We start from the raw sequence: 72,089 nt of genomic DNA, 5'->3' as shown, positions 1-72,089 counted from the left end.
TCCATTCATAACACTTATATACATGATCTTCATTGAAATATTTCATAAATCTTGAACTTCTTAGCCTATTACACTAACATAACAGAAATTCTCCTGCCTATTACACCAACACAACACAACAGAAATAATTCATAGGATCCCCTGCCTATTACATCAACACCACAAAAATCATCAATGAACTTCTCAACTACAACAAATCACAAACTACAACTTGCAGACAACATTCTTTACAATACAAGTTACATTAAAAAGTCTTACACCCATAACATATTTCATCACAACCCTCAAAATACAACAACCTACAACTTGCAAACAACATTCTTTACAATAAATTCTATGTTTTACATTAAAGAGTCTCACACCCACTATATATTTCATCACAACACCCAAAATACAACAAATTACTTAGTTACAACCACGGCCTCACACCTCCTCATTGTCCGATGGCGTTGGTTGTGTGACAGTACTACATTGTGTTTTAACAACAAAATATCAATGTTAGCACCAAGTTGAGCTTTTGATACCTCACCTTGCTGTGATTCATCATCAAATATTTTTCTGCAAGTCTAAATTTCAAACCAAAAAATACACATCCATTAGAAAGGAATATGCATGCAAGGAGAAGCAATATAGAATTAATATGAAAAAGATTTATTACATGTTTCTTCTTTCTCCTGGTCGTAACTTTGTCCACAGGCAGAACCTTCCTTTTCGCTGGAGGCCTCCATTTCCCTCAGACAATGTTTAGGCTTAATATTTTCTTGTCCTTGTCCGTGACCACATTCTCTTTTACCTTGGTTGAACCGGACTCAAGTGTTAATTCTTTAAATTGATTCTCAAACTCATACAAAACGTGCATGAATGCATTAACATGGTCATCACTTGGGGATACAAAAGTTGCTAATTTTAGATATCGTTTCACCACAAGCTCATACCTCCGTGAGTCGGCATTGTGCCGCAAGTTATTATAGCTACTTTTGACTAATGTGTATTTTCTCTGTAAGTCCTTCCTCCATCTATTCAAGATGCACTTCTCCGATAAACATGAATCTTCTTCATCTGACAAACTTTCAATGCATGCCTACAGGGAATCCCCCTCATCTCAAACAACGCACATGTGCATTTCACTTTACACTTCTTCTCGTTCTAGTAAAATGAGTACTTGACGCTTTTGACATGGTCATCATCAGTGGTAATTTCATCCAAAACATCGAAGGTGGATATGCAACCCTGCTTGCTGATAAATATGTAATTACATAAAATCATCCCCCACATCTCTCTTTGGACCTATTTAAATTTCGCATTTGTATACAACACTTGAAACTACTTCTCAATGCATAATGAGGACGAACATGGGATGGTTTGATTGGAGGAATTGAAATCAGTTGTCATCTCGACTTCCACCTTCTTCCTCATCGCATTGTCAAATTGATCGACGAATTCTTTCAATGTCGTTCCATAATGCACGAACTCATCGAAGAAAGCGTTCATACTTTTAGACCGCTATGTAGTGCTCATACCAATCCAAAATACATCATTTAAGTAAGCTGGTACCCAAAATGACCTTTCATTGTACAACCCTTGTAGCCATGCATTATCACCAAGGTCATACTTTTGAATAAGTTGCCCTCACTTCTCCTCAAATTATGCACATGTCTGTGAATCATATAAGGCACTTTGGATGGAAGTCTTCGACCCTACATTGAATTGGAAGTGAGATCCTAATTTCTCAGGAAGGTTCGACATTATATGCCATAGACAATATCTATATTGAGTGTCTAGAAATACCAACGCAATAGCACTATTCATTGCTTGGTCTTGGTCAGTTATGATCGTTTTTGGAACTCGACCATCCATGCAATGCAACCATGCTCGAAACAACCACACAAAAGTACTTGTGTCATCGATTGAAATCAAGCCAGCTCCTAATAGTATAGACTGCCCATGATAGTTTACACCAACAAAGGGAGCAAACGACATACCATATCTATTTGTTAGGTATGTCGTATTGAAGGTGATAACATCTCCGAAATACTCATACGCTGCTCAACTTCATGCTTCAGCTCAAAATACATTTATGATTCTCAACTCTTCATCCACATCAATCACAGAAAGAAAGCCATCATTCATCAACCTCATCCTCTCGACCTTAAGTTTTTGGTTTTGTCAATAAAATTTCGATAGTCTTTTTCTTGAAAATCAAGATTCTCGAACCCCATAGCATCAACAACAAGTGCACTAAAATTCTTGTTCATTCGAATACCTACTCTATCATTCAAATCGAGCATCCTTTGACTAGTATGACACCTTCACAAATCTAATTGATGCACAATACAATGACTAGCATGAAGGTGAATATCTTATGTGCTGAGTACACTGCAATTAGCACAAAACACAGGTTTTAATGATTTCAATAATAGCTGCAAACAAGATCAAGATGATAATTTAAGACGGGTGACAGATTGGGATAAAATGGGGTCAAAGGTTGGTAGCTTAATCCACAAATTCAACAACTTTGCAGTGCCTCTTTCACTGCAGATTCTTGCAACAAGGTTTATATGTGTCTAAATTAAGTCACATGTCCACTGAACATGATATGAGAGTGGTAGCCAGTATCTCAAGCATCAAACAAATAGAGCTACGACTTAGATTGCAGAGAAAACCCAAACATGTCCAACTTCCAGATTCTAGAGAAAAAAATCCAATCCATCTATCTAGAGCTACGACTCAACCATGTACAAACAAATAAATTACATTATTTTGTATTTAAGGAAAACCCAAACATGTCTAACTTTCATATTCCAGAGAAAAAAAAAATCCTTCTATATAGAGCTACGATTCAGCCATGTACAAACACATAAATTACATTACTTTGTATTTGAGAAAAACCCAAACAAAGAAGACAGAGTTGGGCCATATAAAATCTGCCATGTTCAATAAGAACTCAGCCATGTACAAAGAAACACAAACTCAGCCATCGAGCGGGTGTGAACCCAAAATGCAGCCACTAATTTGTGCATTTTACTTAAATTTTTTAGAGAGAGAGAGATTGCCATAGAGAGAGAGAACCTGCGTGTGAGTTTCTTTCGTCGATCGAGGTCGGTGGCGGTGCCAGACTGTGGCAGACGTACTGCAAGGCGGGCAGAGGGTGAAGGCATGGAGGAAGAGAGTGGGGGAGGGAAAAATTTTGTATAAGATGATTTGGTGGTAAAACGCGGAGAATGTGGGTAAAACATACGTTTTACTAAAAGAAAAAAATTAAAGAAAAATGCCACATCATCAGTGTGTGGTGTTGGAGACTTAAGGGGCAAATGAGTAGAATTACTTTTTTGTAAAATAATTATAAAAATAATATCACTTTACATAAATATTCTTATTTTAAAGAGTTTTGCTACTCATCATATCATATATCACACATGACCACACTTTTTTTTTATTTTTTTATTCCTACTAAACTAATTAAATTCTTATACTTATTATTCATATACCATATACTTGCTAAGGATAAAAAAAATCAGGTGTAAAGATGATTAGTATAATTTTTCTATTTTAAAACATGGTTGTATAAAAGGTTCTACATATATCATTACTCGCATGGGATATAATATATCGAATTATAAAGTTATTTTTATTATAAAAGTAGATCTAACGAATCACACCAAACCATATTGATTTGTGAGTTTATTTTTTTGAAATCTTTTGTGGATGTAGCACTTCTCATAAAATAAACCTATGATTTGCTTCCTTAAAGTCTTAGTTCGTATATTTTAATTTTGAACTCACCTTCAATTTTAATAAAAACAATCACATCTATAAATACATTGATAAAATAACATATTATTAATGGTTTATTATGAAATCATTAGTTTAATTAAAGTTAAAAGTATATGGAGTAAGAGCACTCTCATTGGCTTTAGCAAAGTTTTAGCCAAAATTTGGCTAAGATGCCACTTTTTGCCTTAGGCCTAACCACTCAAAATTTGGACTTCACATTGGATTAGTTATCTTACTCTCTATAATAATAAAATATTATTTTTTTAAAAATTTTTGTAATATACTTTTTAATGCATTATTTAATTATTTTTAATATACTTTTATTTTCATTTTCTTAGTTTACAACAATCTCTATATCAAAATACATAAAATCCATCTATTAACCTAAATTAACTTCATAATCTGTCAAATTGAATTTTATTAAAAGTACATACATTTCTAGCAACTACATAAGTTCATACAAATGTATCAAAAGTTCATACATTTCCATTTATTAACCTAATACATTTCTATCATAAAATCCATACATTTCCAACTACTACATAACTTCATAAAAATGTCGTGGTGGGCGAGGTGAGTGTTATGGAAGGGGATAATGCCGGGAAAGGGTTCAGTGGTGTTGGGAGGGGGACTCAGTCAGTCGTGGGGGAGTGATCGGTAGTGAAAATGGAGGGGCTCAGTCATGATCCTCGAGCGAATTAGGAGTGGGAGTGAGAGTGAGAGAGAGAGTGTTATGGGAGCGAGGGGGAGAATGGAGAGAAGAAATTTGAAAGGTTTCACTAGTGGGAGGGTTTCTCGCATATTTGCTTGGAGTGAGAAAATATTATTTTAATGTTTGCCTAAGTTACTGTAGTCCTACATATTTCTTGAGACTTGAATTACTATAGCTAACATTTAAGTTTTTTTAGCAATGCTTAATCCAATGTGGGAAGTTTTTTGGCACATATTAGCTAAATTTTAGCTATTATTGGACTTTGCTCAAACTAATGAGAGTGCTATAAAAAATTTGAAATTGGAGCATACGAACTAACTTACCCAAAAAGCAAACTACATGAATTATTAGTATTTAATTCTAAAAATTTAAAAATTGAGTTCACTCACATGATTTTATTCGATTAGGATTTTCTGATAGAGCTTTGCTACTCATCATCCTCACACAGCACACATCACACACAATTTTTAAATTTTTTTTCTCTTACCAAATCATAATTTTTATTTTTATTTTTTAATTTTTTTGGGTTTTATTCTTCATAAACTAATTTATTTCTTCTACTCATCATCTATGCACTACACATATCATAACAAAAAAAAAAAAAAAAAAAAAATTATGCATAGTATGTGGTGTGCGGATGATGAGTAAAATTTTTCGTTCTAATATATTTCCACAATTTGAAGTGAGATAGATATAGTATGACATTAGAGGTGGTAATTTGTACTCGTAAGTCGTGTCAAGTCATGAGTATTAGATTATATAGAGAAACTCGAACCCAACCCATTTAATTAATGAGTGACACGACATGATCCGCTTAACTCGTTTAATAATTAACTTTTATTGAGTTAATCTGGACACCATCCATTTAGTCTGTTTCAGTCCGTTTAACCCACTCAACCTATTTCATATAAATAAATTGAGTTGCCCCGTATATTGATTTTTTTAACTCATTTCATATATAAATAAATTATAATTACTACCAGATTCATGATAAAATATTTTATTATTAATATCCAAACCAATAATATATGAGAAATAAAATAAAACTACATATTAATAAAAAGAGTTTAATAGTTTGAGATATAACGTAGTCAAATACTAATATTAATATCATATATTTCCAACAACAACGAAAAATATATAACTAGGGGGGAAAAAAATCGATGAACCGGTAAACTGGAATGGACCAGACCGAACTGATGTGTTTGGTCTGGTATTGAGTCCGATCCGATCCAGTATTGGTTTCATTTTTCTTCAAACTAGTCGAAATCGGGTCCGGTTTTGATTTTCATTTTTCTAACACCAGACCAGACCGGTTCATATATATATTTTAATTTTTTATATTGTATAAATATTTTTATATTATATATAATTTTTATATATAATATATAATTATATATAAAATAATTTTATATTATATAATAAATTAGTAATTAATATAATATTAAATTTTAATAGTTATACTAATACTATATCACTATATATTATAATATATTAACTACCAATGTGGTAGCTTAGTTGGTACGAGCTGGTATTTCATAGTCTCGAGGTTAGGAGTTTGAAATGGGTGTAAGTCGAAACCGCTTGCAGGAGCAGTGCCTATCCAAGAGTCTATGGGATGGGTTTTGGACTGGCTGACGGTTTGGTGGTGTTATGGTGACGGGCTCACCCATTGGGCAGTAGTTATAGCTCAAACCGGACATTCCACAGCAGAGAGGGACTCCTATGGTCACGCACAGGGAGGGTAGCTACGCTAGTTGCCCCCACTTCCCCTCTTTGGAAGAAAAAATAAATATATTATAGTATACTATAATATATCACTATAGTCTATAATACAATTTAATATATATTATAATATACTACAATATATTATTACTATATTATTATATACTATAATATATATACTATATTATATATACTATATAATATGCTAGAAAAACTAGACCGAACCAGACCGAAAGTACCAGTTTAGGGATGTAACCGGTGTGGTTTCGGTTCTTCAAATCTCAAACCCGACATATACCGGTTCGGTTCTAAAATATGTCTAAAATCAGACCGTTTAAACCCCTACATATAAAACTAAATATTTAGAAAATAAAATTTATTCATGTTATATGGGTTGATTGCGGGTTTCGCAGATTGAGCCACTATTACCCGTTTATTAATCGTATTTTATCAGGTCAATCCATTTTGATCAAAACTCATCTATATCATACTCAAATTCATTAATTATTTTGTATTGTGATAGTGTCAGACTCGCAGACCGTATCATATATTGTCACTCCTATATAACATAGATATAGTGAGATTTACATTTTATATCTATCTAAAAATATTTGTAATAGATAATTGTAAGGAATTTCAATTCATATTCCTTATCAAAGTGAAGTGCAACTTTTACAAATAATAATATATATGTATTATTGTTTGAGGCGTAGATCACAATGTTTATACATGAAGTTTGATAGTACACTTAACTTTTTCTTTTTGTTTTAGGTAGGGGTACGCTTATCTTAGCAATCAAAGATCTTTGTAGGCAAAAATAAATATGGTCCACTTTTTATTACGGACTACCAATCGTAGGGAAGACAATTTCCTCGATTATGTAAAAATCAAAACCTCAATCTGGGTATAGCTCTTAGGTACTTTAATCTCTAAAGTCAATATGAAATTTGTAAAGCAGCCACGGATGGAGAATATTTAAATGTTGATAATCTTAGTAGTTGGCTAGTTTTAATAAACGGGTAGGAGAAAAATTGAGCGCGAAAGTAGGTAAAAGAAAATGAAACAATTGAGAGGAAGTCGAGAGAGAATGGAAAGAATTCCACCTAACTATTCTACAAAATAGAAAGAGGTGAAGATATTCGTTTGTTTTTATAGATGAGATGAGTTATCATTAAAGTTAAAAGTTGAATAAAATCTTATTACAATATATTTTTTTAATATTATTTTTATTTTAAAAATTAAAAAAGTTAAATTATTTATTTTATTTTGTATGAGAATTTGAAGAAATTGTAATAATTATTAAATGAGATGAGATAAATTGAGAGAATTTGTAAAAACAAATGAGTCCGATATTTTGTAGAGTTCTATAAAAGAATTAAGAGTACCAAGATCTTTTATGTTAGTTGATTATACACGAAAAACGTGTTGAATGTGTCAATAAGAAGATTTACAATTTTTTTTTTCTATTATTTAAAAAGAGATGAGAAGAGAATGGAGAGAACATTGTTATTTTTTTTTAATTGATGTACTGTTAACCATAGAAGGAAACACAACAAGAGAAAGAAAACAGAAAGGAAATTGTTAAAAAGTTGGCATCTACTTCCAAAACTAAGCATCCCAAAATTCTCATCTCATCTTATTCTCAAATATCACTCAAACACAAATATTTTTAAACTAATCATTATAATTTTTCTAAACTTTCAAACATAAACTAAAAAGCAATTCAATTTTTTCAAACATCAAAACAAAAATAATATTAAAAATCTATATTCTAACAATATTTTAACTTTATAATATTTTTTATTTAACTTTTTCTCTCTCATTTTTTAAAACCCCATAAAACATTTGTTTGGATTTGAGACTCACCTCAATTCATCTCAACTTATTATTTCAACTTTTCCAAATTTCAACACAAAATATAATAAACAATTCAACTTTTTCAAATTTTAAAACAATAATAATATTAAAAATAATATTTTATTCAACTCATCTAAAACCATCTCAACCCATCTCTGAATCCAAACAGTTCAAACTATTTTACTACTATTCATAAACTATCTTACTAATTCACAAAATTCTCATCTCATCTCATTCTCAAAACTTGTCATTTTGTTAAATTTTTGTTTATTCCTTGATTCCTTTCTTAGGAATTGAATATTATAAAACACAATCTATTTATAAGCTATTTTATTAACAATACACAACATATTAGTGAAATATTAGCGCACCGGCTTGTAAGTAGTAGGGTTATATTAAGGAAAGCGTTATATACTACATTCTTATTCTGTTGCGATATTGTGATATTAAGTTATTAACCATCAACGCTTTAATTCTAATGGTTGACAAGTAATACCACGCCAATAAAGTGTGATGAAAGTAAAAATATAAGTTTAGTAGCTATCATAACTCATTCTCATGAAAAGTATTTAATAGCAAAGGATGTACGAGACCTCTTTGCCCTCAATGGTAGCGTTGTGCATGTGACCCGAAATTTTGTTGGGCCCGATTAAAATGACTCGACCTGACCCGTATTTTATCAAGTTATTTCTAATCAGTTCTCCAACCCGACTAGTCAACAGTTTTATATTTTGGTTTCAACCCATCCAATAATCATACTTATCTTTTAGTTCTCCAACCCTAGCTGCCCAAAGTCCCGAGTCATATGCAGATTTCAGAAACCAGAAAGGGTCGCGGATTGCAAAGGATTTTTCTAAAGCCATTCTACAACCATCATTCCAGTGCATTGATCGCCCACCAGGAGTATTGAACGAAGTATTTGCTCCGGTTGGAATAAACAGAGCCACTGCAGAGTGAAGGAGCGACGGAACCTGGCATTGGGCACAGAGCAGAGAGACGCGATGCACTGTGGTACGGTGTAGAAGTCATCGGTTTGAGATGTGACTTGCAGCTGTGATTTCATGGGATGAGGTGGTGGCCAGCGTCGGCAATCACTGAGGAAGAGTGGGCAACAGAGAGAGGAAAAACAGAGTGAGGAGCGTGTGCAGAAAAAAAATGGAGAGAGGCAACTGGGAGGAGAGAAATATAGAGAGAGTTGGGATGCTGTCTGGAGGAAAACCGGAAGAGAAGAAAAAAATAACAATGGTTACCTACATTTCTTTGCATCAAAGAATGTTCTAGAGTTAATAAGGGTACATTTATCTCTCGAGATTTTTTGTTTGAATGCCTCTTCAAATGAAGTTCTCTTTCATTTTCTTTCTCTATTTCTTTCTCTTTCCATGACTTTGATGAAGTGAATATGTAATGGGCCTTTGCAGAAATTGCGTGGGGAACTCGATAAGCTTCTGAATAAAAAGATCGAGGAACCAGGGTTTGACATTTCTATGGAGGGAAAAGGAGTGGTTGCTGCTGCGGTTGAATTATTGCACAGTCACAACGTACGATACTAAAATTCGGATCTTTTTCCAAAACTAACATCGTTAAATCTGAGTCATGTTATTCTTCTGTTGAAACTACGAAGTGAAGGTTAGGGATGAGTTTTTAGAAACTCCAAACGCAGCATGTTGATGATGGTGATGTTTTCGTTTCCCTTCTTCTCTCTTTATTTCTTTTCCATTGTTTTTCTTCTGCAAGTGGCTCTTCCATCTTGCAAGTATTTTTTGAGTCTTTTCTTGAATTTGAGGATGATTGTAGATCTGAGACTCAGATCATGGAGAGATTTTGTATGAAAGAGAGATTTTATATTTCGATGTGCAGAATTAGGGATTTTTTTTTTCGGGTCGTACGGGTTCGACTCAACTTTACTTTTTCTGGGTCGGATCGGATCGGTTTGGCGCTTTAAATGGTTACGTTCAGGTTGTGTCGGTCACAAACTCGGTTGCAACAGGTCGGGTTGCAGGCCTACTCAACAGAGTCATTTTCTTGGCCTTTCAAAACTTGGACCCTTTTGGAGTGAATGTTCCCATCAAATTATAGTTTTCTTTTAAGAAATTTACTTATAAACTAATGTAGTTCTTAAGGGTCAAAATGCTAATATGTGGAACCCATCTTACTCATGATTCTATTGATAATTGACTATTAAGGTCTCGTTTGGATAGTGAGATGAGATGAGATAGTTTTAGATAAAAGTTAAAAGCTGAATAAAATATTGTTAGAATATTATTTGTTAATATTATTATTATTTTGGGATTTGAAAAAGTTGAATTGTTTATTGTATTTTGTGTGAGAATTTGAAAAAATTGTAATGATAAGATAAGATGAAACCGTTTCTACATCCAAATGGGACCTAAGAAGAGGTGATGCTCATAATTTAATTCATAAACAACTCAGCGATTTTGACAATATATATTCTTTTGAGTAAGTTTTGTAATAGCCAAGAATTTTTTTTTAACTTCAACAATCAAATAATTGAGAGAGAAAGGGAGAGAGAAAAAAGAGGAAAATATTTAGGAGGGGTTTATATTTGGCTGAACAGTACTAGATTGAAGCATAGGATGCACCAATATTGATGCAGAGTCCCCTTAATCCCCCTCTAGTTAGGAAAAAAAAACTCGGTTAATTACCTTAGTCAAGGTGTCGAAGTTGATTTTTATAGAAAAATGAGATAAACTCATCATTGAAAATTTGAAACAGATGCTTCCTCCAGCAATTGGGGACGCATTCTAAAAGCAATGACAGAAAACTTCAGAAAGATTGGTATGTGGATACAAGCTTGTTAAGATCAGTTAAGAAGCAATGAGATAAAGAATATTAGATGCTTCATGCTTGTCAATGATTTGTATGAGGGGCCCGATTTGAAACCCCTCCTAAGCCAACTTGCTATCATTGAGAGAAAAAAAGAAAAAAAAAAAAAAGTCTTTAATCTCTCAAACGATCACTCATTTTGTAACATGCCTACCAAGGATAACTCTTTCTAACAATCAGGAAAGGGTAATCTTAACAAGTTCATTATTTCTAATCCAATCATTATCTAACAAGTTCCACTAAAGAATATAAATTAATTATGGCAGTGTGGAAGATGATTCCTATTTATATTTTCTAGTATATTTGGAGAGAACGGAATGATAGACTTTTTGAGGATCATGAACGTTCCTCAGAGGATTTTAGGAGATATTTTTGGAAAACTTATTTATGTGGGTCATTGCTCTAGAGTTAAATGGTCTCAGCTTCCATAACTTTCTTGGAACAGTTTCTAGTTCTTAATTTGGCGTACTCATATGTATATCTCCAGTGTACTTGGACTATGCCTATCTTTATCAATACAACTACTTATTACTTAAAAAAAAATTAATTATGGCAATAATAAGGAATATGCAGTTACAAAATAGGTCTAGGAAACAACTCACCTCGAAGTCATGCTGGTAACCTCTGCATCATCCATTGTTGAAAGCAAAGGATGCAGAAAGGAACTCTACAGTCTCCATTTGATTAACTGCCAATCCTATATTTGCTTTCCTCGGTACTTGACACTGCTGGTTGCAAGAAGAGACAGCAATGATAATCAGATTACGGTCATATGTTCCAGCACAGTAGCAATATATAATGGATCTATGTTTTCTAAAAGACCTATGAAGAAGTTCTATATTAGTGATGCAGCAAATTCCACTATAAACAAAGGTCAGTGACTTAAGTTAACTTTCTCTTTAGATAGCACAAACGAGAAGAGGAATATGAAAAGCCACAACGGGAGTATGTAGATTAAGAACAAAAATGCAATAAAGACACTTAACAAATTAAAGATTTTCTAAACTGAGAAAATAAGTATGGCTTTAGTCAAATCTTTTGACCATTTTAGGAAAGCAACAACAGAATTTAGAAACTAATAATTACTTAAACGTAAAATAGTAGAAGGGAAATAACCAATCTCAGCATTGTGACTCTTTTCTTTTATAAGTATCTCAGGAGTCAGCATTGTGACTCTTATCTCATAAATGTCTCACATTCAAATATATTGACTTGCTCTCCCCAGATTGTGAGAGGTTCAACTTCATTGTGACTAGAGGTTGGATCTTTGCCTTGAACTGCCACATAACTTGTTCAATGTCCACAGAACACCCTCTCTTTGGCATTCCTACCATATGTCAAAAAATAATCAAAAGGCAAAGAACAAAGAAACAGAATGAAAATCTTTTTTCTTTTTCTTTTTTTCCAAGTATAAGAAGATTTTATTGACAAGTAAATAGGCATAGCCTAAGTACACAGTAAGTACACGAGAAAACACATAAATACAAGCTAGGAACTAGAGTGGACTAAAAGCAAATCATGAAGAATATCTCCATTCAATACAAGAGCTTTAGCCCAGATACACAAAATACTAACGAAAATCTCCCTAAGTGCTCCCATTGAACGTTCTTTGTCTTCAAAGCATCGCCCATTCCTTTCCAGCCATAAGTACCACATCAAACATGAAGGAATGAATCATCTTTCAAATGGCAACAATGCGACAACTCCTCTTAAAACCTTGCCAACATGCTAAAAGGTCCACCACTTGCTTAGGCATCACCCAAGCAATACCCATCCTACCAAAAATCTCATCCCACAAAGTCTTAGTCACCTCACAATGTAGAAACATATGATCAACAAATTCGTCATCTTTCTTACACATGAAGCACTAATCCACACATTCTCAAATTATCCATGGTCAGTATTTTTCCAAGAGACGCCAACCAATAGAAAATGCAACCTTGCTAGGCACCTTAGATCTCCTACTCTTCCAAGGGAATGTATTGACACAATGACAACTTAACGCCTTGTAAAAGAACTCACCGAAAATTTGGAATTACCAATGTGAATCCACAGAAAGTTGTCCTCCCTTCCCTGCACCATCTTCATATCATAGAGTCTTCCATAAAAATCAGAAACGACATTTACTTCCCAATCATACACATCTCTAATAAAATATATATTCCATTGAAAATTATTGTTTAAAAAAATAAAGGAATCAGCCACTACAACATCTTTATTTCTTGCAATCCTAAAGAAGGAAGGATAAACATTCTTAAGAGTTGTATTCCCAAACTAAATATCATGCCAAAAATTAATCCTAGTTCCATCACCCACCTTGTATTTAACGCGATTGACAAATTCCCCCCAACCATTCTGAATAGACTTCCACAAACCCACCCCATACATTTCTCTAACTTCATAAGAACACCAATTTTCCCACATTCTCCCATATATAACATCAATAATGGTTCTCCATAATGCATCCCTCTCAAGGTGATACCGCCATAACCATCTCCCAAGTAAAACTTTGTTGAAAAGCCTTAGATTTCGAACCCCAAAGCCTCTACAAGAAACCAAAGAGCAAACCTTGCTCCAATTTGCCAAATGAAAATTTCTTTGCTCCCTATTACCATCCCACAAAAAATCGCGAAAAATCCTTTCAATTCTATTGGCCACCCCTGTAGGCAAAGGAAAAAGAGAAACGAAATACATTGGAAGGTTAGACAACATACTCTTAAACAAAGTAATTATTCCCCCTTTGGACAAATATGACATTTTCCAACCAGCCAACCTCTTTTCAATATTCTCAATCACACCATCCCAAATTATCAATGATTTGTGAGGAACACTCAATGGAAGATCTAGATATCTAATAGGTAATGATGAGACCTTACAATCCAAAATATTAGCTAAATCAAAATATTCAATAAAAAAATCCATAAGAACTATTTCAGACTTAGATAAATTAATTCTAAGACCAGAAACAACTTCAAAACACAACAAGAGGGCTCTCAAAGATCGAAGATAGTCTTGATTGTCCCATTGAAAATTAAAGTGTCGTAAACAAAAAGAAGATGTGAGACTTTAATGCTGCCCCTAGCCCATTACCAACCAAAAACCCCGACAAGAAACTCTCATCCACCGCCGCTTCAATCATTCTACTCAAAACATCCATAACAAAAAAAAAAAAAAAGACAATAGATCCCCTTGTCTCAAACCATGAAAACTATTGAAAAAACCAACAAGAGAACCATTCACCAAAATAGAGAATATAATAGCCAAAATACTTGATCCACAACACCACTTCTCACCGAAACCATATCTCCCAAGTAAGTACAAGAGAAACTCTCAGTTAACATGATCATATGCCTTTTCCATGTCCAATTTTACAAGAATACCAAAGTTACCTGATCTGATTCTACTCTCCAAACATTCATTAGCTATTAAAACCGAATTCAGAATTTTTCTTTCCCTCACAAATGCATTCTAAGATTTCAAAATAATCTTAATCATCACCACGCTCATAAGGTTAGCTAGCACATTGGAAATGATCTTGTACATCCCATTGACCAAACTAATAGGCCGAAAATCCCTCATTTTCCATTGCCCTGCCTCTTTAGGAATAAATGTAGCATTAAGAATTTTCTTAAATTTCATAAACGACTGAAATTCAAGAAAAACCTTCATAACATCCTCTTGCACAATATCCCAACAAGCTTGGAAAAAGAAGTCAGAAAACTGTCCAGGCCAAAGCTTTATTCCTTGCCATTCCTCTAACTACATCAAGTACTTCCTCTTCTTCAAAAGCTAACCTCTTTGCACTAGACTGATCGATGAACTCAAAAACCAAACCATCCAACTTAGGTCTCCAAGAGTATTCCTCCCAAAAAAGCATTTCATAAAAATTCACAACGTGTTCTCTAATAGTGGAGAAGATTTGGAATAGTATTTCTTATTTTTTTTATATAAGGTACAATCCATGTGTCTTATAGACTACAAGGATAAGCTGAAAGGAAAGAATAACAAAATGAAAGAATGAAAATTGCTAACAAATCTTCTAGAATATCTCCTAAAATTATTTACATAATTACAGAAACTTCTCCTATAATCTACGGAGAGTTGACTGGATAAATTTGGAAACTTTCCAACACTCCCCTTCAAGCTAGTTTGAAGATGTCTTCCATAGCCAGCTTGCTGATCAAATTTTCAAATTGCTTCTTTGGTAGTCCTTTTGTAAGTATATATGCTACTTGTTCAATCGTAGAGATATAGGGTAAACAAATCAGTACACTGTCCAACTTCTCCTTTATAAAATGTTTGTTGACCTCAACATGTTTTGTTCTATCATGAAGCACTGGATTAAGGGCAATCGTTATGGCAGATTTGTTATTGCAATCCAATTTCATAGGTAGTGGATTAGTGATTTTCAATCTTATATCGGTTATACTCCCAAGCCTATCTGCATCAGTGTATACCTTAACTTGTAGATGTTTATGGTCTTCAAACAATATACATTTGTCCTAGAGTTCCCTTTAAATATCTCAGGATTTTATAAACTGCATCAAAGTGGTCAGGCTCTAGTGAGTGCATGAATTGGCTTACCATATTGACAGCAAAGGCTATGTCAGGACGTGTGTGCGATAGATAAAGTAGCCTTCCAACCAATCTTTGGTATTAGTCTCTATTGGTTACTTCTTCAGGCTTGGCAGGTTGTAATTTAAGATTAGGTTCTATAGGTGTCTCAACTACTTTACACCCTAATAAACCTGTTTTTCTAAGCAATTCAAGCACATATTTTCTTTGTGAAACAAAAATACAATTTCTTGACCTTGCAAATTCCATACCGAGAAAATACTTCAAGTCACCCAAGTCTTTAATCTCAAATTCATTAGCAAGCATCTGTTTTAATTTATCAAGTTCCTTGTTGTCATTACCTGTGAAAATAATATCGTTAGCATAGACAATTAGAATAACAACCTTCCCTTCACTTGAGTGCTTATAGAACATGGTGTGATCAGCTTGACCTTGGCAATAACCATGACCCTTACAACCTTCCGAAAGCGTTCAAACCAAACTCTAGGAGAATGCTTGAATCTATACAATGATTTTTTCAATTTACACACCTTATCTCTGCCAAGATTACATTCAAAACCTGGTGGTAATTCCATAAACACTTCATCCTTTAGATCTCCATTTAAAAAAGCATTATTTACATCCAACTGGTGTAAGGGCCAGTTAGAATGTTCAGCTAAGGAGAGTAACACTTGAATTGAGTTTATCTTGGCCACTGGAGCAAAAGTTTCTTGATAGTCAATTCCGTATGTTTGTGTAAACCCTTTTGCAACAAGTCTCGCATTATATCTCTCTACACTGCCATTAGTCTTGCATTTAACTGTTAACACCCATTTGCAACCTATAGTTTTCTTTTCCTTTGGTAAATCAATAATTTTCCAAGTGTCGTTGTTCCGTAGTGCATTCATCTCTTCAAGAATTGCTAACTTCGAATCCGGATGATCCATAACTTCTTGAATGGTCCTGGGAACAAATATGTGAGAAATATTGGATGTAAAGACCTTATGATTATGAGAGAGTCTGTGATATGATAAATATTCGGCAATGGGGTGTGTGGTACAGGTTCTAACTCCTTTCCTAATGGCTATAGGTACATCAAGGCCAGTAGGTTGATCAACTGGAAGTGTAGTAGAAGGATTACCTGGGATTTCCAAATGACCAGTTTTTGGAGGTGATGATTGATTCTGCTATGAAATTTTGGGATGATCCTTAGTATTAGAACAATACCTGCCTCTAGTATAAATACAAACCTCAAAAGAGGGATTATTCTGTAGCAATTCTCGCCTATTTATTATGTTTTGTACATGCAAATTGGGTTTTCCATTTTTTTCACTACTTGAAATTTTAGTTCCTTGAATGTTTTGTATAGGGATGTCAATGTCAAGGAAAAAATTATGCATTGGTATAGAAGTTTGCCAAAACGGATCTTCACTACCCTTTTTCTTTGGTTAAAGCTGTAAGACTGATTTTCAACAAAAATGACATCCATACTGATGTATTTGTTTTTTTTTTTTTTTTGGATTTAAACATTTGTACCCTCTCTTATTGGAAGCATATCCAAGAAACACACATTTTTTAGCCCTAGGATCAAGTTTAGATCTAAGATGAGCTGGAATATGAACCAAAACAGTGCATCCAAATACTTTTAGAGGCAGATCAAAAATTATCCTATTATCGAGAAAGGATTTTTTTAGGCATGCCAAATGAGTGATATTAGCAGCACACGAGTAGGCATTCTATTAATAATGTAACAATCAGTTAAAGTAGCATCCCCCACAAATATTTTGGAATGTGCGTAGAAAACATTATAGCCCGTGCGACCTCAAGTAAATGATGATTTTTTCTTTCAGCGATGGCATTTTGTTGTGGGATGTCACGACACGTAGATTGATGTTGAATCCCTTTTTCTTTCAAAAAATTTTCCAAAACTTGGTTGAAATATTCTGTACCATTATCCCTACAAAGTATGCTTATTTTTGTATAAAATTGATTTTCAATCATATTATAAAATTCTTGAATAATATTTCAACTTCAAATTTCCCATTCATCAAATATACCCAACAAATCCGAGTATGATCATCTATAAAAGTTACAAACCATTTTTTTCCCAGATAAGGTAGTAACCTTAAAGGGACCCCAAACATAATTATGAATCAAATAAAAATGTTTTGATGCATGGTAGCCTTTTGAATTATAAGGAACTCCATGACTTTTTTATAAATGACAAACATCACAATGAGGAGAAGTACAATCCAAATTTTTAAACAGACTAGGCAACAAATATTTTAAATAAGAAAATCTAGGATGCTCTAATCTAAGATGCCAAAGTATTATTTGTTCACGCACATGGATTGAACTAGTACTATCACTCAAGCCCTGAGCTTGTTTATTGTTGAATAGTTTATTGTTGAATAGGGTATCATCAAATTAATAAAGGTCATCGATCATCTTAGCACTGCCAATCATCACCAACGAGCTCTGGTCCTAAAATTCACAGAGAGAATCAAAGAATATGATACGACAATTAGAATCACGGGATAATCTACTAACAGACATAAGATTGCAAGTAAGTTTAGGAACATGAAGGACATATTTTAATTCTATTTTCCTGGAAATTCTAATTGAAACTGTACCTGCAATGGATGAAAAACTCTCATCTGCAATCCTAATCTTTTTATTACCTGGACAATGAAAATAAGATTGAAACAATTAAGATATACTGGTCATATGGTTGAATGCACCTAAATCAATAATCCATGGTGCAAAGGCTAAAGAACTAGAATAGGCACTCAGCATATTACCTGTTTGGGCCAAGGAACCAATAGAAGTACCAGATATAGAATTGGATTTCAGGAGTTGAAGAAGTTGATCCATCTGCTCTGAACTTAGATCATTATTCTGGGCTTCATTTGCTCTAGGAGTCACTTGGTGTTTTACAGGTCCAGGTTTGCTGCTCTTCTAATTTGCTGGTTTTCCATGTAGTTTCCAGCATGTTTCTCGGGTATGGCGTGTCTTATTACAATAGTCACACCATACTCGAGGTTTTTGATTGGGATATGACCGTTGTATATAGGCATTAGCAACCGCCAAAACAGTAGGATTAGCAGCAACCAAAGCCGAGTTCTCCACTGTTCCATCAACTCCCTTTTTCTTTAGCATAACATTCCAACAACAATCTTCACGTCGCACTTTAGAAAATACCTCTTTGATTGGAGGCAGAGGTTGTCTACCAAGAATCCTCTCCCTGACTTCATCAAACTCATCATTGAGTCCAACCAAAAATTTAAAAATTCTTGTATTTTCCACCATCTTCTTGTTGTAGTTGCAATCATCAAGGCTCTTTCATTCATAATCATTGAATAGATCCAAGTTCTGCCACAATCCCTTAAGGACATTAAAATATTTAGTCACATTGTCTTCCCCTTGTTGGGTCTTGCCCTTTTTTTGTTGCAATTCATAAATTTGAGAATAATTTTCAAGGTCAAAATACATCTAACTAACATTATCCCAGAGTTCTTATATAGTAGGATAGCACATGTAATTAGAGCTAATATCTTCATCTATTGCATTCATAACCCAAGCCATAATCATGGAATTTTCAGCATCCCATATAGCATATGACGGGTCTGCTCTATCAGGGGCCTTGGTTTCACCAATAAGGTACTCAATCTTACCTCTCCTGCGAATATACATTCGAACTAACTGAGACCATCTCAAGAAGTTGGCTTCATTGAGATGGATATTTGTGATTTTGACTTAATGGGATTCGGTATGGGCTACCTTGGTTTCGGTTTTGGTGTTGACCACAGGTTCAGGTCTAGCCATGGTGGAATTTATAAAATTTCAGACATAATGGAGGTTGAATAGGCAATAAGGCCTAGGTTTAGAGGCTATGGCTACCGAAAAGAAAAGAAAACCAGGCTCTTGATACCATCTAGAAGAGAAGAATTGGAATAGTATTTCTTATTTTTTAAAAATAAGGTACAATCCGTATGTCTTATAGACTACAAGGATAAACTAAAATGAAAGAATAAAAAAAGGAAACAATGACAATTGCTAACAAATCTCCTAGAATATCTCCTAAGAATATTTACATAATTACATATTCTCCTATAATCCAGGGAGAGTTGACTGGATAAATTTGGAAACTTTCCAACATGTTCCTTAATAACTAAATGATCCAAAAGAATAAAATCACATGTTTGAAGAATCTCAATAGCATTATTTCTTGGATGAGACTTCGCCATTTAGTGAAAAAACTTTGTACACTTGTCAACTTCAACCAAAGAACCCAGGATTTCTGCCTCCAAGAAATTCCTTCATAAGGGTAACTTCTCTAAATCAGCAATCACCCATCTTTTTCTCACCTTATCCTGACTTGACGTTTCCCCCAACAACTCCCTATATATCCTCCAAAATCTGCAGCTGTTCCAAGAGATGCTTCCTCTGACTTTCCACATTCCCAAAAACCTCCACACTTGACATTGCAGAATGAAAATCTATCACAGCAGAAATTAAATTGTTATAATGTAATTGAAGTTTTCAACTCACGATAAAATGAAAACTTTGACCCTATCTAACAGAAAGGAAAATCGAAAGGCAAAATGATACCACACAAAAATGTTTGGGCAACAAAATGTTCGAAGCTTACAAGTTACACTCCTACCCCCTCTTCCCCAAGTGCAAAATCACATGTGAGTGCACTTGAAGTATACAGAAACCTAAAATATTAAAAAATGAAAACAAAATTAAATATTGAAAATCTGAAATCCCCTAATTCAGGCTTTAGCATCTCCAATCCATCCAAGCATACCCAACAAGAAAGTAGGATTCTGAAGAGGAAAATGTAAATATCACACTTATCATAACAAGAAAAATATCTCACGCTTTACAAATTCAAAAGGGTCAAAAAGCTTGTTTTTTGGATTGCAAGACACTGCAATCCTCTACATGGACAACAAAAATGCCAGTTACAGTAGGTAACAGCTTACTGATCACTCTTTACCACATTCCAAATGTTCCATGGAAAATACAATGGAGAAAGTGAGTCATAGTTTAACGAAAATATTTTTTCCCTAAGCTATAGAATATAAAAGAGATGGAGTATATCTAAAACCCCCACACCTCGTTTCTTCTTTCTTGCATGGAGAAGAAAAATAGCACACAATCCATGAACCATATAAATGTTAAAATAAATAGCAACCAACCTCGAAGATAAATCTGGCCATTTTATCTAGTCTCTTTATTAAACCAATTCAGATAAAAGTTCCTAAACCTTTCTTAGTTCGAAAGCACCCTCCTCCACTTGATGGATTCAAGTTGAATATTGATGGTGCGTGTAAAGGGAATCCTAGTCCAGCAAGATGTAGTTGGTGTTATAAGAATCATGAAGGTATTTTTGTTGAAGGCTTCTCTTGCTGCCTTGGGTTTGGGACAAACATATTTGCAGAGATTAGTGATTTAAAAATTGGTCTCTTAACATGTTATCAACTGCAGCCTACAAAAAAAGTTGTGGAGACCGATTCTTTGCTGGTTATGCACTGGTTTAGAAATAGGAAGCAGCCTCCTTGACAATATTTTGAACTGTGGGAAGATATTGTTTTTCTTTCCTCTTCTATGCCTTTTGATCTATGCCACATGTATAGAGAGGGGAATAAACTTGCTGATGGTCTTGCTAATATAGGGGTAGCTGGTTCTGATGCTTCTTTTGTTTCTGTGAGTCTCCTACCAAAGCCAGTGATTGGCCTGTTAATATTGGACAAAGCTGGATTGCCATCCTTCAGGCATTAATGGGCTCTGATGTGTTAATATAGGTTTCACAGTTATTTTTCTTTTACAGTATAGGTACTTTTTCAAGGTTTTATAAAATATGGGGTACCGTCCCTCTTTATAAAAAAAAAAGTAGAAACCATAAATTTGGTCTGAACGTGAACTCATACAACAGAAACAGACTGGTTTCCTGGAATCGTGTTTTGGTCATTAATTAGGAAAAAAAGAGAGGAAAGAGAAGGAGCTGAGGACGGTGAACAGAAGATTACCCGTGAGCCACAGTAGTGCAACAGCAGTACCAGTCACATTTGGAAGGAAAAAAAATTCAGAGCCCGTGTGGCTTATTCAATATCTATTAAGGTGGATCTTGAAGCTCCTTATATAATTACCAACTCTCAGGGTTAGAGATCCATTTCCCAACAAGAATCAAAGGAAATACATCTCACTTAGAGTGTACTCCAACCAGCTTTCTTCAACACATTCCTTTCATTCATCATTTCTCTCACCCTTTCGGCCTCCTCCCACCTCCCAACAGAACTATACAAGTTGGACATCATTATATAGTACCCATCATTTGTTGGGTCAGTCTCAATGGCACGCTTGGCTATCCTAGTTCCTATCTCAATTTCATTATGAGTTTTACAAGAACTTAACAAAGTCCCCCAAACCTCACCATCCGGAGAAAACGGCATTGAAAGAACCAAAGTTTCAGCTTCTCGCAGATTACCTGACCTGCCTAGAAGATCTACCATACATGCATAATGCTTCATGTTGGCTTTTATGGAATAGTCTTGCATCCTATTAAACAGACACTTCCCTTCTTCAACAAGCCCTCCATGAACACAAGCTGAGAGAAGGGCAAGGAAGGTGAGTCCATTTGGTTTAACATTTGAATTCTCCATCTCTTGAAATATATCAATAGCACATTTTGCATATCCGTGCATTCCATAACCTGAGATCATCACATTCCAAGATATAGCATCCCTCTCTTTCATTGAGTTGAACAACTTTCTTGCTTTTTCAAGCTGCCCACATTTCACATACATATCAACCAATGTAGTGGCAAGGCATATATTAAACTCAATCTCTCTTTCTTCAATGTAACGGTGAATACTTTCTCCTTTCTCCAGAGATGCAAGATGAGAACAACTCAAAATAATTGTTACCAATGTTGCCGAGTCAGGCTTCACGTTCTCTGAAGTCATTTTATCAAATAAGGCTACAGCCTCAGCATAATGCCCACTATGAGCGTAAGATGAGATCAAAGTGTTCCACGTGATGATATCCCTCTGTGTCCAGCAAAATATTTTCCAGGCTATGTTTAGATTACCACTTCTACCATACATGTCTATGAGTGAATTGGTGACCAATCTATTTTCATCCAGTGAACATTTGATTATATAGCAATGAAGTGAAAGACCAAGATATATTGCTCCTGTATGGGAACACGAAGAAACTACAGAGACAAAGCTGTTTGAATCAGGTTGAATGCCATGATATTGCATCTCTTTAAACAATTCTATACATCTTGCTTCCAGCCCCATCTTGCCATAGTGAAAAATCATAGTGTTCCAACAGTCTCTATTAGGCTCAGGTACTCTACCAAAGAGCTTCTCTGCAAGAGTTAATTCTCCCCACTTGCAGTACATGGACAGTAATGCATTATGAACCTTTTCAACCAATCCATAATGCCGTCTTATGATTAATCCATGAAAGGCCTTTCCTTCAAAGACACTCGTGGAATTACTGAACCCCAAAAGCACAGAACTAATAAGAATTCCATCAGGGCATATATCATTCTCCTGCATTTCCCGAAACAAACTTAGGCACTCAGTCATTAGTCCAAATCTCGAATAAATACCAATGATTAATGTCCATGAGAGAAGATCTTTATCCATTTCTTCACAAAAGGAAAGGTAAGCTTCTTCAGGGTTCCCACACTTTGAATACATTGATAAAAGTGAAGATTGAACAACCTGTGAACACCCAATTCCGGTTTTTACCGCTAAACTGTGTAAGCATCTACCTTCCACAATAGCATCCAGTTTCCTACAAGCTTGAAACCCGCCTTCCAATGTTCTAAAAGTCGGTTCCTCGCCATCCCCACCAATCCTGTGCATCTCACAAAGACACTCCAAACCCTTCTCACTCTCACCATTCTGCACATACCCAATCACAAGTGCGGTCCAACCAATCACATCCCTAACACAAATTTCATCAAACATGGACCATGCATCCTCCATTTGAGCACACTTCGAATACATGTACACAAATGAAGATCCAACAGCAGAATTCCTCGTGAAGAGCCCCAATTTCAAAGCTAATCCATGAATGTTCTTGCCATGATATAGCAACATCAACTCGGCGCACGTAGAAACAACCATCGGAATGGTGAATTGGTCGAGTGGGGTATCAGATGCTCGCATTTGGAGAAAAAAATCAAGTGCTTGTGAGTAATTGCCATTGGAGAACTGGGATTTGATCACGGAGTTCCAAAGAAACGTATCTTTTGAACACAACGAATCAAACACTTTGGTGGAGGAAATGGGTTGGTTGAGAGAGGCATAGAGGGAGATGAGCTTCGATGCTATGAAGAGGTTGTTTGAGTTGCCACTTGTTATGACGAGATTATGCGCTTGAAGGAGAAATCGGAGGGTTGAGGTTTGTTGGGAGAGGAAGAAGTTGAGGCGACAGTTAAGATAGTTGGAAGTTGAAGTTGTGGAGAATAGAAGAGAGGAGGGAAGGCGTTTGTAAAGGTGGGTGGGTTTTAGCCTTAGGCCAAGCATTTGTAGCTCTCCAACAGCAGCTATGCTTCAAGACTTGAACCTTGGGGGCCTTTTGTTCTTTTTCGTTGGGAATGACATTAGCCGTTAAGGTTAAGCATTCCCTTTATGAAAATCACATCCTCCGTTTGGGTTTTTGGCCGATGCGTTTTAGTAAGTGTGACGTAATAATTCTTAGTAAATTAACTGATTATAACATAGTAATATCTTAAATCATTACTTAAGAGAAATGGAGACGTAGTATTGCTTTTTTCAAAAGAAAAATTTTATTTACAGTTCTCACTTGGAGATTGTATGTACATATCTTTTATTAAATGAGAAAAATCATCATTTTAAGAGAGATATTTTTATAATTTTAAAAAATTTTAAAGATAAAATTGCTAGGCTTGCATTGCAGTCTCCAAAATGGAGATTATACGTAGCATTGTTCTTTCCAAAAAAGAAATTCTATTTGCAGTCTCCACTTAGGGACTGTATGTACATGCCTTTTATTAAATGAGAAAAAATATCATTTTATGAGGGATATTTTTGTAATTTTAAAAAATTTTAAAGATAAAATTGCCTAGACTTACATTACAGTCTCCAAAATGGGGACTATACGTAGCATTGCTCTTGGGCTTTAGATGAGACACAAAATTTTTATTTAATATTATTTCATCTCATCTCATCTCATCTTATTCACAAATATAATTCAAATACAAATTTTTCAAACTTTCAAATAAAAAATAAAAAACAATTTCAATTTTTTCAAATCCCCAAATAAAAATAATATTATAAAATTATATTATTATAATATTTTAACTTTATAATAGTTTTTATTCAACTTTTTCTCTCCTTTCTCAAAACTTAAAAAATACTCAACTCAAACTATTTTATTACTATTTACAAACTATCTTATTATTATTCACAAAGTTCTCATCTCATCTCACTCTCTACACAAGCCTTAATATTGTTGTTTTCATTAGTTTATTTTGTTATATATAAGTGGATTTTTATTTTTTTAATGAATATCATGATGAGATATTATAATCTTTGCGTTAAAAAAAATGACCTATCATGTTCAAAGATATAATCATACAGTCCTTGCAAATTGCGAAAAATTCTAGATAGTATATTTTTATCTTAATATAATGAGGTGGTATTATTCATTAATTTTTTATTTTAAAAAAATATATATAATTCAAGGATGATAAAATATCACAGCCCTTATCAAAATTCATGGGCCCTACTTGGCCACGTCCAAGTGGGTTGTGAAAACCAGCACATGTAAGAGTGACAGAGAAGCTCACATGCTGTGTCTGCATTAGTGATCTTAACCACTGGATCCACTCCTTAATCAACGAAAATTTGACTAACAATAGGGAAATTTTTTGTTTATTGCAGAAATAATAATAATGGGGTAAAACAAGCATACATTCATTATGGTTTCATGATGGTATTGTTGTTCTCTTGAATTTAGAGATAGCACCATCATCACATATCCCACGCTTTCAAACTGTTCTAATCAACTAATTTCATTGGTTGGCCCTCTCATTTAACAATTATTAATTAGTTTGAATATTGCAAACTAATTATATTAGATTTAGCATCGTTTAGATAATGAGATAAGATGAAATGAGATGATTTTAGATGAAAGTTGAAAGTTGAATAAAATATTATTATAATATTATTTTTTAATATTATTATTGTTTTAGAATTTAAAAAAATTGAATTGTTTATTATATTTTATATGAAAATTTAAAAAATTTACAATAATAAGTTGAGATGAGATAAGAAGAAACCATTTTTATATTCTAAGGAGACTTTAATGTACTATAATATGACTAGAATATTTAGTATTTTTTTATTTATTACCTGTGTACTATTTTAATTTTTAAGCAGAGTAATGTCACCTATTGTTGCTAAGAAATTTCATAAATGAAAGAAAAGGGAGAAGACAAGGAAGAGGAAGAACAAATGTAGAAATAGAAATAACTTTCGAAACAAAGGAGATGAACATTTGAGGATATTTTAGGGTGATTTGGACTTCCTAAAGTTTCTATCCAAAGTTTAAGATTTATGGAAGAAAGACATGAAGTTGATCTTTTAGTATTTACTGATTCTCTAGAGACTCACACCGACAATATTAAATACTTAATAAATATTGTAATACTCATTTTATTTATCATTTTTCTCATAGTTAATGAATAATTATACTCATCGTCCTTTCATCATTTCATGTTGTGTCATAAAATTATTGAAGACTATTTATTATATTTCACTTGCGAGCCTATTATCTAATGTCACATTATGAGATAATGAGAAAATAGATGATCAATAGATTTTTTTTATTGTGATTAAGTTTAAGTAATAATCATAATATAAACTGCTAGAAAGTAATAAATTAGAAGTATTGAAAGTTATAGCGGGTTTGATTAAAATATTTTTTAAAAAAAATGGAAGATATCAATAGAATCGCATTAAATAACAAGCAAATGTAAGAAAATAACGATAAGATAACTTTGCAGATGCTCTATGGCGACATCTCTCCATATATAAATTGAGGATATTTTTATAAAATGATGTTATTTTTATAAGATGTTTTATAAAAATACCCTTAATTTAAAACATAGTTATATAAAGTGTTATGAAAAATGTTATATGTAAATTATTTTCTATATAAATAAGCTTCACAAGATAACAATGTCATGACTTTCATTTTCATCAAGTCATTCATTAGTTATTGTCTCACTAAAATAAATTATTTGTGTGGGGAAACTTTAACTGGTAATCAATCCAACTACCGTGAGTTCCTTTAATGCAGTCAAATTTAATAATGATAAGTTGAATTCTAGGGAACGAATCAAGTATTAAATTAACTTTGGAAATTTAATACTTGGTTGGATGCTCAAAAATAATTAAATAAAGAATAAAGAATCAATATACATAAATCCTGTTAAGGACATGTTTCCCACCCTGCCTTGCTCCACCGGTCACCTGAGGCAAGAATGCTTGAGGGGTCCGGACTGCTAGTAAGAACCCTTGATGCCAAAGTCAGAGAGAATGAATCTCCCCAAATTGTATTTGTATCGAGGCTTTTATACTACACTTGTATGTGAGCTTTGTTCTCCTTATGCCTGGAGTGTCTTCCCTTATGCTGGACAGCATGTCGTCACATTTAATGCGACAACTTCTGTCAGGATGTCTCGACCCACGCGAGGCTTTGTGTCTGGGAGCAACGACCAATCGCATTTAATCATTAGATCTTGACCTATATCTAATCATTCGATGTGTTATACAGGGAACGTGCCCCAGCAGGGACTGTCTCATCCTTTCTCATGTTGGCCTAGGTCTTTTCCTCGCTATATGGGAAGCCTTTTAACACTGGACCCTTAATTTTGACAATCGAGCCAGGCCCAACCTATTGAGGGACAAATGAGTCCTTTCAATTACCCCGCAAATTCCTATCACGTGGGTGTGGCAGAAATTTCTCATGCCCACGACGGTCTTGTCCTTACCTTATCAATTATTTCAGCGTTGCATGCACCCATGTCTCGGGACTAAGCATGATGGTTCTGTACCCACATCCCTTCACTTTGCGTGGTTTGCGAGAACCGTCAGAGACATTTATGCTTCCTGCACACTTGTCAGCCCCCCATTGGTGTTATTTGACCATCACCTTCTTTATTTAAACCCTTCTCTTTGTCATATGAACACTTTTCCACCTTTCTCGATTTCGCTTTCTTCTCCCGTTTGTCTCTTCTCCAAAATCCTTACTCTTTTCTTTTTTTCCTTCCTTGCTTCCATTATTCGTCCTTGATGGCTCCCAAATGCATCTAAGCTTTCTTCTCGTGGGTTCACACTCCCTTCACTGTGAGGGTCCTTGCGAGGCATGAGCCTTCTTCCTGGAAGGGCTTTCCTTGCTACGACGGCGCGATTGGGCCTCTACTTCTAGTTTGGTTAACCTTAGGGCATTGAGGGACACATACAGAGTTCCAGACACGGTTGTCCTGGAGGTCCCATGCCTGAGCCACGGGGCCGTTGACTTTGAGGGGCTTGTTGAGAAGGTTGGTCTGCATACCAGCACCTTCTCACATGGGCTGAGACTCCTTTTTTTTCACCCCGTTCGCAACATCCTAATTTCCTAGGGGTGGCCCTTGCCCAACTGCACCCTAACTCGTGGAGGATCCTGATGTCATGCTGCGTCGTATGGCGCATTGTCCTGGAGCCTGCCAGTGAGAAATATCCTGATTTGACCGCCAAGTTGTTTGTGTTTACACACAACATCCGGTCTTTGGGAGGTAATATCTGTAGTTTCCATTCCCTGTCCAAATACCGCATCGCCTGGTTTAAGAGCCGTTACTCCAATGCCAAAAATTAGCAACACAAGTTTTTCTTCATTTTTGGCGAGGGGTGCGAGTTCCTCGACAAGCAAGAGTTCCTTGTACGAGCCTCATGGAGGATCATTTCTGATGACAAGGTGATCTCCGTGACTCTTTCGGAGCGAGAGTAAGCTCGCATTCAATCAGTTTATTCCTGGGTCGACCAACACCCTGAGGATGTATGCACCGATTCTCTTTTGACAAAAGAGAACATTGACTAGTTCTTTGTGATACTAGATCGATCTCTCGTGGTCAATCACAGCTTTTTTATGGACCCTGTTGTTTCTTGAGGCAAGAAGAGGTCTTCTGACGCCAAGGAGCAAGGGAAATGCACGACCATTTAGAGCTCGAGCAAAGGGCTTCTCGCCCATTTGTGGAGCCGTCGTGTCAAATCCTGCCCCTGCCAGCTAGTTGCATCTGCCCCGATCCGAGAGAACTCTCCTGACTTGGATAACTTTGACACCATCATGGCATAGGCCGACACTAATCTGACCGCAGCATTAGACTTTGAGCTCTCGTTGATCAATGCTCAGCCCATTTCTCCACCCCTGGATCTCCCTTTTACCTTGTCTACTGACCAAGGGCCGATGAGGACTCTTGATTAGGACTAGGCAGACTTGGAGATGACATTCTTCAAGGCCATACTCAATCCGATTCTTGGGATTTCTCAAGGCCTGACCTCCACAGAGCACTTTGAGGAGGCCTGACCTCAAGGCTCTAGAGGGAGATATTGCTTGCCTTTGCAAATAAGTTCTTGCCCTTCGAAAGGATCTGGGCGAGTCTAGGGAGGAATTGTCCCGGAAGTGCCTTGAGGTTGAAGCCTTGACCAAAGAACTAAATCTAGAGTGGATTATGGCATCTTGTTTGGACAAGGAACTAGAGGTAACCCAAGAGTGTTGCCTTGGCTACATTGCCTCTTTGTCAAAAGTTGAGGATGTTAGGTTGGATATGGGCATGGAGCATGATCATGTCAAGGCCAAGAGAGAGGAGCTTGAGGTGTGGCACACGGCGCTATCAAGGAACAAGGCCTCTATGGGCACCAAGTATGCCACAACCAAGAAAAGGGTGAGGTCATGCAAGAGGCGAGTGAAGGAATAGAAGTTCGAGTTTGCCTCTGCCAAAGATGATCTTGCCAAGCTCTCCCCTCAATTCGCAACAACTAAGAGGGTTCGTAACCAAACTTGGGGCTATGGGCACACTTTGGGCTTGAAGAAAATGTGAGCATACTTATTGTCGAACCTCAAGTCGACCTGAAGGCCCTGAACTTAGAGATATTGAAGCCTAACCAGGAGGCTCTCGGGTTCCTTGACTCTTTGGGGAGGGACCTGATGCCTGACACCTTTTCTTGGCCTGCTGTCCAAACTGAGAAATAACAGGCCTCCATCCTTTTTTTTGAACAATATATGCCTTGTACATAGGTTTCTTGGACCTTGCCTCTTTAAATGATATGCATTTGTTTTGATTTATGCTTTTGTTGGTATCTACGAATATGTGCACTCTTGCTTCCTTACACTTCTTTTTTGTAATCAGTTCATTGTCTATATATATATACACATACATTTTTTTGGTGCTTGTCGTTTCCAGTGATCTTTGTTTGCTGTTTGTTGTTGTTGGTTTTTTTTTGGGTAGTCTTGTGAGCCTTTTATCTTGTGGGGAGTTGTGTTTTTTAATTTAAGCGATTGGGTGATTGGCCGCGACTTGCATATGGACATTAAGGAAGTGTTTCGCACCTCGCCTTGCTCCGCCGGTCACTTGAGGCAAGAAAGGTTGAGGGGCCCGAAGTGTCAGTAAACACCTTTGATGCCTAAGTTAGTGTATGCCTAAGAGTGAAAGAGATAGTAAATTGGAGAGAATGAGTCCCCCGAATTGTACCTTTATTGAGGCTTTTATACTCCCCTTATCTAATGGAGCTCTATTGTCCTTGTTCTTTAAGTGTCTGCCCCTATGCTGGACAGCGTGTCGTCTCATTTAATGCGGTTGCCTCTATTAGGATGTCTCGACCCATGCGAGGCTTTGTGTCTGGGGGGCGGCATCCAATCGCATTTAATCTAGCACCCCCTGTTAGAGACGAGGTCTCGAGCAATATGCCCCAGCAGGGGCTGTCACGTCTTTTCCCATGTTGGCTTGGGTTTTCTTCACGTCATACAGGGAGCCTTTTAACACTGGGCCCTTAATCTGACAACCGGACCGGGCCCAGCCCATCAAGGGACAAATGCGTCCTTCCAAATCCCTTTAACCATCTTAGAAATTTCATAGATTATTTCTTCACGAATGATCAATATTATTCTTTATTTTAAATTTTGTCAATCAAAATCATAAACACATGCTAGTATGACGCATTTTAAATAATTTTCTATTTGAATGGTTATTCACTTAAAGTATGTCATGTGAACTCATATGACTGGGGATGATAAATCGAATGCGAAGAGTCACATTGTTTTTCTACATATTCTTATATCCCTTAACATCTATAATAATTATGTTTTGGTCTCAGCATGTTAATTTTGATCGAGATCTTAGAGTGTCGATAAAGTGAGAGAAATAAACACATAAAGCAAGTCTTAACAAGGATATAAATAAAATATCGATACTCTCGATTCTATAAGATCTGAGATCAACAATTGATTCATGTATACTTATCCTTCAAAAATATTTTATTTTATCCAATAAATTCAAATAAGTAAAAACAAATAATATCATAGAATTAATCTCTGTCAAGTGTTTAACCATCTAATAGGGAAATTTGTTTGCTGAAGGTTTCAAAATAGTTATTGGGTTGTTAGGATCAAGTATCCACGATATTCATGTTTTTTAGGTAGGATGCTTGGGTTATCTCCCAGTCAAACTGTTGATGAACTGTGGGCCTGTCGGCCTGAGATATTTATTGTAAAACTTGGGATTGCGTTTGAGATTTCTTTCGTTTGGTAAAATAAATATCGTGGACAGAATTATAGAAGTGGGGTCATCTTTGCGTATTTAATTCCCTTTTTTTTTTTATTCTACTTTTAATTAATTTTTTCAGCAGACAGCTAGTACGGTTAATATAGTTTGAGAAAAAAAAATATAATTTTTTGAAAAAAAAATAATTTCAAATACATATGTTTTTTTTTTTTATTTTTATTTTTTAGCATATGTGTATTTATGCAAAGAGAGATTTTTTTAAAAAAAGGAAAAATATTAAAGAAATTTATGATTTTTTCAAAGTAATTTTAAATTGTTAATAATGCTGTAATCTATCAATGTGCTCAAAATCAGTGCAATTGTTCTTCCACTTTTGACTCTCGAGTGGACTACTTATATTTTCTATGAGAGGAAAGGGGAGCTGAATCTAGAACGGATAGTGATACATTATTATCCTTTTATTATCTTTTTATTATTTATAATATATTTATTTTTTAAATCATTTTTTAAAGTATTTTTTTAACATATTTAATTATTAAAAAAATTAAAAAAATATATGATTTTAATAATATTTACTTCCTTATCCATTAAGTAAAATGAAAAATTAAAAAAAAAATCAAATACAAAAAGATAAATAAATAAGTAATAAGAGAGTAGTAATCCTATCATTTTCTATCTAGAACACCTTTCGTTTATATATGCCAAAAATAGACAGCTAATCTGAAATGACCATTGTTAACTTTTTCCAAAGCCACAGTTGAGTTTGGTTATTCAACTCAATTCATTTCAAATCAGATAGAACTTACTATTTTTTTTTTAAATTTTCTATAAAAGGTTAAACTCATCTCAACCTAAAAAATTTAAACCTATCTCAACTTAAAAAGTTAAATCCATCTTAACCTAAAAAAGTTAGGACTAAGTTTGGAACATGGAAGCAATTGAGCTCATCTGAATTGAGTTCAAATTTAAACCTAATCCAAAATCCAAACACAACTTCCAAGTCACTAAATATCACTCAACTCAAGACCTCTTGACACGTGAAACTCACAACTTTTTTCAATTTAACATTTATTTACACACGTGACCCACAGCGTTTATCAACTTTCTATTAATACATATAAACTCTCTTAACATTCAAATATATTTAAACTCATCTTAGGTGGATCTCACAAAACTCACTCCAGTATCTCAACTCACTACTATTTATAAAAAATTCAACTCATATCAGCTTAGTTCAACATTCAAACGCAACCTAAATCTATTTTAATGGGATCTATAAAATATTACTATTTATAACTCAACTCATCTCAACATCCAAATGTATTCTAATTTCAAATTCTGATTTAGTATTATCTATATTTATAATTTTATTTATATAATTAATAATCATATATTCTAATGTGTAAAATATGAAAAATTAAAAATTAAAATAAAAGAAATTGATTTCAATAGATATATTATCGTACATAAAATTAATTTTAGAGTTACATATAACATTAGGATCATGCTAGCAGGCCACTCAATGTTTACTGTTGGACATATTGTTAGTTATAAATTTCTTTTTTTTTAATATTTTTAATTATTAAAAAAAATAAAAAATACATAATTTTACTAATAATTATTTTTTTAACTATTAAATAAAAAGAATAAATAAAAGAAACTAAAATGTATAAATAATAAAATTGAGCGGTAAGTCAAGGGCCCCACTAATTTTGCATTATCCAACGACAAGGACGTAAAGGTCATACAGGTCCAGTGCATTTAATTTGTTTATTTTTCAATTGAATAAAACGTTGAAAGAGCCAAGAGGATGCAAAAGGAGTTAAAACTTAAAATAGACAGCAATGATAGCAGCCAGCCAGCAACCCTTTACAAAAACAAAAAATCTATAACTTCTTACTATTCATACAATTTCTATACTCTATATTATTTTTAATTTTTATTATTTTATTATTAAATATTTATTATATAAATAATAAATAAAAAATTTAAAATAATTTAAAAAAAATAAACTCAAAAAAACATTTTAAAAATTTAAAAAATTTAAAAAGATATAGAATGTAGAGTGTGGTGGATGTTGTGTAGCAAATCTCTTGCTGTCACCCACCTCAGAACATCTACTCTCTCTGAGCAACTCATCAAGCGAACCTTATCTCGAATATCCAATCCCTAAAACTTACTTTTTGATTCACTGATTTACCTTCTCCTAACCTGATTAGTGATTCCTCTCAACAGGTATTTCTTCTTCTTCTCCCTTTTTTGTTCATTTCTCGGCCTTTTCAACTTGAGAGGACCTCTACGTTTCCGTTATTCTTTTTCGGAAAAGGCCGTTCTAACCGAGGTGATTTAAGTACACTAGTTTTGTTGGCAACCGAACCTGAAGAATTTAAGCGTTTTTGTTTTTGAGGTTAGCGTTACTCAAACTTGATTTGAGTTAGTTTGAATCCTCTGGAGTCTTAATTAAATGGTTTTGAAGGTCTTGGGGGTTGATTGATTGAGGTCAGAGCCAAAGAGATTTGAACATTACTCGTTGTTCATTATCTTTCTTTGCTTAGACAGGAAGTACTAATTATTTGAGGGCCCATTTTGAGTGTTTTTTTGGGATGGAGGGGCTAATCAAGTCAGCATCAGAATCCTATACCACTGACTATGCAGTTGAAAATGGACACCGTATATTAAGTTGAATAGTTACTATCGTCATTGCCTTTTTTAAAGTTCTTCAAATGTTAAATTTTTACGAAATAACTTTCCCTTCTGGTGAGTCGTGCCGAATAACTATCGCTAATTGGAATATAAAATGAAAGAATGGAGTTATGGATGCACGCAAACTTGGTATCTGATTTTAGCTGAAGAAGGTGGTTTTTGCGGCCTTGTCCTGTATGTATATCTTACTCGACACTTTGACTGACAATGATATAGGAAGAAAGACGAGTATATAGACTCGTTAGGAAATAGGAAGAAAGACAATAATGTAGTGGGAGAGGGTCTGTATACCCCCCTGACTTTCAGTCTGTCAGTTTACATCTTCATCAATGCATGTTCAGAGTTGTGTTATAATAAAATTTATTATGTTTTATTATATCCATCGTCCGTTACAAATCTAAAAGTTTGCTATTCAATTCTGGGATGTCTTTGCAGCGATGGCTCTCATCCATGTATCCATTGATGATTATGCATCTCATCAGGTTGCTAACAGAATTTGATGCCATTGAAGATGGAACTGGTCTTCATTGTGTTGATATTGGCTTGCTTGCAGTCTTTTGTATTTTCTGATTTTCAAGGTATGATACGGAGACTTGCTTGACAATTCCTTTTTATTTTTTTTCCCGAGTCCTAACATATAATTCTTTCAGACAACATATAGTTATGCCAAGTATGTCTAATTTTTTGTTTTTATCAGTTTATATGAAATGATGGAAAGGCCAAGCTAAATGGTCTACCACTGTAGATCCCAACAAAAATGTTGCATTTGAAGTCCAAGGCAATGCTATTTAAATGGAAATCAAACATAAACTAGTTTAAAAACTCAAATTTAAACTGCTCCATTGTTTCTCTTTCTCGATCTCATACATCTGGCCTTGGTTTGCTTTCTAGGCTGGGGCTTGTTGCAGTTGAACTGTACTGATCAGTTATTTTTGTTCATAGTGCGAGGATTACTTAAGTGAAACTATGGATAAAATATTAGATCTCTTTGGTTTAAGAAGTTGGTCATTCTTTTTCTTTAATAAATCAATTGGAAAAGGTTGTTCTCATATATGCCCAATTTATTCTTGCGGCTGGAGTACTTTGATATAAGGGAATAGTGATCGAACTAGAGTGACTGGGAGGTAGCCAACATCAATCTTAGGATAAAATTGGCACGCTGTCACTAAGACTACAAGTATTACTAGACTGATATGCCCCGAAGTTTTGGACGGTATAAGATCTTTCAATTTTGTTCAGAATCCAAAATTTTTTGTTAGGAATATTGTAATTGACGAGAAGGTCATCATTTATTCTGCATATAAATCTAAAATCATTGACAATTAAAAGCTGAAGTTTACTGAAACAATATGTAGTAGTCATCCATTTGAGTTGATTTGAACCTGATCAAGAGTCTGTTAGATGCTGATGAGAGCTATCGCTCACCAAAAAGAAAATCCTTTTTCTGTTTTCCTGTTTGTTCACGGTTCTAGAAAGATGATTCTGAGGGTATCTATTCTCTGTTCCACACCCAAACCATTGGTAATTAAGGGGATGTTTGGAAAAAGTTTCCATCTCATCTCATCTCATCCCATTTCCTTTCCAAACATCATTCAAACACAAACACTTTCAAACTAATCATTACAACTTTAAACTAATTACTACAACTTTTCCAAACTTTCAAATAAAAAACAAAAAATAATTCAATATTTTTAAATCTCAAAATAAAAATAATATTAAAAAATAATATTCTAATAATATTATAATATTTTAACTTTATAATATTTTTTATTTAATTTTTTTCTCTCATTTTCCAAAACCCAATAAATACTCTTAACTCAAACTATCTCACTACTATTTACAAATCATCTTACTACTATTCACAAAGTTCTCATCTCATCTCATCTCATTTTCCAAGCATCCCATAAAACTGAAGAACGGTGAATTAATTGGACCTGATTGAGTACGTCTTTTAAATGCTACTACAATAACTACTATTTATTTTATATAAACTAACAATGTAATAAAGGCATGTATGCTTCTTTCTAATCTAATATGAAAAATCCTCCGCTTTACTCTCTCTTCCCCTCCCCAAAGAAAAAAAGAAAAGAATTATTTTCTCCTTTTCCTGTGTTAAATTCTAGAAAAAGATTGAGGGATGGTGGGTCTTATTGAGAATATATTTTCAGTGAATCCTTTTGAGTGTCTCTTATACATTCTCCAATTTCTGATTTTCTATGTTTTCCTGAGTTTGCAATTTATTATTGATGTATTGCATGTTAACATTTTAACTTAATTGGGTGATGAGTATTCCTGTGTTCTGTTTCAGGTTATGCCCTATTTGCATTGAAGAGACTCTCTGATTCATTTTCCTATATTTGATCATCTATGTTACCTGATATTTGCAAGTTATTACTGGTGTATTGCATGTTAACATGTTATCTTGACTAGGTGGTGAATATTTTGGTGTTCTTTCTCAGGTGATGCCCTGTTTGCATTAAGGACTTCATTGAAGGCGTCACACGATCAACTAACTGATTGGAATCCTAATCAAGTTAACCCTTGCACTTGGTCCAATGTTCAGTGTGATAATAATTCTAGTGCTGTTCAGCATGTGTAAGATACTATTTAATGTAGCTTTCCTTTTCTGATTATATTAAGCTTGGTGATGTTGTTACCAATAAATCATAACCTTCATGATTCGTGCAAGGATATATTCTTTTTTTTTGATAATTGTAAGTATATTAATAAAAGAATAGGCAAAAGCCAAGTTCAGTACAAATAATGTCCTAGCTAAGTAGGAACATTGAAAATAAGGAAAGCATGGAAATCTTGGCCATTGAAATTAACAGAATGGGCCCAAGTACATAGGGTTCTAAACAAGAAAGCCTTGCAGTGCATATCTCAGTAGCTTTTCTTTATTACATGCTTATATGTATTGTTACCTTGCAGTGCTCACAAAAAAATGTACTTTTTCTTTGCAGAACATTGTCGTCAATGGGATTTACTGGAACTTTGTCCCCAAAAGTTGGAAATTTAAAATCTCTTTTGTCTCTGTAAGTATGAAAAGTATTAATGTTGGCTCTGTCAATTCTAAAATGTGTATTTATTCTTTAAGCTGCAGTAGGCTTTAGCACTATTATTGATTTTGCCTGTTTAATCCAGTGGAGAGCTGGATTTGATTGATACAAAGAAGTTTATAGATCATCGTGTTGGTAAAATATGCGAAGATCCCTTTAAAAAATCTTTAACCACACAATCATTTGCTACCATATGCCGATCAATCTTAAATTTTGTACAATTCTTGATCCTTTGTAAGCCAAATTCTGATCAGATTCGTTCTTTATGGGCTCTGTTGCTATGTTTTGAAGCCGTATCCGGCTTAAAGGTTAACCTATCAAAGTCTGAAATGATCCTTTTAGGTATGGTCTATAATCTAGGGGAATTGGCTGATATTTTGGGCTTCAAAGTCTCTAGCTTGCCTATGAATCTTGGCCTTCCTTTGGGGGCACCTCATACAACCAAGTCAATTTGGGATGGGATTATAGAGAAGATTGAATGTCGATTGGCTAGTTGGAAAAGGACTTATTTGTCTAAAGGTGGTAGAATCACTTTAATCAAGAGCACCTTATCTAATATCCCAACCCATTTCCTATCTCTTTTTCCTTTGCCTGTAGGAGTGGCTAATAGAATGGATAGGATATTTCGTGCTTTCTTGTGAGGCGGTATGGACAATGAGAAGAAACTCCATTTGCTTAAGTGGGATAAGATTTGTACTCCTCTCTCATTGGGAGCTTTGGAGAAAGCTGAAAACTTTCAATAAGGCACTTTTATGGAAATGACTGTGGATGTATCATCAAGAAGGGGACGCTCTTTGGAGGATTGTTATTATGCCAAGTATGAGAGTACTTGGGGTGGTTGGTGCTCCAATGAAGTAAGAGGGGCATATGGTATGGGAGTGTGGAAATTCATTTGTAATGGATAGGGGGAGTTCTCCAGAAATCTCATATTTGAGGTGGGTAGGGGAAACCGGATGAATTTTTGGCATGACTTATTGTGTGGGGATGAGGCCTTGAAGAATGCTTTCCCCTCTCTCTTCAGAATTGCTTCGAATAAAGGTGCTTCCGTGGCTGATTGCATGGATAAGTTGATAAAACTGCTGGAGTTATTCAGTGGTTAGTAAGCTTTATTAGAGACGTCCAGGATTGGGAAGTGGGAACATTACTGATTTTTACAGCTTGCTTTATGCTTTAAACATAACCTCTGGAGGGGAGGATAGATTACTTTGGAATGAGTTTGGTAATAAGAAATTCTCGGTTAGATCTTTGTACAAGGTCTTGGCGTCAGTCTTCTACTGGCTTTTTTCCTTGGAAAAATAATTGGAGATGCAAGGTGCCTCTTAAGGTGGCACAAATGAAGATGAGATGGTATGGAGACCTTCTAGGAAAGGGATTTTTTCTGTACGCTCCTATTATGAATCTTCTACCATACAACAGAGGCAGATTTTTCCTTGGAAGAACATTTGGAGGAGTAAGGCACCTACAAAGGTGGCTTTCTTTGTCTGGACAGCAGCTTTAGGGAAGATTCTGACTATTGACAATCTTAGAAGACGGGGTTTAATTATTACAGATTGGTGTTGTATGTGTCGAAATAGTGGTGAATCAGTGGACCATCTACTCTTACATTGTGAGTTTGCAAGAGAAGTTTGGAATTATTTCTTTTGTAGAATGGGTATTGCATGGGTAATGCCGGGAAGAGTGGTGGAACTACTAGCAAGTTGGAGAGGGATTACTGGGACACCACAGATAGCAGCAATGTGGAAGATGGCTCCTTTATGTATTCTTTGGTGCATTTGGTGTGAAAGAAATGATAGACTTTTTGAGGATCATGAACGTTCCTCAGAAGAATTTAGGATTTTTATGTGGAAGACTCTTTTTATGTGGGCCATTGCTTTAGACTTGCATGGTCTCAGCTTCCATGATTTTCTTGTAACTGTTTTAGTTCCTAACTAGGTGTATTCACATGTATACCTCCAGTGTACCGGGGATATGCCTACTATTTGATAAATAAAATATCTTATTACTTATCAAAAAAAAAAGGTGGCTTTCTTCGGCTGGTTGGCTTCTCACGGGAAAATTCTTACCATTGATAAGTTGAGAAAGTGTGGTATTGTTGCAATGGATTGGTTCTTCATGTGCAAAAGATGTGGCGAATCGGTGGATCATCTTCTCCTTCATTGTGATGTGTCGAAGGCTTTGTGGGATGAGGTCTTTGCTAAGGTGGGAATTGCTTGGGTGATGCCCAAGAGGGTGGTGAACCTTTTGGCGTGTTGGAGAGGGATTCTAAGAAATTATCAAATAGCAACCGTTTGGAAGATGATACCTCTTTGTCATATGTGGTGTATTTAGAATGAGAGGAATGGGCACTATGTTGAGAATAGAGAACAATCGTGGGAAGCGATAAGAGCTTTCTTTTTTCATACTTTGCTGCTTTGGGCTTTGGTTATTGTATTGGATGGGAATAGTCTTAATGACTGTTGTACTGTTTTTCAGGGTTTGCTTGTAATTAGGTGTCTTTCTCGTGTACACTTCCGTTGTATTTGGGTTATGCTTAATTACGTGTTTTAATAAACTTCCTACTTATAAAATGTACAATTTTTTCGGATTGATTAAATAAGAATAGCCATAAAGGTAGCAAATACATTTTTTGTTTTAAAAAAAATCATTCTTTGGGATGAAAACTTAGAATTTCATAAACATATTTGAAAAATGATCTTCAGACTTTGAGAATGGTGTGGAAACATCTCCATTCAATATTAAACTGGCTGAGTGCCTCGTATGTGGTCAGTGTAGTGAACCTTCTTAGAAGCTCCTAGGATTTCATATTGGAATGTTGCCACTCGTATATTCGTCACTCCAAGCCTTGGAATGTCCTCCATCAGATAAGAGGTCTACTGCACATTGCTACCCTTTTTGGAGGAAACTTGGCTGTATGGAAAAATAAGAAACACACAGTGATAACCTCTGCTGCATTTCATAAGAGAACCAAGCATAGATGGAGATTGTCAATGATATCTTTTTGTTGACAAAATGTTAATGCTCGTGGCCTTCAATTGGCAACATGGATGTTTGAATTCTTGCCTGTTAGAGATTTCGGTTGAGAGTTCCTGGGTGATCATATTCTCCATTCATTGAAATATGTGTAAGCAATATGCTTTTATGTGCGACCCTAATGTGTATCTGTTTCATTCATCATGCAGTGCACTGCCAGGAAATGGCATTACTGGTGAGATACCCAAGGAGCTTGGAAATCTGGCAACTTTGGGAAGTTTGGATTTGTCGAATAATAATTTAACTGGTGAAATACCATCTTCCCTTGGTAATCTTAAAATGCTTCAGTTCTTGTAAGTGACTCCTGCACTGTCAGTTTTCAAGATATTGATGAGTGTATGCATCTTCATAATCTCTTAACAGTTCGATTTTCTTGACTGTGAAAGCAGGACTTTGAGTCAAAACAATCTCACTGGAACTATTCCCGATTCACTTTCAAGTCTTCAAAAATTAATCACTCTGTATGTGATATCTTATACTATGCGGAGATGATATGAAAAGTTTGATTTATATTCAGAAGTTTAATTTACCAAAGGGCTATGTGGTTCTTTCATTATTTAATATGGTACAGTTGAAACTCTTTTTGCAGTCAGCTCGATTCAAATGATCTGAGTGGTCAGATTCCCAAGCATTTATTCAAAGTTCAAAAGTACAAGTATGAACAACATTAATTACTATAATTGTATCTGAAGTACCATTGAGGAATATATTGCTAGGATTTGGATCCTCTCATGTTCATCTGTTTCAGTGTAACTTGTGCTAGGAAAAATTCTGCCGTACTTAATTAAATCTTATGGCCGCAGCCTCACAGCACCATACTGAAATTCTTCTTTGCTAAGTATGGGAGATATTTTCACTGACATTGGCCCAATTTGTATGGGTAGGATGAATCCCATTCATTTACATTTTTAGCTGGGATTTGACCAGCTTGACTCGTTTCCTGCTGTGAACTTAGAGGATACAAATCAATGTTTCTATTCCCAAAATAATTTGGACTATTAAGTTATATCATCAATCCCTTATGGTGATGACGAGCATCCAACAAACAGTGCAGAATTTCTTTTAGCATCCATTGCAAGATACCAATAATGCTCCACTCTGCTCTTTCCATTTGAAGCCCCTGATCTACTAGTAGTTGATAAGCATTTAAACAGACACACCAGTTCTATTTCCCTCAATTTACTGCTCTTAAATGAACTTCACTGCTCCATGGTGAATGGTGAGAAACACTGCTGTTTCCATCAGGAGAGATGATCCACTATGATCTCAACTCCATTCACCTTGCTGTCTTTTATTAAGTTTCAGTGAGAATTGTGAAGAATTTTATAGGAACGAGAAGTTTAGGCCCTTCCACTCCTGGGTTAGAATTGTGAAGAATTTACACATGTAGGGGCATTTATTTTCGTCTAGTTATCCCTCTAGGGATGTGGAAGCTGAAGCTATCTTTGTACTTGGGTTCTCCAGATGTTTTCCCCTTTCTCTGCCTGGTACTGACCAACGAAAAAAGTTGTGTGTGTGTGTGTATATATATATATATATATTATGTGAAGTGTCTTTGGATATCAGCAATACAGTTGTTCTTAAAATATGTTAGATGTTTTTTTTTTATAAGTAAAAATATTATATATATACATATATATATATATATTATATGTTAGATGCTTTATTATCATCATCATCATCATCATCATCATGTAATCTTCTATATTATTATTGTCATTATTTCTATTATTTGTGCTACTAAAAAGAATGCTATTATTGCTCCTTTTTATTGTTAACAAAACATCTTGTTTCAGCTTTACAGGAAACAGGTTTAATTGTGGGATTTGTGCATCTGAAAGTGGAGATTCAGGTTAATTGGATCAGATTCATAATATTGAGAGAGTTTTCTGAAATAAAATGGTGTAATTCTTTTTTTTCTCCACTAGTGTAACGGTGTTTTTATCTTTTGGTTTACTAGCTTAATGGCACTATTTTCCCTCTGGACAGGTGGTTTGCAAAAGCCGAATATTGGAGTTATACTTGGGATTGTGGCAGGATGTGCTGTAATTCTTCTTCTTGGTGGCTTTCTGTTTATTCTGTATAGGAGTAGACACAAAGGCTACAAGCCTGAAGTTTTTGTGGATGTTGCAGGTTGTTTTCCTTTTACTTATTGAACTGCTAAAGTGGTTTGTGATTAATTTTCTCAATTAAATTGTGAATGGTGATTACCTATCCCAAAAAAAAAAAAAAAAAAACAGATATAGTATGTAGCAGAATTATTTTTATGTGCTGATTTACTGATTTCTCTCTGAGCAATTCCTTCTTACAGATATTTAAATTACATGTGGCAGATTTTTATGGACTGGTATTGGTGCATATTCTTGTGAAAACAGTTGGTATGTAGAGGTAGACAGTACATCCTGTAGTATACGATATTATTAATAAGGATAGGCATAGCCCAAGTACACAAGATGATATACAAGAGATAAGACATATCTAGGTCGAGGTAGAGGAAACAAGAAAATCATGAAAATTCAGGCCATTAAAATCTAAAGCTATGGCCCATAGAAATAAAGTATGGAAAAATAACGCTCAAAGTTCCTCAGGTAACTGCTCCATGTTTTCGAAAGTCCGATCATCACGTTCTTGCCAAATGCACCACATGATGCAGCTCGGGATCATCTTCCACACCTCCTTAATTTGTGGAGCACCTCTCGGGGGAGTCCAGCTAGCCAGTAGCTCAACCATTGTTGCAGGCATTACAAACGAAAACTCCACCCGACTAAACACTTCAGTCCACAAGGCTCTAGCTGTTTCACAATGTAACAAGAGATGTTCTACTGTCTCGCCAGATTGCTTACACATACAACACCAGTCTAGGATGACGACCTTGCGCTTTCTTAGGTTATTGGTAGTCAAAATCTTCCCCAGGGCTGCTGTCCAAGTAAAGAAGGCCGCTTTAGGAGGTACCTTATTCCTCCAAATTATCCTTCATGGAAACTGGATGTTTGGTGAAAGAGTAAGGGACTTGTAGAAAGAGCAAACTGAGAAAGCACCCTTACCCACCGGTGTCCACCATAGCTGATCAGCTTGTTGTCCATTCGGCACCACAGAATATAATAGGCTGAAGAAAGCCTCAAAGCTGTCCACTTCCCAATCTTGCGCCACTCTACTAAACGTGACATTCCATTGGACTTAGTCCCTTAATCGAAGCATGAGGTCCGCTACTGAGGCTTCTTGATCACGTGCCACTTGGAATATAGCTGGAAAGGAGTCCTTTAAGGCCTAGTCCCTGCACCATTTGTCCCTTCAAAACTTTAACCGGGAACCCTCGCCCAATATTAATTTGGAATGGTGGTTAAACACCCCCCACCCATGCCTGATGTGCTTCCAACCCCCACTCCATTAGCCTCACTTACCTCTCCTGTACACCAACCACCCCACAAGCTTCCATAGTACTCCTATTTTATTTATCTTTGGGCATAATATGTAACCTAGCTGTTCTGTGGGAGGAAAATGGATTCCACCAGCCTACTCTATTATAAAATGACTACCCTCGGATAAAAAAACCCTGTATGATCCAGGCACACAGTGTTTGTGTGTCTAAAATGACTACCCTCGGATAAAAAAACCCTATTTGAAATCTGTTATTTAGCTGGATTTGTTAAGCAATCCTGAATTTATTCAACATCGTATGATTACTTTCTTCTGCCTGGAAACATATCAAATTTCACATAGAAGATGCTCCAATGATCTTTCTATCTCAATACCGTAATGCATTAGTTGTATAATTAAACTGATCTGTTTTTCTCAATAACATAGGGCGTTATGCTGTATGATATACACAAGCTCTTCTGATTATGAGCCTACTTGGATTTATTGTTTCTCTGGTAGAATTTATCTGTTACCTGAATTGATTATTTGATGGTTCTTGGGTACTTCTTCTCAAATTGATAGAATTGGTATTTGATCTAAACTTTAACAGGGGAACTTGCTTTCGAAAAATCTACTTTAATATTTTAACATGCATGATCACTGCTCAGGTGAAGTTGATCGAAGAATTGCATTTGGTCAATTGAAAAGGTTTTCGTGGAGAGAATTACAGCTTGCTACAGACAGCTTCAGTGAGAAAAATGTTTTAGGGCAGGGAGGTTTTGGAAAAGTTTATAAAGGGGTGCTTGCAGATAATACAAAAGTTGCTGTGAAACGGTTAACAGACTATGAGAGTCCTGGAGGAGATCAAGCTTTTCAACGGGAAGTTGAGATGATAAGTGTAGCTGTTCACAGGAATCTTTTACGGCTGATTGGATTTTGCACGACTACCACAGAACGCCTCTTAGTCTATCCCTATATGCAGAACTTAAGTGTTGCCTATCGTCTACGAGGTATCAGTTCTTTGAGCTATGTATGTGAATAGGAGCTGTTGATAGTTCAATGCCTATGCACAGAGACTGACACATGCCAACACACATACACACACTGAAGTGTTGAACACATGCTGAACTTGGTTCTTGTGTGCGTCTCTGATGGTTGAACAACATCACCAGTAGGCTGGCATGCTTTGAGTGTCTGGACACCATGCAGGCTTGAGGTGGTGTACAGAAAACTTGAGCCAGCCAGTGGGAATTGTGTATCTTACATCCCCCACTCTCTCCTTACGCTTACCCTGGGGTAAAACAGTGCTACAGAATTCCAGTCCACTTCCCAATGTGGCTTGGTTTATTGATATCCATTGCATTGCTCATAATTCCTGTTTGGGACTATTTTATCCAATCAAGTGATTAATGCAGCCTGCCGAAGTTGACTGTGGATTATTTATTTTCTTGGTCGCACCAAGTGTCCCTGATCCATTTTGAATATTACATTTGCAGCTGTATGTACAGTTGCTACACAGAATATCTAAACTTATTTCTGGCTTGTTTTTGTCAGCATATTCACACGCTAATAAGCACATGAGCATGTGGACTTATCACAGGTGAAAATCACTGAGTCTTCAGATGCTTGTAGTCGAAGTACATTCTTCTACACGAGTGACTAATAGAGAGAATCCTTCGTTGACCCAAATTTATCTTGTCCACTCTGTTAGTTTAAGTTGATATCTGGTTATAAGAAATGAAGAATTAAGAAACAGAGAAGAAGTGATTGCATTGGAAATGAGTACGCCCTTTAAAATTCTTTAATTTCATCTTCGTGGTGGCGTATTCTACTTGGGCTGTGCCTTAACTGGACTAAGGCCTCCCATGCACATGGGTTCTATATTGAAGGGCCCGCTTGTTAAGTGGTGCTGTAATGGAAGTTACAGTCTTCCATATTGCACCTTGTATGCCTAACCTTTCATCCTTAAAATAAAAAAAGTATTGTTGGATTTCAATCATTCAGATTCTGTCATCAATTATTTGTACCCTTGTTTCCATTGACTGATAGAATATGTAACTTATTAGACCATGTTCCTTTTTGAAATCTCAGTCTACTACTGTGTTTTTTTTTTTTTTTTTTAATAATTGAGAATCAAGTCTATTACTGATTCTGGGAGCCTTCGTGATGGTATCGTACTGATTTTGAGCACTGGTGCAGACATTAAACCTGGGGAGCCTGTTTTAGATTGGCCTACAAGAAAACGTGTTGCTTTAGGTACAGCTCGTGGGCTAGAGTACCTTCATGAACATTGCAATCCTAAAATCATTCATCGGGATGTTAAGGCTGCGAATGTGTTACTTGATGAAGATTTTGAAGCAGTTGTTGGTGATTTTGGCCTGGCAAAATTGGTTGATGTTAGAAAAACTAATGTGACAACTCAAGTTCGTGGAACTATGGGCCACATAGCACCTGAATACTTGTCCACTGGGAAGTCCTCAGAAAGAACTGATGTTTTTGGTTACGGAGTCATGCTTTTAGAACTAGTGACAGGCCAAAGGGCGATTGACTTTTCACGCTTGGAGGAAGAAGATGATGTTTTATTGCTGGACCATGTAAGACAACCTTGTTATGTAGGTCCGGGTTTTAAATGCATGCTTGTCTTGCTCTCTTTCTTGTATCATATAATTGTATATATAGCTGATTTTATTTTGGGTATAACCATTACTTGCACGAGTGCAATCTATATATACAGCTGGAGTAGATGGCACTCATGCAAGTAATTCTCTGCTTTCTCAAAGAGACCTGCAAAAATCGTTTGTACCATCACTTCCATTAAGCATGCCACATCTTCTTTATCTCAGTGCATATACTTCTATGCTTAAACGTTTAATTTGCAGTTAAAGACATCACATTCACTTTGTTGTACATGTACTTAACAATTAAGTTGGTGTTTTCCTGTATATGAACATTATGAAGAAATGCTTCCTTATTGTCATACTATTTAATCTTTCCTTAATTCCTTAGTTGTATTGGGGAATTACATGCTTACTCTAGCCAGGGGTTGAGTTGATTACTGTCAACAAGTAATTTTCTGCATCAGAGGGAGAAGAGACTCGATGCTGGACATGACAATACATGTTTAGCTGTTGTCCATCCTTTTTCTCTGGGTGAACTTCTGCTAATTAATAGATTTTGTATTTATCTTCTTGTGAAGGTCAAGAAGCTGGAGAGGGAGAAGAGACTTGATGCTATTGTAGATCCCAACTTAAGTAAGAATTACGACATTCAAGAGGTGGAAATGATGATTCAAGTTGCATTGCTTTGTACCCAATCATCACCAGAGGAACGCCCTGCAATGTCAGAGGTGGTACGGATGCTGGAAGGAGAGGGGTTAGCTGAGAGGTGGGAAGAATGGCAGCATATTGAGGTTACTCGCAGGCAAGAGTATGAGAGACTACAAAGAAGATTTGACTGGGGAGAAGATTCGGTTTATAACCAAAATGCCATTGAGTTGTCTGGTGGAAGATGAGGCATCGGATAAGTCTGGGCCCATTCTTCCTTAGATTATAGGTATGTGAAATATCCATTTTGTTAGGTTAGCTTAACGATTTGTTTGGTATGCTTAATTTTATACCCAACTGAAAGAATCATGGCCTTGAAATCCAATCTTTGATGTGTTGCTGGGTATCGTTCAAGCCTTTTTTTCCCCTTGTTCTTTTCAAATGTATTTTGTAGTTTTGTTGTGTGTTCATTTGGTCTGTTTTCAAACTCATCTGAATACAAGACCTTGCATATTGTAATATGGGAATTTTCTCCATATTGGATATTTGAATGTGTTGTGAAGAATATAAATCGTATGTTTTGCTCATTGGTTGGTTTTGTTCAGCCGAAGGTACTGAAGTGCACTGGCGTAGCGGAAGACGTGTTAGACAAAGAAAACAGGGAAAGTGTACTCTCGGAAACAGAAAATAAAAAAATTATGGAAGAGCTGTGTCTTCCGAAGTTGACGCAAATTGCAGAAAGAAAATAAATCACAACTCTTCTTATTCCAAACCTTCGTTCCTTCTCTATTACAATGACAACCGAATATATAAAGTGATCACTAAGGAAAGTAGACATTTGATAAAGGAAATATTTATGAAAGGAAACTATAAATTAAGAAACAAATCAAAGTAGATCATGGGTGAAAACAGAGATATGTAAAAGGCAAGTTGACGCCGCAACTTCTGGCACTGATGTCGTCTTGGTGCATGGTTGGAACTGCAACTACGTCTTGCATCAATTCCCCTCCACTTAGAAAGAAACTCGCCTCAGAGTTTGGGTCCATTTTGTTCATCAGGGGGCTGATATTTGAACAAATCAGCTACGTTGAACGTGGGGGAAATGGACATATCTCCCGGGAGCTCAACTACGTAGGCGTTGTCATTAATTTTCTTCATAATGCGGCAATGACCATTCTTCTTGTCCCGTAATTTGCTATAGGTACCTGTGGGAAAACGAACCATCACCAAGTCCCCTTCTTGGAATATCTTGGCTCGCTTATGCTTGTCTACAGCCAGCTTGAATTTCATGTTAGCTTGTTCCAGGTTGTTGCACACCTCAGCTAGTACGCCTTGAATTCTTTCTACCAAATTTTCAGCTGCCGTGCTTAGCCCAGGCATTTTAGGAAGGGGAACTAGATCAAGAGCATGCCTTGGAGGTGTAATATAGACTATTTCGAAAGGGCTCTTTCTAGTCGAGCAATTACTCATGCTGTTGAAGGCAAATTCAACTTGCGGAAGGTTGACGTCCCACTACTTCAGCTTGTCTCCAGAAATGCAACGCAACATGTTGCCAAGCGTCATGTCGTTCACTTCGGTATGGCCGTCTGTTTGTGGATGATAGGTACTACTATACTTCAGAGAGGTTCCAAACTTCTTCTACAAGGTGATCCAAAAATGACTAAGGAACTTGGTATCACGGTCCGAGGTAATTGTTTGAGGAACGTCGTGTAGGCAAACAATTTCTTTGAAGAACAACTGAGCAGCACTTGACGCGTTCGAAGTCTTTCAGCAAAGGATAAAATGTGCCATCTTGGAAAATCTACCCACAACTACAAAAATAGAATCAACACCTATTTGATTACGTGGTAACCCAAGCATGAAGTCCATGCTCAAATCTTCCCAAATGTTTTGGGGTAGTGGTAGTGGCATATAAAGTCCCGTGTTTTGTGATTGGCCCTTCTTCACTTGACAAACATGACACCTTTGCACAAAGCTCCTACATCTCGTTTCAACTGAGGCCATAAATATCGCTCAGTCACCAGTGAAATTGTTTTATCTCGACCCATATGACCTCCCAATCCTCCTCCATGCAGCTCACGTAGGATGTGTTCACGCAGTGACATCCGAGGGATACAAAGTTGATTCCCATGGAAAAGGTACCCCTCCTGTATATGAAAATCCGTAATTGGCTGCCCCATCGCACATTTTCTCCAGACTTTAGCAAAGTCTTCGTCATTGGCATAGAGGTCTTTGAGTTGCCTAAATCCTATGATCTCAGTCTTCATCGTTATGAGCATTGATGCAAGTCGACTGAGAGCATCGGCCACATTGTTCTGCTGCCCCGACTTGTGTTTGAGTACCATTGTAAATTTTTGCAAACTGATCCACCTAGCATGCATACGGTTCAAACTATTCTGGGTGTTTAAGAATTTTAGGGCGTAGTGATCGCTGTAGAGAACAAATTCATGCTGAATCAAGTAGTGTTCCCAGTGTTTTAAGGATCGTATAACCACATAAAATTCCAATTCGTATGTGGTCCATTTCCGCCTTGCCTCATTTAATTTTTCATTGAAGAACTCCACGGGGCTTCCTTCTTGGAACAAAACAGCGCCTATCCCAACTATGGAGGCATCACATTCCACTTCAAAAAGTTTATCAAAGCTGGGAAGGGTGAGCACGAGTGCAGTTGATAGCTTTTATTTGATAGTATTAAAACTATCTTCTTGTTCTTTCCCCCACATGAACCAACCCTTCTCCATACACTCTATAATGGGTGCTGCCAGCGAGCTAAAACTCCTTATAAACCTGCGATAAAAGGTGGCCAAGCCATGGAAGTTGCGAACCTGCGTGATAGTGGTGGGCGTTGGCCAATCACAGATAGCACGCACCTTCTCTTCATCCACATGTATTCCTTCGACACTCACCACAAACCCAAGAAATAATAAACTGTAGCTCAAGAATGCGCACTTCTTCAAGTTAATGTACAGCTTGTGATAGGACAATATCGAGAGGACTTCCCTTAAGTGACTCAAGTGATTAACCTCATTGTGGCTGTAGATAAGAATGTCGTCGAAGTATACCACAACAAATTTCCTGATAAATGGCTTGAGAACTTGGTGCATTACTTGCATAAAAGTGCTCGGCGCGTTAGAGAGACCAAACGACATTACCAACCACTCATACAAGCCTTCTTTGGTTTTAAAGGCCGTTTTCCACTCGTCTCCGGGCCTTACCCTTATTTGATGAAAACTGCTCCATAAATCAATTTTTGAAAAGATTTTAGACCTTGCAAGCATGTCCAAAAAATGGGTTAACTGTGGGATGGGAAATCGGTATTTTACTGTTATTTTGTTGATAGAGCAGGTGTACACACACATCCGCTAACTTCCATATTTCTTTGGTGTGATTAGAGCTGGCACCGTGCACGGGCTCATGCTCTTCCCTATTAGTCCCTTGCGAAGAAGGTCCTCCATTTGTTTTTGCAAAATACGATGTTCATTGTGACTCATTCTGTAGTGTGGTAGGTTCGGAAAACTTGCTCCAAGAATTAAGTCAATATGATGCTGGACATCCCGCATGGGAGGCAACCCCTCAGGTAAGTCTTGTGGTGCAATGCCTTCAAATTTCGTCAAAAGGTACTGCACTTGTGGGGGCATGTTAGGGAAGTCAACAACTTCTTCTCCTTTCACTACCAGTGTCCATATTTCTCCCGTTTCTTTTGCCTCTTCAAGGAATTGGTTTTCACTTACAGTAAATAGGGCATTTTTTTCTTCAACCTGAAAGGAGATAGGGCCTTTGTCCCCTATGGACATTAGCCTATCTTCCAATTCGTCCACCTAAATGAGTAGACGTTGTCACGTCCCTTGTAAATGGCATCTAAATCGAACTGCCATGGCCTCCCTAGTAGAATATGACAGGCATCTGTCTCCACTACATCGCACAAAGTTTCATCCTGATAGTATTTTCCAATGGAGAAAGGGACACGACAAATGTTGTTGATCCTGGTCTCGGCTTCCTTCCTAATCCAGTTGATTTTATATGAGCGTGGGTGCTTGTCCACCTTTAACCCCAATGCATTCACATGAGCCTTTGACACTATATTCTCACAACTTCCACTATCAATTATCACATTGCCTACCTTACTGTTAATACTGCATCGTGTCTTGAAAATAGTGTTGTTGGTTTCTTTCTTCTAGTTTTGGTGCTAGCAAAACCCATTGAATGACGTAATTGATTGGCTCTCCTTCACCCCCTTCAACAAATTCTTCGACTATGTCATCCTCACTGCTTTCCCCCTCTCTCGGTTCCTCTTCACTTTCTTCTATCACATGGGACTGAACGGCGGGTGGGGCACTCGTTTGATCGATGCCCAGGATGGTTGCACCGAAAGCACTTCCCAGTCATAGGCCTTGTATATGGATTATTTGTTGGAACAAAGGGGCTGCAAAAAACACAATAGTCAGAGAAAGTTTGCTTCAAGGTGCGTTACAATGTCGCTTTCCTTAAGACAATATTCGCCCCCACCAATAACGGTATGCACACGGGTTACAACCGAATTTGCCTCCAAGATACAATGAAGCCCAGAACAAGTTTGTTTGTCTAACTGCGTTATGCACACACGAAATTAGACCCCAAATACTCTTAGATTTTGCTATTCAACCAAGAAATTAGAAATCTGTTCTCTCGAGAACAGACAGATTCTAACAAGTTCTAATACTATGAAGAAGTGAAGAACTTGGGAGAGAGAAAGAGAGAGAGAGAGAGAGAGAATTCGAAATTCTATTCTGTCCTCTTCAAATGGCAGGTCAATGGGTCTATTTATAGATGACTAAAAGTTGTGAACGAAAAGTTATTACTTTTCGTAATTCTGAAAACTGTTGGGAATAGATACATATATTATGCCTGCTGCCAAATGACACAATGGTTGGACTTAGTCCAATGGTTGCCTTGCTTCCTTTTCAACTGGATGACACCAGTTCGAATCACCATGGGCGCGCTTTATGGGTTTTATTTTTCCCAAGCGTTGCCAACGCCTCGTGCATGGTGGACCCCCTGGTGCATTGCAATGCTTCAGCGCCCAGGCATGCGGTGCGTCACTTGAGGCTGAGGCTTGAGCCATGCGACGCAGTGCTTCACGCATGTGGTGAAGAGAAATTAAAACCATTTCGTCAAAGGGGTGACTTGAACTCAAGCCGTCAGAGTTAACCAATGGCACTAACACCAACAAGCCAGTGACTGCCTTATGAAAGCTCATAGACCCAATAATGTTATAACTATAAGCTATTGCTTATAAACTTTCCTTAATTCCTCTCTTTCCAAAACAATTCACAACTTTCAAAATAACCCAAAAATATTATTAATAATAAATATTATATATATTATTTTGAAAATATTTCCAACATTATTGCTCCCCCTTTCTTTGCGCACTGGAGCCTTTGTGTTTTGAGTGCAACTCTCTCCCTCTGCATTTTGCTAAATGGTGGTGGGTGTGAGTCATTGGGTTGTTGATGTTGGACGGCAGTCTTTGTTTGTGGTGCTTGGTTCGATATTCTTAGTAGTGGTCTAGTCAGTTGCATTTCAATCTTCATAGCCAAGTTAACTACCTCTGATAGAGACCATACGGTGTGCAAGGATACTTTGTCTTGGATGTCCACATGCAACCCCCCCATGTATCTCGCAATTTGTTGCCCCTCGGTTTCTGAAATTCTTCCGTATAGTCATTGACAGTCCTCATTCCTTGCTTGCAGTTTTGAAATTGTTGATAGAGGATTTGCTCATAATCTGGAGGAAGAAATCTGGCCCTCATCAGTCTCTTCATCTTTGGCCATACATGCACTGGTTGCTTGCCCTGTCTCCTCCTGTTATTTTGCATTTGTTCCCACCAGGCTGAGGCACCACCACACAATTTATAAGCAACTAATTTTACTTTCTGCTCTTCAGGAATTTGCATGTAGTAAAAAAAATTCTCCACCTCAAGCACCCAATCAAGAAAGCTCCCAACATGAAGGTGGCCATTGAAGTATGGCAAGTCAATTTTAATTCTAAAATTGTGGTTGTTGTCTGGAGCCCTCTTGCCGTCTTGGTTTCCACGGGCAAAGCCTTCCAGTTCTTCATCACTAGAAGAATTGTCATGTGCTTGATCCCTATGTCGATGCATAAAACCATGACCTCCCCTTGGACGGTTTTCAACCTCATTATCTTGGTTCCTGTCGCCACCAACATGAACGCTTGTGATGGCTGTTTGAATCTCCTATAACATGCGTTCAATCCCTTCAAAGTGCTGCTGGTTCCTTTGATCTTGAGAATTAACGGTTGCCCCAATGGCCTGTAGCCATGATCTTCATCTTGGGAATTATCTCTCGCCATCAAGCCAGGTAAAGCCTTGCTCTGATGCCAAATTGGCGTAGTTAAAGACATGTTAGACAAAGAAAACAGGGGAAGTGTACTCTTGGAAACATAAAATAAAAAAGTTATGGAAGAGCTGTGTCTTCCGAAGTTGACGCAAATTGCAGAAAGAAAATAAATCACCAACTCTTCTTATTCCAAATCTTCATTCCTTCTTTATTAGAATGACAACCGAATATATAAAGTGATCACTAAGCTGGAAAGTAGACATTTGATAAAGGAAATATTTATGAAAGGAAACAACAAATTAAGAAACAAATCAAAGTAGATCATAGGTGAAAACAGAGATATGTAAAAGGCCAGCAAGTTGACGCCGCAACTTCAGGCACTGATGTTGTCTTGGTGCATGGTTGGAACTGCAACTACGTCCTGCATCATGCACTCTCTAGGTTTCCATGATTCATCCCTTGAGTTCCATGGGTGCAATTGAATGCCGTGATGCCTGCCATTGCTGGAGCTTCAATATCGCTGAGATTCTTCATAAAAAAAAAAAAAAAATATCGCTGCGATTCCCACAAACACCCACTCACCAAAATGTCAAAAAAAAAAAAAAAAAAAGGAGCAGGGAGGGAGCGAGAATTCCTTGATGAGTAGAATCCAAAAATTGGATCTATTAGTACAGTCAATTAAGTGCTTTGTTTTCGAGTAGTGTAGTGTTGCGAATTGAAACGGGCGAAATGATGACATTATAAATTTATAAATGGGAAAATGCTATCTATAGTTATAATTTTAATTGCATATAATCATACGTTCTAATGTGTCAGCTAGTCATTAAAAAAAATATTAATAAAATATGCTGTCATTCAATATGTATAATATTTACATGCATATAACACTTCTTTTATAACTTATAAATGAAGTTTTATGATTTAATCATTTTCATTTTATTGCCAAAGCTTCTGCTCAAAATCAATCATGAAAAAGATAAAGCCCCAAATAGGAACTCTAAACTCAGTTTCTTTCATCTGTCAGGGAGAGCAACCATGGCAATCTCTTTTGATTGATAATTCTTTTTTGAAATATATGCTGGTAGATGAAACCATATTTCTTTCTTTAGGTTAGGAAAAAGATCAATCTCTTTTGATTTGGTTGAGTTGGTGGGCTGTTTGAAGATTACATTGCATGTAGGTACCCCTAGACCCCACACCCCCACCGCAATAAACGAACCAATAATTAAGTAAAATTCTTAAAACATCCCCATTGCGGTTTAGACGACTTGTATCTTTATCTCGATTTATTTGAAAAAAAGTTAGGTAGATCGATAGAATGCTCCTGTTTTTTTTTATTTTTTATTTTTTTTAACACTGAAAAATGCACTGCATTGGTTTCTTTTTGTTAATATTTATGGAAAAAAAATTAAGAATGTACGTATATTTTATCGATGAATAATGTTACGCATCATTCTCTTATTATTTTATAGTGTAATATTAGATAATTAAAAATTATTTATTAAATTTTATTTATAAATCTATCATTTAATGAAGGATGAAAAAGAGATAATAAATAATTTTCTTTTTTTAATCTGTAGACCATCGGTCTCGTAAACGGTAAGAGCATCCATTTTATTTTGTGCACGTGTTATGAATTACAAGTAGAGCCATATGCAGCGTGTTGAAAGCGGTGGTGGGAACACAAACTTGTGCACAGGCTAATCTGGCAATGTCACGTCACCAAAATCAACAGTCAATATTTGCGTGCTGGCTGTCCACGTGATGTGACATAACATGTCCTCACTGACTGTCATCAATCAAGTTACTTTGACTGTTAACCAGTTGGCATAGTCGGGTAAGCTTATCAAAAATTTGATGACAATTATTACAAAATTGTTTTAAATTTTGTGGTTGGAGACACATCATCATCAGATGACAGTTTCAAAGATTTGATAATAATTATTACAAAATTCTTATTAACTTTGTGATATAACGACATGGCATGTCAGGTCAATATAACTCTCCAAAGTGATTCTCATTGCATGCATAGATTGTTTAAAAGATAAGGCCTAATACTAGTTTTCCTCCAAAAAAATATAAAATACATGGATATATGGTCATTACTTTATCAGCTTAATTCACAAAATTGGCTAATAGCTAGCGGCCTAATACAGCTCTCATTTCAAAGTTTAGCCCGCGCGGATGATCGGCACTCTGATTCATTGAAGCAACAGCTAGCTTTAGCCCATTCGCGCGCGCATCCTAGGTTTCATGCAATATTCTCCGTTATTAGCCATAAATAAATGCATCACGATAACCGATCATTCATTTGCTCAGCCAACAGATGTGGTGGCGGCTGTTCCAAGCTGACACCCTTCTCATCCCACTCTTGATCAATCCTGATGTTGCACTCTCCGTAATCGATGCCTGCCATTGCTAGAGCTTGACATTGCTACATGTCAAATGTATTGGGATATATGTGGAGATTGATTTTGAAGTTAAAAAAGTGTTTGTTGAAAGTTGGCTCAACGGTTGGCTTGAGCCAAAGTTCGCTCGACTTATCGATTCAGCGAAGTTCAAGTCCGAGAGGTCACTCGAGCGAGACACAAACCTTAGTGTTCACCCTCGCTCGACACTCCGTTCGAGCCAATGGTCATTTCGTTATTCGCTCGAGGCGCGCTCGACATTTCGCTTGAACGAAGTACGCAGTTTTTGCCAAATTAGATTTCCAGTGCCATTCACTATAAATATATCATATTAGACTTGTGTTGGATGGTCTCAAGCATATTTTGAGAGAGAACAACTATCTTGTGAATACATTTTGTGTGACAGAGTAAAAAATCCTAGAAAATGTGAGTTGAGATTGAATGATTGTAATATCTTCTGGTTAATAAGATTTTTGCAGTTATGTGGACGTAGGTAATTTGCCGAACCACGTATATTGTTAGTCGTGTTCTTGATTGTGTTGCTTTTACTTTATTTGCCATCGTTGGTGTGTGTGTTTTGCATAACATTTCACCACAAAATGATCAAAGGTCTTAAAGACCTTTTGGTAAAACATGATCATTCATTAAATTCTACAATGAAATTCCACGCCAAATGATCAAGGATTTTAAGAGCCTTTTGATAAAACAGAACTTAAAGAAAAAATTAATAACAAAAATTAACGAAAAAAATAAAAATTACTATTTATAATTAGATAACTACTTATTATAATAGATTATATATATATATATATATATATATATATATCTATCTAATTATATGGTGACGGCCGTTATTAATTAATTAATGTATCATATATGCTTCATTTATTGCATATGCACAGACCGTACGTTAAATCACGGGAACAACGATATAAATATTATTATAAACCATAATGCCATGCAATGCCCGTGCGTTTTCCTCTTTAATTTCTCGCATGATCTATGCTGCGAATAAGAAGTCAAGAATCCAGTAAATATATACATGTATATATATTTACTAGCAGTGAAGTTACGTGCGATGCACGTTTGTCCTGTATTTAATTGTTTTAAAATATAAACATATAATGTAGAAGAAGAGAATTTAATGATAAGGTCTATGAAGATAATATAGATTATGCTAATTAAAAACTACTAATTTAAATAGCAATAAATTTAAACAAACAATAGGTTCAAGCAAGTTTGGAAAACAAACTATAGGTTTATGAGGATATTCAAGGTCTATATTAGACAATAATCTATATATTTAGAGTTAGTATTGTATTTGGTGGATGGAGAATGAAAATTCAGAATGTACCACCAACAAATATAAAAACTAAGAATTTTTTAGTATGAATTCAAGACGAAGAAGGTCAAAACCAAAAACTTACAATGAAATCAACTCTTTAAACAAATAGAAGGAAACAATAAATTTTGAAATCCATGAGAATGTTATATTTTATTTGTAGACTTTTATATATACATCACTATATGCTCATGATGATGCAAGGTCATAAACATTTTCAATCAAAATATATGTTTGAACAAACAAAAAACAACCATTGAAATAGATACATTCAGAGCATTGTTGGTTACCTTGGTACTATTAGAAATAGACGAAAGAAATCCAACCAAGTTAGCAAACTCAACCAAGCTGCAAAAAATGGAGAATAATAATTAGAAATGCACCACCAACAAAAATTATATAACTTTTTTAGTATAAATTGCAGACGAAAAATGTATAAATCAAAAACTCACAACCGAATAAACTATTTAAACAAATAAAAGGGAGCAACAAATTTTGAAATTTTTTAGAACGTTATATTTTGTCTGCAGACTCTTATATATATACTACTATATGTTCATTTGAATCCTCAATTTTTTCAAATTTCTGCTTTCATTTTCTTAACGCAAAGACCAATACAATACAAAAAGAAGTAAGCCAAAAGTCACGTGCCAGGGCAGGTCGACCATCCACATGCATAAAGGAAAATGTGGAGCAAGTTGCTTGCCAGCAGCTCCCAAACCCATTTTCAATGTTCTGACATATTTTATTCAATGTTCTGTGTGTAGTACTGACTGGATTTTGTGTATCTCAGTATAGCTGTACTGTTTTCTTCATGGACAGGTAAACAAACACTTTAATTTTCTGGCCGAGCATTAATTATTTATTAATTGCTCTTGATCTTCCTCCTCCTTACATGAACATGATGTGTGTAATTATATATATATATATATATATATTAATTATACTTGATAAAATTATATATAGAGGTGGCTTGCTGGATGCATACTGGGGAAAGGCAAGCGGGAAAGATGCAGATAGCATATTTGAGATCCATGTTAAATCAAGATATTAGTGTCTGAGAAGGTAATTTAAATTTCTTTCTTTAATTAATTATTTCTTGTAATTCTTTTATTTTATTTTATTTTTAATTTTTGGGTCCCGGCCTAGCTAACAGCTAATACCCAACCTCACACTAAGTACTCATAGTCCCTGAATATCTTAATAATTATATATGATCTCTTAAGTCTAGATTAATAATCATGTCGATACCATATGTAGATACTTGGCCTTGGATCTGTTCACAAATCCCTGTGACATTTAAGAGTGCGTGCATAATGTTCATGTTCCCGTCTCATTTTTATCGCATTGTTCTGATGTAGCTGCATGCATTGTCTATCAACCATTAAATTAATGTTTATTATTTTTTAAAAATAATAATGGGAAAGAATCCCCTCTCTACCCTCTCTACACCCACCCTAGTACGTACACCCTGGCCTCACTTGTATTAGCTTAAACAGAAAAAAGTTTCTTCTAATTAACTTCAATGGGCTTTATGGAATTTTAATGAAATAGACTCCTATTTAAACATTTCTATTTACATTATATTATATATTCAGTTTTATGCCAAAAAAAAAAAAAAAAGACTATTATTTATTAATATCAAATAATTAGATATTTTTAAACATAAATTATTTTTTGTAGTGACTTTATAATGATTTTGGCTATGATACTGATGTTATTAGGGACATTGCTAAGTTTTCCATTTAGAGTTATTTTCTATCTAAACATTCCTATTTACATTATAATATATATTCAATTTTATGCAAGAAAAAAAGAATTGACTGATATTTATTAATAACAAATAATTAGATATTTTTTAACATAAATTATTTTTTGTAGTGAATTTATAATGATTTTGACTGGGATACCGATGTTATTAGGGATATTATTGAGTTTTTCATCTAAAGTTATTTTCTATCTAAACATTCCTATTAACATTATATTATATATTTAGTTTTATGCCAAAAAAAAAAAACAATTGACTATTATTTATTAATAACAAATAAATAGATATTTTTCAACATATATTATTTTTTTTAGTGAATTTATAATGATTTTATTAATTTTTTTTCCCTCATTAATTTTTTTTTTCCCTTACGTTGTCTCTCTGTAGCCCGAATGTTCCTCACGTTTGTTCTCCTTCAGCCCAGCCCGGCGCCGCCGTGCGCTGGCCAGTCTCACCGCCACCGCCGGGGAGTCCCTCTGACGCCGACGACCAACCGAGGCACTATTGATGTCCCCCACGCGCAGCCCTAGGTCTCCCCCGCGGAAACCCATCCGAAATGGGTTTCTCCCATTTCTCTCAATCGGCGCCGCCGTACACGGCCACCTACCGTCACGACCACCACAGGCGACTCCCCCTCACGCCGGCGACCAACCCAACCACCACCGATGTCCCCCACGCGCAGCCCAATCAGCCGAAATGGGTTTCTCCCATTTCTCTCAACCAGCGCAGCCGTAGGCAGCCACCCACGCCACCACACCTCCACCACTTCATACCGGCGACAATCTCTACCAGACCCGGCCACCACGAAGTTCCCTTTCCCTCTCCGTCGCACACCACCATTCACACGCACACGGCAACTCTCTTCCTCTCGTCAAACCAAAAAGAAACACAGAAAAACAGAGATGCGAAAATACATCTGAAATGAAAATAAATATGCGAGAAAGAGAAGATGAAAAACAACATGCTGAAGTGAAATTAGGAATTTTTGCATACCAAACGGCGAGAAGAAAACTCTCAAACAGCACGGCAAGAAATATTTCTTCCTCCACTCGAATATGAAACGTCTGCAGATTCTACAAAATATCTTGCATTCAATCCCTTCTATCAAGGCTAGATATTTTGGACTGTCCGAAGAAGAGCTAACCAGATGTTTAATGTTCAACTAAAATGTAAAAATATGACTGAATGAAATAAGATAGACGACGCTGCTGAACGACGCCGCTGAATCTACTGAATTTACTATTCACTACTGTTGATCTTATACATACTTTTAAGTATTAGGAAGAAATGTTGCCATTTTATCTTGCTGAGATGAACAGCGACGAGTTCTTCCTTATAAATAAATAAACCAATGTGGATATTTATTTGTCAGAGATCCAGCAATGTCCATAGAATCTCTGGCAATGGCAGGCATCGATTACAGAGAGTACTGCAGCATCAAGATTGATCCAGCTTAATGATCGTGCTATATATATATAAAAAGAATATATAAAAAGAAACTCACAAGTGAACGTAATTTTATATAATTTGTTAGATTTATTTTATAATAAAAATAATTTTACATATTGTATTAAGCTACATCAGATTTATTTTTATATTATATCCTTATAACTAAAATATTTCTCTTTGACAAATATCGTGCATTTAATTTATTTTATTGGAGGACGTACGTTTTAAGACCGGATTTTTTTACACCTACGAGATCAGTTATATTTATTATATTAGTGATGTATGATCATGTGCTACATGAAGTTTGTAAAATTCTTGTAATAATTATAATTTTTTTAAATAAATAAAGCCGCTGGCTGCATGCCTCTGTGTATAACTTGAGACTCATCTATTTGTATTTCATGCGACATATATGGTGGTGCCGAAAATAGAATTGAGAGATAAGGTACGATCGATCGAGTCATGCCCCCACTATACAGCTAATAAAGAATATTGGCTGCATGCAATTTTCTCGACATTAATGAAACGAAAAGAATTATAAATAGAAATTACGTGAGAACAAACGCATGAATGCACATAAGTTATATGTAACAAAATGCGTCGGACAACTAATTAGCTGATCACAAGCTGTAAAATCACAATTTGTCCCAAAAGTTTAAGTTGAAGGAAAGAGGTAAATTTTATTATTTATTTTATATCTTAACACTCTCCTTACGTGTGGGTTAGATTCTCTCTCAATGGGTGGTCCAACCGTGAGATATTTAATTAAATAGGATAGAATGTAGAGACATGGTTTGAACTCAGGATCTCTACTCTGATACCATGTGAAATCATAATTTGTCTCAAAAATTTAAACTGATTGAAATAAGTAAATTTTATTATTTATTTTATATCTTAACACAAGCTGTGGCATGATTTTAGACTTTTTGGGCATGCAATTGACTGATCTTTTAAATTCAACCCATGATCTTGTTGTTCATAATTTTTCTTTTAAAATTTTTGGAGAACATGCTAATTGCAATGTATGTAGCGTATTATATATATATATATATATATATATATATATATTATATTATATTATAAGTGCCTATCAGACGGCTGTAGACGGAAATTCTTGTTTTAACGGAGCGGAAAGTCTTATTTTAACAGCTATCAAACGGAATGTCCATTCTCTTGAAGCTTCTCCCCCTCCCATTCTCTCGATCTTTGGGTTTTCAAAGTCTCTGCCTTCTATTTTTCTTTTGATCTTCCCGGCCTTCTTTCGCTCTCACTTGTAAAGCCTGAATTTTTCCTTTCGTGTTTTTCGTTTTGTTGAAGAAATCTGAGAAATATTCAATCTTAGTTTACTGTTTGGTATACATTGCTTTAAGTTTATTTATAAGAGCATTCTCATTGGATTAGCTAAAAGTTAAATCCAATGAGAATTTAGATATTAGGTCATAAAATCTCTCACATTGAATTAGCTATATTCTAAATATTTAGAATATAGCTACAGTAAAGTCTAAACTAATTTCTAAATTTAGAACACACTATTCATTCATCAAATCCCTTTTATATTATTTTTTTCTCTCTCCTTTTAATATCAATTATTTCTCTCTCCATTTTAAATGACAATTGAAAAAATATAATTAGAATACAATTATTAATTAATATATAATATTATGAATAGTAAAATATGATAAAATAAAATAAATTCATAATTAAAAAAATTAAAAAATTTTCAAAATTATTAATTACTCATTACTATATAATGAATAAATGGATAATCCAATTTGGAGATTTGATGTGTATAGTCAAAATTAAATTCATCTTATATTATTTTATTGTCATATAATGAAAAAATGACTATTCCAATGTAGAAACTTATGTAAATGTAATAGCTAAATGCTAAATTCATCTTGCATTCATAAAAAATGTATTTTAATTTAGCTAATCCAATGAGAGTGCTCTAAGAAGTCGAAGATGTGATTCAAGTTTCAAGTTTCTTTTCAAGTGTTTCAAGTTTCAAGTGTGCGAATCCAGTGTTTGGCCCCGCTTGTTTAACTTTTTTTTCTTTTTCTGGTTTGGGACTGAGATCTGCAGAAAGTGAAAATTTGGTCATCGTATGGAGGCAGTGACGGAAGGGAACTAGGTATTTGTTTTCCAGAACAAGTTTTGTTTTTATTATTATTATATATATATTTCGTTTTCTAGATTTTTTCTGATTATGTCTTATTGAAGGCTTGTTCATGATTGGTTATTGTGTTGTGAAGATCTTGTTATATTTTGCGGTAACGTCTTTACAATCTTATTGGAAAATGAGGTGTTTTTTTTTTAAATATATTGGAGAGGAGGTAAAATGCCTAGAAAACTTATAAGATACTACCAACGAGGTTTATTTTCTCGATGTTAATTCCCATGAACTTTTACAAGGCTTATATAGGTTCAAACAATCACCGAAAGTTGAGATCTGAAACAAAAAACATTAAAGATTGAGCTTGCGACAGGGTGTTTTCATCTAAGACCCAAAAATTTTTAGAATCATTTGTTTTTCGTGAACCTTTTCAATGCAAAGCAAGGTAATTTGTTAACTCAAAGGTGGCCCTCTGAAAGTCTTTGATGCAGGCCAGTTGAATAATTCAAGCCAACCAAATATCCAGTACTATTGTTTTGATAGAATATTCAGTACTAGCAAGTTTTTTGTTGTAATATTGGCGTTTGTAATTGTGAGACTTTAAGGTGTTATTTGTAGATACATAAAGTCAGTTGAGTGCAATAATTGTTGTGAAAAATGTAAGACTGCATTTTTTCTATTTTGTTTTGATCTTAAATATAATGGATGGGATCTATCAGGAGCTTGAAGCACTACCCGATCCAGTGGGGCATACCTGCTAGAAGAAGGTAAAGCATCTAATACCAAATTTGGTCTCTATTAAGTTTTGTTGTGCATATTACGTTGAATAATCCAACATCTTACTTTGATTTATAAGAGAAAACCGAATCAGAACCAGTGGATTTGGGTTTATAATTTGATACAGGAGAAAGAATACAAAGAAGCTCAAGGCTTTCAATGAGAAGAACATGGAAAAAGTACAACTTATAACCAGGTTAATGGAGGTTAGTATCATAACTTTCTGCTTAAAATAAAAGTATATGAATCATGACACATTGTCACCTGCCCCTAGGACTTTCATTAACACATTACCTGATTGGAGCATGCTTCTTGCCGCGATCACCACAATCTTCTTGGCTACTGAGAAGCAGTGGATGATACTTGATTTTTTCTTGAATAACATATGTTTGAGAATTTTTTTCATGAGCTATTGCCTTATTCCTCCTGCTTTTGGTTCCAGTTAATCATGTTAAGAGTGCTGGACTTCTTGGTGATGGCTTTGGTTCAACGCCAAAGATGTGCAGAAAGAACCTGATATGGGTGGTTACACGAATGCAGGTGGTGGTAGATCGCTATCCTACTTGGTAAGCCCACCACTTCATGCATATGGTTTGGCTTCTTTATCTGCAGTTTTTTTTTGTCATTTATGTTTATATTTCATTTTTTGTTTATCCATTTTCCATATATGGATTTGATGATTTTATCCTACATTGCTATCATCCCCTGTAGTTTGCAGGGCTGATTGTGTAACAAAGAATTGGCTCCATGCTTAGCTCTATTTACTTGTTTTTGTACTTAATTGTTCTAAACATTTACTAATTTGTGGGGATGACACCTATACAAGGTCAGAATTTTATATCTAAAAACTAATACACTATTTGTTCCTTTGTGGGATGATTTATTTCTCGAGCCCATTAGTGTAGGGGAAATGTTAGCCCAAGTAGTCATTAGCAAAAACATATTAAAGGAAGAGAAAGAAAATGGGTTCACATTCTGATGTTCCCTGTCTTAGAAAATTGTTTGGGAGAATGGACCAAGTTTGAAGATTTAGGTGAGGTCATTGTGGGAAGTCCTCCTGTAATCAGTAATCAACTGTTATAATAAAAGAAAATGTGTAGTATTGGCGTGTCTTTGGAGATTGAAAGTGTAAAAGGGTTTGAGGAATTGCTTTGTTAGAGAGAGTGCTACTCTTAGTTGACAAAACTACTATCCTTGAAAGTCTTTTGCTACAGCCTCTCTGAAAAGAAAGCATTCGAATTGGAGACTTGGATTGGCAATATGGTTAATGACAGAACATCATGGTATTCGTGGAGATTTGATATTATATCATTGGGTTTTGGGTACATGGATTGTTTTCAACTATGTATGTGACTGCTGAAATTTAATTATGAGCCATATATTGTTTTTTTATGGGTAAAGTATCAGCCCTGTCGTATTGTAGTATAGAGGTTTTTGCATTTATTTTTTAGTGTGAGATTCTCATTGTTATAGATTTAGTTATTGCTTTCCAATTTTGCACATGACTATGGAATTTAATTCACGCGTTCCATAGTGTTATTAGAGCAAACAGAATGGTGGTTTTATTGCTATTTTTTCATTCTCAGGTTTATGAAGTTCTGAAGTTGCTGAATGAGCTCTACCTACTACAGCTAGAGATCAAGATGCTCAACAGGTGTTGGATAAGGAATTCCGTTTTAGTTAATTCCCCCAGTCTTCTGCAAAAATTCGGAATGCATATACTTCCCTTGTTGATCCAGGTTGGTTTTGTGGTATATAGCAATAAATTGAATTTTTTTCCTTATATGGCTTTGTAATGTTGCCTTCACCCCTTGCACAAGTAGTTAATTCTGGTGCAAATTTATACGTTTGCTATGGCTGCCTTTCTATTATCAACAAGTTAGTTTATTTCAGCAAATCTGACATGCTTCTTGAATTACTTAAGAATACCAACATTTCAAGGTGAACCAGGCTATCTTGTGTTTACAGTATTAATCCTGATAATATTTCTCTTGAACTGAAGATTTTTTTTTTTCTAATCAGCAGTTTTTTGGCCGGAGTGTTCAATCGAAAGGATCAGCATGTGCTCTTAGTAGCTCTACATATTGTTGAGATGATCCTGCAAAAGCTTTCTGATATTTTCTTGAGTTCATTTATCAAGGAAGGTGCCCTTTTTGCTATTGATGCATTGTCGTTAAAGTAACTATTACGTTTCCTTCTTTTCATTTATTTGTCTATTTGTTTAATGAAGAAAATAGAAACTATCTATTCAAGACCTAGAAAATAAATATTCTAGAGTGCTGATATTGAAAATCATTTGTAGTATGGTGCCACATGTTTTCATGTGTCATGCTTTGACCCTACTTCAACACAAAAATGTGTAATGCTTTGAACTCGATATAATTGTCCGAAATGATTTTTTAGATGGATTGATATTTTTCTTGCTTTTGTTGGCATAGATGGATTGCTTTTGTGAAAAATCAAAATTTTTTCTATTAAAAACCTTGTCTCACCTAACTAGGCAAACGTGCACGTTGTCCTGGCCTAGTATATATATATATATATATATATATATAAGAAGTTTATTTCTTACATAGAGCGGCCTTCGAGCTACCCGCGGCCCCCATTTCCTTTGATCAACAACTTTCACGTGTACATGATCATCTTTACAATACCTTTCGACGTTTTGACTTCCGTACATTACAAATATAATAAATTCTCTCTTTTTATTACTAATGTAATTAATCTTGGTATTTCCTAATTGGCCAAAAAGAGTTTCCGTGCGTATATACGTACTAGAGATAATCAGACGTGGCATGCAATGACCAAATTATTCTCGATCGTTGACCAAAGAGTAGTCATGTAATATCATTCATGCATGGCTTTGAATAAACTATGATCAAAAGTAGTGTGAAATATTTATTTCACATGCAACGCTATTTCTTTGATATTCATAATCAATGGCCGGGAGTCAAGTATGTACTTTTCAAACAGATTATATGCCAAATTTAACTCATTGTGATCATCACAAACTAGGGAGAGAGGTAACGAAAATGCCAAAATGGTATGATTTTACGTACCTAGCTAGCTTCTTTTTTTTTTTATATTATTTTCTCTTCCATTGAATCAATTAGTCGTAGTGTCTCAGTACTATCCTATGAAGTGTAGAGCCACACCGATCGATCCATTTCATATTAACGTCTATATATATATGAGCAGAGTTTTGGACGTACACTACAACAGAAAGGGTCTTTTGGGACCAAAATTTTCATCCCAAAAGACCCCAATTTCGTCCCAGAAAAATTTTTAGGACGAAAAAAATTCGTCCCAAAGTCGTTCCAATATCACTGTGCCAAAAGGCATGTTGGGACAAAAATCATCATTTTGTCCCAAAAAAATTCTTTTGGGACGAAATTGAAGGAAACCGTTCGAACAAGTTCGAACGAAAAAATTTTTTCGTCACGGTTTAAATTCGTCCCAGAAAATAGTTCGAACGGAAAAAATTTTAAGTTCGAACAGTAGTAACGTGTTTGAACGATTTCGAAATATGTTCGAACACACATGAATTCGTTCGAACGTTATGAATTGTCTTTGTGTTCGAACGTTAAATGGTCAGGTTGAACGCTATATGGGTTCGAACGGTATAGGATATGTTCGAGCACGACTGAAATTATTTACGTTCGAACGTTGTGTGATCGTTCGAACACTACGAACATGAATTTCGTTCGAACATTATATCCACGTTCGAACGCTATTGCCGTTACATAGAGTTCGAACGTTTTACGTTCGTTCGAACGATATCTCTTTAATTTAAATCAATAATAAAAAACCAAATAGACATTCATACTATTTGCCACAATACATTAAAAACTGTTTAACACTCACAAAAGTGTTAAAATAAGCACAAAGTAAATAAATAACAGTCGAGACAGGTATTGTTCGTACATAAATAGATAATCCCAAAATCCATCAGTTGTTTGGAGGCCTGTACTGTTGCATAAGCTGCTGCATTTGGAGTTGCATCTGTCTTCTGAACTCTTCTTGTTGTTCTTCATGTTGTTTGAGGCGCATCTCCATATCTGCTTGTTTTGCCAATTGAGCCTCTAACTCATGCTGTCTTGCAGTCAATTCTTCGATTCTGGAATTCGCATTCTCTAGCGCTATAGAAGTCATAGATGCATTCCCAGAAGAAGAGGAAGAGGGACCAGGCTTTACACAACGACCCAAACCCCTCAAATATCCTGAACGTTGACCCAGGACTTGTGTAAAAATCTCAATATCACTTGTTGAGGAATTTTGATCTGACGCAGATTCAGCACGTAGGGCAACCATTTTATCCTAGCCATATATAAGATAAAGAATTAATATCGTCATAAATATTCTAATATATTTAATTTAAACAGGTTATAAAACTTACATAATTTTCACGGGCATCAGGATGAGTCCACTCTCCATTACGATCAGTGTGCGATGCAGCATATAATTTTGTCAGATCATAATTAGTATCTGAATCTTGCTACAATAAATGTGTTAAAGATATAAAGTCATTATGATGAGTCCAAATAATTAACTATATCCAATAAAAAAAATAGCAATACCAATTTCTGAGAAAGACGATGGAAAGATCTTGAGCCTGCATGATGATTAATCTTCAATTTTGATCTATTTGTTTTGTTTATAGAACTTCGCTCCTGCAAAGAAATTGAAAATATTATGAAGCGAAATGACAGATATGACAAGTAAAATAATTAAATTTCATTATACCTGATATGATGGATCCTCAAACATGTCACAAAGTTTTTCCCACTCAGAAGGTCGGACATCCTGGAAAGGATGTTGGCGTGCATCTTCCTTCTTCTCAAACTTATTATAATGCTCATGACACCTCGCCTTATATTTGCGGAATGCATTACCCATAAGCTCTTCCACAGTCTTACGCTCCTCTCTCCGACCAAAATTTAATTCGAAATCATCCTTAAAAAAATAGTCACAAACACATTATCATTTATAATATTCTAAATTTAAGTAAAGTATAGGAATTTATTCTACTAAATCAATATTTTAAACATTACCAAACAACGCTTCTTGATAAGCTCTTTAACATCTTGGGGGACTTTCTTCCATGAAGTCGTTGCCAAAGGTGCGTAAGTTCGTGTAAGAGCACCCACATGTGATGCAAGCCAAGCTGCTGGTTGTCCTTCGCCCCCAGTATGTTCGTCAGGAATGTTAACCTTGATCTTACCCACCTTCCGATATTTTTCCAACGTCACCCCTCTAGTGGTGCCTCGACCTTGACGAGATTGTACTGTAGATTCTATAAAATATAACATTGTAATCAATTACATTTATATTTCTATTACAGGACCTTAATTAATAACTTTTATGAGTATTAGATTTTTACCTTGTTCTGTAGAATCAATCTCTAATGGTGAGTCTGAAGGAGAGCTAGGAACAGGTGGAGATGGGTTGCGAACTTCCTTCCTCTTTGGCGGCATAATTTCAAACTACTGATACATTCAATAAGTAAAATATTTGTCATCAAGTGTAATGTTAACACTTAATTGGTCAATCAGAATCTGTATCAGTTTCATTTGACAATTCGCTCTCATCATCTGTAGATACTTCAGATGATTCAACATTTTCCTCAACTGTCGCATCAACAATTTCAGCCTCAATATCTTCTCTATTTAATGGAATCATCTCATACTGGCTCAAATCCACAAACAAATTTAAGGCGGGTTGACTCTCTTGGTATGCTTCTTGAGTAGAAGAGTCATCTTCTTCTTCATCTTGTCCTTCCACCTGAGGGATAACATCATATATATTTCTTGGAGAATATTTTTGAACTACTCGCCATTGATTTCCTAACTTCGGGTCATCTAAGTAGAATATTTGAGATGCTTGAGAAGCCAAAATAAAAGGATCATCTTCATACCATTTTTTTGATGTATTAACACTCAAAAAATATTCATCATCACGGACTCCAGTACGAGGATTGCTTAAATCCCACCAATCACACTTAAACAGATACACCGCAAGCTCTCCCAAATATTTCATTCCAATTATATCGACAATAACCCCATAGAAATCAATATTTTCTCCATCATGACTTCCTTCGACTAGGACACCACTATTTTGGGTTTTCCTATAACAATCTCGATCCAGTGTGTGATACCTACTTCCCCGAGAAATACATGCAGAATATCGAGCAGCGCGTCTTGATGGGCCACGCGCCAATGCATACAGTTCATCAGATATATCATTTGGATTATTCGCATGCAATTGTACAACCTACATATTGAGTAAAGCATATACTATATCAAAGTTGAAATTAATATTTTTTCATTTGTTATTGAGTAACGCATATGTAATTTCATTACCCGTTCTTCAAACCATCTCGGGAACTCCTCTTCATGTTTCTGGTTTATATCATTTACTCCTAGTTCCTTGAGCACGTTAATATGATCACTGAAATTGATGATTACCACAAATATTTTATATTTTGTATTTTTTTAAAAGTAATGAGGCAATTTAAATTAAGAAAAAGTTATAACTTACTTCAAGTAGTTCTCTATCTCAGGGCAATTGTTCAGCACGTACCACTGAGCTTTCTCGAACTCTCTTCCACACAAGTCATAACCACGCACTGCACCAATTGGACGAACTTGTTGGGAAAACACAGAATATATAGTCCGTTGTCTTGCTCGGTCAACGTCAAAGTTTCTTTCTGGCCGATCAAACCGAGTGTCAACTCCATGGAAATATTTGGAACAGAAGGTATGCCACTCATCGTCAATATATGCTTCTGCAATTGATCCTTCTGGACGGGCCTTGTTACCCACTGTACGTTTCAACTTTCCAAGAAATCGTTCAATGGGATACATCCATCTATATTGAACTGGTCCTGCAAGTCGAGCCTCACGTGGCAAATGAACGGCTAGGTGAACCATGACATCGAAGAATGACGGTGGATAAATACTTTCTAGCTTACACAATATTATGACAATTTCTCGTTCCATTCGATCCAAAGCTTCTACATTCAACGTCCTAGCACATAAGTCTTTAAAAAATGCACCCAACTCAGTCAAAGCCACGCGCACATCTCTGGTCAAGTACTCACGGATACCAATAGGCAAGATACGCTGTAAGAAAACATGACAATCATGACTTTTTAATCCAGTTATTTTCCAATCATTTGTTCTCACACACCTTGTTAGATTTGAGGCATAACCGTTCGGTAATTTGATCTTCATTAGCCACTCACAAAATGTAACCCTTTCATTCCTTGACAATGTATACCACCCAATCGGCATGTAGACAGACGAACCATTTTCTTGCAACTGCATTTCCCGTCTTATTCCCAACCGCTTCAAATCCTTCCTTGAGTTTATTGTATCATTTGTTTTTCCTTCAATTGACATCAATGTTCCCAATACAGATTCGCAAATATTTTTTTCAATATGCATAACATCAAGGCTATGTCGCAATTTTAACTTTGACCAGTACGGGAGTTCGAAAAATATACTCTTCTTTGTCCAATTCAACTCATTCGTAACTCGTTTTCTCTTTCGTTATTTTTTACCAAATTCATTACAACCGACATCTATAAATTGTGCAAGTACATCTTCGCCAGACAAATATGGTGGAGGTTGGCCCCATTCAACAGTTCCATCAAACATTCTAGAATTTCCACGCCATATATGGTCACCAGGTAAAAATCGACGATGACCCATGAAACATAATTTCCTCCCGTAAGTAAGCCATTCAGATTTGGTATATTTGTTACAAGTTGGACATGCCATTTTCCCCTTAGTACTCCAACCTGACAAATTCTCATAAGCTGGAAAATCATTTATTGTCCACAACACCGCAGCATGCATCTTGAACGACTTGCCTGTTGACGAATCAAATGTGACAACCCCATTCTCCCACAAATCTTTCAATTCTGCAATCAATGGCTGTAAGTGTATGTTTATATCATTTCCCGGTGACCTCGGACCTGGGATGAGCAAACTCATCATGAAATATGGATCTTTCATACACTTCCAAGGTGGTAAATTATACAGCATAAGTACAACTGGCCAAGTACTATGACTAGTACTCATGTTCCCAAAAGGATTAAATCCATCTGTTGCCAACCCAAGTCTTACGTTACGCGGTTCTTCAGCAAACCATGGGTGTTCCTGATCAAATTCCTTCCACACCTAGGAGTCAGCAGGATGTGACAAAATATTCCGTTCCTTACTCTATCTGATGAGTGCCATGTCATATCTACAGCCGTTGCGCGTGACATAAATAATCGTTGTAATCTAGGTATCAATGGAAAGTGGCGGACGACCTTTTGCGGAACATTTGCCTTGTCCGATGTCCATCTTGACTCGTGGCATATAGGACACTCGTTCAACTGCTCATTCTCTCGCCAAAATAATATGCAGTCATTCGTACATGCATGTATTACGTTGTAATCAAATCCGAGTCCTCGTTTCAACTTTTTTGCTTCATAGAAGTTACGAGGTAAAGTATTGTCTGTCGGCAGTGCCTCTTTAAACAGCTCAAGTAACATATTGACTGCCTTAATAGATAATCGACACATTGATTTTATGTGAAGCAATCTTACGGTAAACGACAACTTACTATGTCTTCTGCATCCTGGATATAGCTCACGCTGTGAATCATTCCACAAGCGTGCAAAAGTGTTATGGCCCCCATCATTTGAGCTTAATGTGTCCGTGTCACCTTCATCCATAAACATTCCCGCACCGATGTCACCTAACATTTCCTCCAAATCCTCATCGTAATCATCTCCAACAATCTCTGGTTGTACATCTTCATCGATCTCTTCTTCTTCATGTGGAGCCTCAAATGAAGTTGGATATGGTTCGCCGTGTAAGACCCAATCAGTATAACCCTTATCAATACCTTTGACAAACAGATGCTCTCTCACCAAGTCTATCTTATGAGAACGCAAATTCCTGCATTCTCTGCATGGGCATCTGATACGCCCATCACTATCACATGTACCCAATGCAAACTCCAAGAATTTCTTAACACCTTCAGCATATACATTGTAATTCTGACCCAATCGATCGGTAACTCTCATCCAACTCTTATCCATGCCGACTATATTCATTACAAACAATATTGTAATGCATCAGCAAACAACCATATATCATGTACCAATTAATGAGTATGCCACCTTTCACCGGGTAGTTGGTCCTATCCCGTT

General features: G+C 35.7%; 2 protein-coding genes across 7 annotated transcripts; one reads left to right on the top strand and one right to left on the bottom strand.

Annotated features, from left to right (window-relative positions):
- Positions 1 to 19,479: 19,479 nt before the first annotated feature.
- LOC109001597 (pentatricopeptide repeat-containing protein At4g39952, mitochondrial-like) lies at positions 19,480 to 24,061 on the bottom strand. Of its 2 annotated transcripts, XM_035694984.1 has the most exons (3): positions 21,505 to 24,061; positions 20,118 to 20,187; positions 19,480 to 19,965 (listed from the first exon to the last, which is right to left on the bottom strand). In XM_035694984.1, exon 1 carries the CDS (start codon positions 24,019 to 24,021, stop codon positions 21,682 to 21,684), a length of 2,340 nt encoding a protein of 779 aa, XP_035550877.1. In that variant the 5' UTR covers positions 24,022 to 24,061; the 3' UTR covers positions 19,480 to 19,965; positions 20,118 to 20,187; positions 21,505 to 21,681. The 2 variants fall into 2 exon arrangements, with proteins under 2 accessions (XP_035550877.1, XP_035550876.1); XM_035694983.1 differs by lacking the exon at positions 20,118 to 20,187.
- Positions 24,062 to 33,335: 9,274 nt separating this feature from the next.
- Positions 33,336 to 47,448, top strand: LOC109001637 (probable LRR receptor-like serine/threonine-protein kinase At5g10290). 5 transcript variants are annotated; one of them, XM_035694986.1, is made up of 13 exons: positions 33,365 to 33,515; positions 34,419 to 34,561; positions 36,443 to 36,578; positions 36,947 to 37,018; positions 40,222 to 40,365; positions 40,462 to 40,533; positions 40,662 to 40,727; positions 41,869 to 41,924; positions 42,062 to 42,205; positions 44,098 to 44,439; positions 45,629 to 46,023; positions 46,626 to 46,981; positions 47,298 to 47,448. In XM_035694986.1, exons 2-12 carry the CDS (start codon positions 34,483 to 34,485, stop codon positions 46,938 to 46,940), a joined length of 1,821 nt encoding a protein of 606 aa, XP_035550879.1. In that variant the 5' UTR covers positions 33,365 to 33,515; positions 34,419 to 34,482; the 3' UTR covers positions 46,941 to 46,981; positions 47,298 to 47,448. The 5 variants fall into 5 exon arrangements, with proteins under 5 accessions (XP_035550880.1, XP_035550879.1, XP_035550882.1 ...); XM_035694987.1 differs by lacking the exon at positions 47,298 to 47,448 and having other exon boundaries at positions 33,336 to 33,515; positions 46,626 to 47,279; XM_035694989.1 differs by lacking the exons at positions 33,365 to 33,515; positions 47,298 to 47,448 and adding an exon at positions 33,551 to 33,621 and having other exon boundaries at positions 46,626 to 47,279.
- The last annotated feature ends 24,641 nt before the right edge of the window (positions 47,449 to 72,089 follow it).

This window comes from Juglans regia, chromosome 10 (assembly GCF_001411555.2).
Source record: "Juglans regia cultivar Chandler chromosome 10, Walnut 2.0, whole genome shotgun sequence".
Taxonomy (NCBI): domain Eukaryota; kingdom Viridiplantae; phylum Streptophyta; class Magnoliopsida; order Fagales; family Juglandaceae; genus Juglans; species Juglans regia.
This window is presented reverse-complemented; position numbering and strand designations above follow the sequence as displayed.

What these genes read in the sequence shown, in the direction of transcription:
- LOC109001597 (XM_035694984.1), bottom strand. Translation starts at nt 24,021, where the DNA reads ATGCTTGGCCTAAGGCTAAAACCCACCCACCTTTACAAACGCCTTCCC.
- LOC109001637 (XM_035694986.1), top strand. Translation starts at nt 34,483, where the DNA reads ATGCCATTGAAGATGGAACTGGTCTTCATTGTGTTGATATTGGCTTGC. An exon ending in TTCAAAGTTCAAAAGTACAA is followed by an intron (nt 40,728 to 41,868) that starts GTATGAACAACA and finishes ATCTTGTTTCAG; the next exon opens with CTTTACAGGAAACAGGTTTA. An exon ending in ATGTTTTATTGCTGGACCAT is followed by an intron (nt 46,024 to 46,625) that starts GTAAGACAACCT and finishes CTTCTTGTGAAG; the next exon opens with GTCAAGAAGCTGGAGAGGGA.